General features: G+C 39.9%; 1 protein-coding gene across 1 annotated transcript; it reads right to left on the minus strand.

Moving 5' to 3' along the window:
• Window positions 1-29179: 29179 nt before the first annotated feature.
• LOC120528447 (gastrula zinc finger protein XlCGF7.1-like) lies at window positions 29180-43916 on the minus strand. Its single transcript, XM_039752609.1, has 2 exons — window positions 43572-43916; window positions 29180-33493 (listed from the first exon to the last, which is right to left on the minus strand). The coding sequence occupies exons 1-2, from the start codon at window positions 43573-43575 to the stop codon at window positions 32586-32588; spliced, it is 912 nt and encodes a 303-aa protein (XP_039608543.1). The 5' UTR covers window positions 43576-43916; the 3' UTR covers window positions 29180-32585.
• Window positions 43917-72089: the final 28173 nt, after the last annotated feature.

Below are 72089 nucleotides of genomic sequence, written 5' to 3' on the forward strand. Positions count from 1 at the left end.
AAGCATTGAGTGTGAATAGTCACTATACAGTTATGAATTCTGTGACAGGTATTATCATCATAATGATTTTTATCCCCAAATTAAACAGTGCTACAAGGACACGTATTTCACAGATGATTGTAAATCTCAAATACATAAACTGCTTCATGTTGGTGTCTCACGCACACAGACGCACTCCGAGTGACAGACGACAGCCGAGAGATCTAAAGAAACTCCCCACCAACAGAACTGCAGAATGCATGAAGAAATTGTCAATAAAGATAAAAAATGATATTTGAGTTAGCAGCATCAGAGGTGAATCTTTATCTCTGTGAACCTCATACCACAAGAGATGCTGGGCCACTGGCTTTCTGGAGGACCAATAAAAGCGGTCGTCCTTCCTGTGCCCCCCTTATATCTGTGGGTACAGCAAGGGTCTGTTCAGTATGGTAGCATACAGACTGTCCTCAGAACATGCAGAGATGCTTATAATCTTACATAAGAACATGAAGTGTTCACCAAGACTGTCTTGTTATCTTCTTGTCGCAGTCGACGGCTACAAATATCCAATTGAACATTTTACTTTATTAGAAATATTGAGCATGATTAAGACATGCCTTTTGTTTTGTTCAGCTTGTTTTTGTTCCATTATGTGTGCATTAAGGGTTCATGTTCTTTGTGTATGTTGTATGCTGTAGCACTTTATTATGGTATTTGATGTTTAGGAATTGCTAAAAATACATTTATTATTAAGAAGAAAAAAAGGCATTATGGATATCAGCAGATCCTAATGGAATGGAATGGGTGATCAATATCAGCTCTAAAGACACCGATCAGAGCCTTTCCACCCAATAATGTGTCTGATGTTGGGGTTTTCCCTTCTTAATTATAATGTATGTGATGATATTTACATCCTCTAGAAACTAATCTGGCCTAAAAATAAACATACAAATATATCCACTTGTGTTCGGGGGGTACAGTGTTCAGCACACCTGCTTTATTGTTCAGGTGTCCTGGGGTCAAATCCTGCTAACAGTTGTTCTACATAGGGGTTCTGAATGCTGTTTCTGGTTATTCTGGTTCTTCCCCTCATCCCCTAAAACATGCAGGTGAAGTGGAGTGGTGACTCCAAATTGACCCAATGTGACTGTGGGAGATGGAAGGGCCCAAGATCATCTCCAAGTGAACATTTCACAACACTGCCAACTTGTCCAGGATATGCTGCCCCAGCAAGTTTAGTCTGAGAGTAGAACAAAAGATGCTGAAAGAAGACCCTGAGACCCCCTGAGAACCATTAGAAAGATGAGGCACATATTAGGTGTGCACAAGTTCAATTAACCTTGTGTGGTGTTATGGGTCCACAGCTCGTGGAGAAAAGGCCATTGATTTTAAATAAATAATCACCGCACCCGAGCGGCCGTGAGGGGCGTTGTTGTAGCGAGCGCGGGCAGTCGTCGATGTGGGCGTTTCTCACCGTGTGCACAGGTGAGGAACTGCCCACATTCGTGATTGCTCCCGTGGCTAATGCTGCAGCTGTGATGGCCTACGTTTTAAAAGAAGCGCCAAGTCGGTTGGGGAGAAAGAGAGAGAATCGTCGGAGAGAAAGGAAAGGAGAGGACGGAGGTTACAGGGGCGTGGAAGCAAGCGGTGCAGGAGAGAGCGGACACGCGGAGCGTGTGGTGGCGTGATCGGCCTCGATCGGCGCTTCGTGGGCAGCTGCGAGGAAGCTGGGTGTTGGGCCGACACCCAGGTGTTTGTGTAGATGTCGCTCCCGCTGAGTGATCTGGTAGCGGGAGTGACAAGGTGGCGACGGGCGCAGAGAGGCCATGGAAAGGCAGCGGAAGTCGGAGACTTGGTGATGGAATCCCCCAACGGGCGACCTGGCCGTTGAGGGTAATCAAGTCTCGGGGACTGGGATGAGTGCCAGACCGAAGCCAGGGATCGGGAGGTCTACAGTCTCGAGCGTGTGATGTAGGAGGGCAGCTGCAGAGGCGTCTTGCCTGCTGCTAAGCCCGTGCAGGGATAAGCAGGTGAGACGCATACAGAAAGAAGCACCAAGCTTATTTGTTGTTGTTTTAAAGACAGCTTCCTGATCATTTTAACCTCTCGATTTTAAGGATTGTTTGTTCTATTGAGTTTTAACCCCCGTGTTCTTTTTATGGATTATTTATTTAATGAATATGAAGAACTGCACTATTTATTTGAACACTGTTTTTGTTTTGTTGACTGCTTTTAATAAAAGCACTATTGCACTTTTTGTATACCACCCCTTGCTCAATTGTTTATTTGCCTCCATTGACTAGCTCACTCGGCAACATTATCGACGGTGTTGGGTTCATGTGCTTCCAATATCAAAGGGAGTGTGGAGCCTGAACCCACATCGTCACACCTTGATCTCCACTCTCATCACAAACTTCGAAAAACATCAAAGCACCCACCGTTAGAATTTATAACTGCTCTCTTTCTTTTATATTTAATCACATTACTCACTTATTCCAACACTCCCAGGTGACTCTTCTTCTTCTATCCCATTTCTCTCAGTGATTTTCACTTCAGACTCTGATAACTCTGATTTCAGCTCTGCACAATTCTCCTGTGTAGCCAGTCGTCCAGTATTAGTGGACCAGGGCTGTAAACCGGATGGAGATACTTCACAGTCATCTTGCTTGAAAATATCCTCAGTTTCATGCTTTTGAAGTTCAAGACCAACGGAGAAATCATTCAAATCCTCAGCTTTAATGGCAGCAGTCACCCACTTGCACTCCTCCTCCTCTTTAAAAACTGAAATTCTTTCTTCGTGATCCTCCAGCTTCACACACACATCCTCTGATGTGAGCCGCTCACACTCCTCTTCTTTAATGTCCACCATTCTTTCATCCACGCCATCTTCTTTGGCAGAGGCCATGCTCTGTGGTAAACTCTTCTCTATCTTTAAATGTCTGCCCTTCTCTTCTCAGATTCACTTCTCACATGGACAGCCCTGAGCTGGAGGCCATTAGACACCTCAGTGAATGGCCAAGTGAAATGGGAAAACCCTGTGAAAATAAAAGTATAGAATTAACTTCATAAAGTCAGTAAAAATAATGAGCACACTTCAGGGTCACAGTGCCCTCCATGAGGTTTGGTTCAAAGACACATTTTTCTTGATTTCCTCCTCTGCCTCATAGTTTAAAATTACAAATCCAATAATTCAGATGTGATCAAAGTGCATTGCAGACCTTCATTAAAGGGGATTTGCATACATTTCAGTGCCACCATGTAGATATGACAACACTTTATCTACACGGCACCATCATGTGTGGACACAGCAATGGCAGGTCTATTAAAGCCGTCATATTTAGGGCTTTGTTGGATATCCTCGCTGGACTTGAACTGCACATCAGGAGCTTCATTCTGTTAAGTTGTTATATTCTATATCTTATATACGAGCTCCTATTTGTGGGATTACAGGACTGCATCCCGACTGGGAGTAGGACATTCGGGGTTTGAGGAGAGTGGGTTTGTAGGAGGTTACTTGTGACGGGTGTGTTTTATAGGAGAGAAGAATAAAAAGTGTGTGGTGAGCATCAAAGGTGTTGTGTTGTTATTAAAGTTTAAGATTCGTAGTAGAGGATGGCTGCTAATTATAGAATCCTGCCTGCATTTGACAAGAGAAAGAAATACGGGAGCTGGAAAAATGAAGATTTAATATGGACACGGGTTACTGAGCTTAGAAATAAAAAAACACACACTTGGGGTTGGACTGTCGCTTACAAGGACAGCATTGAGATGTCAATTTGAGCAGAAGACCTGAACAAAGATGAAGGTGTGACTATTCTGATAGAAAGGCTTGATGTTGTGTTTAAAAGAGAAAAAGGATCGTATCTATGAGGATATTCAGATTTTAAAGTTAAAAAGAGTTAGAGTTAAAAGGACGAGTGCAGTTTCTGTGGTGGATTAGATCATCGATTTGGAGCAGAGATACTCCTGATGGGTAATTCCACGTCAGATCATCACACTTTTGGACCTCTTCATCACAGATTTTAACAAAAAACAAACTTTCTGGAGTTGCTCATGACATATGGTAGCATTAGTAAAAAAAACTGGCCAATTTAAAAAAATATATATATATATTTTGCTATTTAAATTTTAATATTAATCACTCATAACATGGTCAGTTCATCATTTTGGGGACAGTATAGTATTTTCACAAACTACAGAGCTGGAAAAGTGTATTAAAACGACATGAGAACCATTTCTGTTCATTTATATTTAGGTAGCAATTGCCAGTAAAAGTCCTAATCCAGCACGGTGTGCAAACTTTGTGATTTTAAATCTTCTTCTTATTGCTGATCCAAGACACGTGCAATTTCAGTTCCATGGGTCACTCAGATGACCAAATCAGCAGACCAAGTCTCATTAAAATCTGTGACAATGAGGTCCCTAAGTGTGATGACGTGACATGGAGTGACCTGCATATGTAGATATAACATGGCTGTCTCTGATGCTGTGTGAGCTTTTAAACTGTAGGACACGGTGTGTTTAGATACAAACCAAAGGCAGCTGGCATTAACAGCATGGATGGCACTTACTTTGCTTCAATGGAATTGGCGCTAATGAGAATTTTTGTATTAAAGTCAAGTCTGGTAACAATGGGCATTTCTGTCACACATGAAACTTATATTTATCCAACTACTGAGGCCAAGAGTGCAGGAAAAATGGAGGCTCAGAAATGTCCGTGTGGTCTCACAGTCACAGCACTTCACTGGTACAATAAAGTAAAGGAGATCACGCTGAAGACAGGAGAAGTTTCACAAGTGGACACCACAGTTCATTACTGGCTGGATGAAGATGGAATGACAGAATTAACACAGAAAAATGGACTTTTGATTTAAAAATGGAAATGAGAGACTGAATGGGTGACTGTTACAAATCTTCCCAATATATTAAAATGATTGAATACTTTGTAGTTCTGTCAGTCAGATACTATTTTGTAGTTTGTTGTTTTTCAAGTGAACACAATTGTTTGTAGAGATTCAGTCGCGCCTCTGTCTGTTTGTGCGTCTTTCCTGTATGTCTTCTTGTTAAAGACATGTGAATTAGTTAGCTCCATGAGACAGAAATGTCAAAGCGAGCAAAAAAGTCCAAAAAACTAAGAAACTTGAGCTTAGCTATTTAAAGAGGTGTTCCCAGCAGATGCGGTTTTGTGATAATATTGGCTGACTCCATAGGTGGGTGGGTGGAAAGAAAGAGCCATGAAGACTCAGAAAATTGTATTGGTACCTTTTGTTGGAAATTGAATAATTAATCATGCTGAAAAATCTCTTTAAGAGAAACTTCAAATGATACAACAAAAGATATGGATACAAGATTTCAGACCAACACATTCATTTCAAAGTTAACTCATTTTAAATGAATTTGTTCTCTTTTTGTGTGGCGTGATATTTTGAGTAAAATTAACGTTGTTAGAAAAATGTTACAAGGTCTCGATTTTAACTTAATTATGAAACTCTTGAAATTTTAAAAAAGCTTAAAGATTACTTGAATGATTTCAGGACAGATGAATCTATTGAGGGTGGCAAGGTGGCGCAGTGGGTAGCGCTGCTGCCTTTAGGAGACCTGGGTTCGCTTCCCTGCGTGGAGTTTGCATGTCTGAGTGGGTTTCTTCCCACAGTCCAAAGACATGCAGGATAGGTACATTGGCGATCCTAAATTGTCCCTAGTGTGTATGCCCTGCGGTGGGCTGGCGCCCTGCCCGAGGTTTGTTTCCTGCCTTGTGCCCTGTGTTGGCTGCGATTAGCTCCAGCAGACACCTGTGACCCTGTAGTTAGGATATAGCGGGTTGGAGAATAGATGGAAGGATGAATCATTTGAATCGATTATAAAAGGTGCAGCACAAATTACAGAAGAAATTGACATTGAACCAACAGTTTAGGATAATGTCAGACAGAGAAGAAGAGAAAGACGTTTTGATTACGAATCGAAAGACAAGTGCACTAGAAATGCAAAATTAACTGTTAAAAGTTAATTTTTTAGTAATAATTTTTTAAGCCATAATGTCAATAACGGAACAATTTCAACTTTTAGAGAAGTACAATGAAACATTTAAAGTTATATCGCAAATAAGTTTGCTGTCGAGTTGGGATGAAAGTAAAATCCTAAAACGTCTCAAGCATTTGCATCTAAAATGAAGAGATGATATAGACGGTCAGTCTGTTTTTCAAAGAATTAAAATCTTTACAATGATTTTTGGATAAAAATATCACAGTGAAAAATGTACTGAATTTTAATTGGAATAATAATTTAATAGATTCATGCCCAAATGCAGCTATCTCATTAAGAATTTATTATCAGCAGAAACAACAAAATTTAATGAGCCAAGAACGGATGTCGAATTTGTCAATAATTGCAATAGAAAATGAAGAATGAGGTAAATTAGACACGAGTAAAATCATCGAAAGGTTCGCCAGTGAAACGGCTAGAAAAGTGCCATTATAATTTTTTGTAATTATTTTATTATATTGTTAAAATGTGTTTTTGGATTTTTTTCCTGTAATATTTTGTCTTATGCATCAGCATTTCTTTATCCTTTTCATTTAAGATTCAGGATTTATTATTATATTTGAATCAGTGTCCTGTTGCCTCGTAGCACCAGCTAAAAAGTGCACGACCGCCGTAATCCACAATAAACTCAAGAAGGTGCGATTTGCTGTGCCACCTCCTCCTCCACGTAGCGCTCAATTCCCAACACTTAAATGCAAACCACGCGGCGTCAGGCACCTCCTCAAATTTAGAGCCGCTCAGCATGTCGAGGTCTTCCTCACTGATGGCATTCCCACCCGTACGCGATCCCCACGTTCGACTTTGTCTCACCTTCCGCACCTTTGCTTGATCTTTTGGACGTGAAGAAGTCGGAGTACGTGGGTCTCATAAGAGCAAAGCGGTAGAGACAGCAACTACTACGTCATTCACGGAACGCCCATAACACCAGGACACGCCTACAAAGTCTTTCACGGGACGGCTACACCATGACGATACACCCACAACACCTGGACACGCCCACTGCAAGGATGAACTGCCCTCTTATTGTAAGGCAGAATCAATGAAGCGACGGCCGCTGTAAAAACAATTGATGTTACTTGAGACAAACAGAAATGTCTTTCAGTCTCAGATTTATACTATCTAACCATTTAAAATTAACGTAATTAATTTCAAAGCACCTTGCCAAAAAAGTTATTGTTTCAAAAGGCCGCTGAATACGTTTTATTTTTTCCTCATGTGTTACATTATAATGAATGTAAAAAGGCACATTACCATCGCCGTGTTTCAAACATACATAATGAGTAATGTTAAGAGACCCTGTTACCTACTTACTATACACTCAAATACGTGGACGTTATAGCTGGAAATTTCCAGTTAGGAAACTAATCATGTGGGACATATGATTAGTTAGGACGACTGGCGTGGCTGGCAGTATGCTTGTCTCGCTAATCTTTGTTTTAACTTCGTTTTATTGTATTAGTTTATCTCAGCGACCACTGTCCTATGGTCGTGATTCTTTACTTAACATATTGTAACGTGCAGGCAATGCTTTCTAGCCTTGTCTGAGGGCGAGGGAGGACTGGAAGGGGAGGTTTCTAATTGAGAGGGGCGGACACACCTGGGGGGGGGTGTTGGGGTTCCTGGTGTGAGCTGGGAGTGAGTGGATTTCCGGAGTCAACGAGATTGCCCCATTACTTTTGTATACGACCAATTTAATTAAAATAAAACTGAAGAGGTCCTGGCAGCTGCGAGTGCTCCTGTTATTATTTACCCAGAGCGCCACAATATTTTCTTGCTTGCTTTCCTCTTAATTTTCATCTCCAGATGGGATATTATGTGAACCCCCACCTTTGTTTTATTCATCTGCCGACTTCTTCATCTTCATGCCGGTGTTCACCTGTATCAGTGACCTTAATGCCTTCTCGGAGACGCAAACGCACCAGCCACCGCCGTGGAAAAAGAGCCGGTTTTCCCGATTCCTGCGAGTCGTCTATGACCCATCTTCTTCTGCACAGGACTCCAACCCTGGTGCATGGGCGCTGGATACCAGATTGAATTTCTCCATTTCAAGGCGGCATCACTCTTCCTCGGTGTGCTGTCGGGGAGTTAACGCTGCTAATCTTCACACGCTCACTTGTGCTCGTCCCGCAGCGAGCTCTTCTACTTCAATCAAGGCTGCTCTCTTGAACGTGAGATCAGTGTCTAATAAAACTTTTATTCTGCAAGACTTTATTATCTCAAATAATCTGGATTTCTTTTTCATCACTGAGACCTGGATTGTAAATGGTGATTCTTCATGTTTTACTGACTTGGTATCATCAGGTTATTCATTTTTAAACTCTCCTCGGCCGGCTGACTCGTCGTGGTGGGGTCATTGCCACTGTTACAAGGGGTCCGTTTAGTAGCTTCGAACTGCACCTTTTCAAAGTGTGCAGCTCCCCTTCTTTGTTGTCTGCTGTAGTTTGCTGTAATCTATACTAATAAAAGGCAAAGCCCTCACTCACTGACTCACTCACTCACTCATCACTAATTCTCCAACTTCCCGTGTGGGTGGAAGGCTGAAATTTGGCAGGTTCATTCCTTACAGCTTCCTTACAAAAGTTGGGCAGGTTTTATATCGAAATTCTACGCGTAATGGTCATAACTGGAAGCAGTTTTTCTCCATTTACTGTAATGGAGATGAGCTTCAACGCCGTGGGGGGCGGAGTTTCGTGTGACATCATCACGCCTCCCACGTAATCACGCAGTACATAGAGAACCAGGAAGACCTCCAAAAAGCGCTCAAGAAAACATGCATTATATAATTGAGAAGGCAGCGAAACAATAAGAAGCGAGCGAAGTGGCATATACTACCATATTCATGAGTTCTGCTACTTCGGAAACAAAGCACGATGTAAACCTACACTTTAAATTAAGTTCATAGACAAGCTGCCGCTGGCGTTTGTAATTTAGTGCCTGCCCATATAAGGCCGTCCGTCAGCGGCAATCCAATAGCAAACTCCCACTAAATATTCACGGGTGAAGGACTGTGTTTATGGAGAGGAAGATGAGATGGTCAGGGTGGTGTTTGACACAAACTCAGCGAAACTGCGAGAGAAAGTTTTAAGTGCCAGGACTAAGGTAACATTAAATAAAGCCATGGACATAGCACGAGATGGCACCAGCACAGCTGGGAAACTTCGATGCATGTACACCGAGTGGCTCACGTGAACTGACGCAGTGCACAGATAAAAGCAACAGTTCCAAAAGCTGAACAAAACCGAATTACACAATTGAAAAGGCAGCAAAAAATATGAAGCGTCTGATAAGCATATTCATAAATCCAGCTACTGCGGAAACAAAGCACACGGTGGAAAAAGTCAATATCTTGAAGACAGGAAGACAGTGTAAAAAAACCCGTGCATGCAGTGTGTCAGGTCTCAGATAAAGAAGAAGACGAGCTGTTTATTGATGCAGTAAGAAACGAATCGATGAATGAAACCTGTTATCTTTACAACGATTGACAAACACGGAATGTAACTTGAACACAACACATCCTACAAATACGAACCTGATTGAAAGAAATAATGATAATCAAATCCTTGATGACAGCAACACTCAGTAACACTCACAAAACAAATACTGTATATTGACAGTCATGTTACGTTATTTTTAAAATGTTCCCTTTTCTTTTTCTACCTTTTTTAACACACTACTTCTCCGCTGCGATACGCGGGTATATATATATATGTATATATATATATAACCCGATCTACATACTCGAATAATGGATACTTTATTCGCCATCAATGATTGTTTTGGTAAAGCCATACTCAGTGTATTCATTAGATGAACGGTAAAAAAGTAAGAGCGAGGGAGGATGACTTATTGAGGCATGCAGGCTGTAGTGCGCGTCAACTCTATCTGAATTACGCGATCACATTTGAAAAAATATATCTTTTCAAGTTCTATTTAGTCCATATGTGTCAAACTCAAGGGCAGCAGGCCATATCCGGCCCGGCGTGTAATTATATCAGGCCCGCGAGATCATTTTATATACTGTATTATTGTTATTAAAGCCGGGTATATGAAGCGCTGGTAACACAATAAACTACAGATCCCATAATGCAGCGCTTCAGCTGCCTTGCCGAACACTAACTGCGTTAATCAAGTCTACCTTATGATGCTGCAAGTTATTGCGAAGCTAGAGTTATTGCGCACTGAGTTTGCACGGCGCTTTGGTGACTTTGAAGAACAAAAAAAGTCCATCTACATGCGGCTCGAACCTTGTGCATGTTTGGTAGCACATATCTGTGTGAGAAGCTCTTCTCAGTGATAAAGACTAACAAAACAGCACACAGGAGTCGCCTCACTGATGAGCACCTGCAATCCATCCTGAGAATCTCCACAACACAGAACCTCACACCAAACAGAAACGAACTTGTGGCCAAAAAAAGATGCCAGGCGTCCAGCTCTAAAATGACATCTGAGCAAAGACAACTGAATGATTTGATTTGTTATTGCTGAAAGGAACACATTTTATTTATATTTCCAGGTTTTGTTATGCAGCATGTTCATATTTGAATTTGTATCATTTTGAAAGGATATATTTTTATGGAGAGCAAAATCTTTTGGGATATTTAAAATCTAAGTTTATTTTTTATAAAATATAAAATTACATAAGAGTAAAAAATTTGAATGTTTGTTCTTTTAATGTTTACTTTATTTCTAACTTGTATAATTTAGACAGGATAAATTTTTATGGAGAGCAAAATATTATAAGTTGTTTAAGGTTTGAGTTGATTTATTCAGGAATAATATTCCTGTCTGTTTTTACCATTCCTACCAAAGATATTTCTGTCGACTAAATAAAAATTCCTTCTATTTAAAATTTAAATAGAACTTGAACAAATACTAATATAAGTTCATAATATCCACGCAGACTTGCACGTAAGAGCGGGTGTCATCCGTTTTAACAAACAGCGTATTGCACTGATACGAAATAGCTGTGTGTGTATACAGTGGTGTGAAAAACTATTTGCCCCCTTCCTGATTTCCTATTCTTTTGCATGTTTGTCACACAAAATGTTTCTGATCATCAAACACATTTAACCATTAGTCAAATATAACACAAGTAAACACAAAATGCAGTTTTCAAATGATGGTTTTTATTATTTAGGGAGAAAAAAATATCCAAACCTACTTGGCCCTGTGTGAAAAAGTAATTGCCCCCGAACCTAATAACTGGTTGGGCCACCCTTAGCTGCAATAACTGCAATCAAGCATTTGCGATAACTTGCAATGAGTCTTTTACAGCGCTCTGGAGGAATTTTGGCCCACTCATCTTTGCAGAATTGTTGTAATTCAGCTTTATTTGAGGGTTTCTAGCATGAACCGCCTTTTTAAGGTCATGCCATAGCATCTCAATTGGATTCAGGTCAGGACTTTGACTAGGCCACTCCAAAGTCTTCATTTTGTTTTTCTTCAGCCATTCAGAGGTGGATTTGCTGGTGTGTTTTGGGTCATTGTCCTGTTGCAGCACCCAAGATCGCTTCAGCTTGAGTTGACAAACAGATGGCGGACATTCTCCTTCAGGATTTTTTGGTAGACAGTAGAATTCATGGTTCCATCTATCACAGCAAGCCTTCCAGGTCCTAAAGCAGCAAAACAACCCCAGACCATCACACTACCACCACCATATTTTACTGTTGGTATGATGTTCTTTTTCTGAAATGCTGTGTTCCTTTTACGCCAGATGTAACGGGACATTTGCCTTCCAAAAAGTTCAACTTTTGTCTCAGCAGTCCGCAAGGTATTTTCCCAAAAGTCTTGGCAATCATTGATATGTTTCTTAGCAAAATTGAGATGAGCCCTAATGTTCTTTTTGCTTAACAGTGGTTTGCGTCTTGGAAATCTGCCATGCAGGCCGTTTTTGCCCAGTCTCTTTCTTATGGTGGAGTCGTGAACACTGATCTGAATTGAGGCAAGTGAGGCCTGCAGTTCTTTAGACGTTGTCCTGGGGTCTTTTGTGACCTCTCGGATGAGTCGTCTCTGCGCTCTTGGGGTAATTTTGGTCTGCTGGCCACTCCTGGGATGGTTCACCACTGTTCCATGTTTTTGCCATTTGTGGATAATGGCTCTCACTGTGGTTCGCTGGAGTCCCAAAGCTTTAGAAATGGCTTTATAACCTTTACCAGACTGATAGATCTCAATTAGTTCTGTTCTCATTTGTTCCTGAATTTCTTTGGATCTTGGCATGATGTCTAGCTTTTGAGGTGCTTTTGGTCTACTTCTCTGTGTCAGGCAGCTCCTATTTAAGTGATTTCTTGATTGAAACAGGTGTGGCAGTAATCAGGCCTGGGGTGGCTACGGAAATTGAACTCAGGTGTGATACACCACATTTAGGTTATTTTTAACAAGGGGCAATTACTTTTCACACAGGGCCATGTAGGTTTGGATTTTTTCTCCCTAAATAATAAAACCATCATTTAAAAACTGCATTTTGTGTTTACTTGTGTTATATTTGACTAATGGTTAAATGTGTTTGATGATCAGAAACATTTTGTGTGACAAACATGCAAAAGAATAAGAAATCAGGAAGGGGGCAAATAGTTTTTCACACCACTGTATATGTAGATATGTATGTATATGTATATATATGTGTATATATGTGTGTGTATGTATGTATGTGTGTATGTATATGTATGTATATATATATGTAGATATATATATATATATATATATATGTATATATGTGTGTGTGTATATATGTGTATATGTATAGATATGTATATATATGAACAGTGACAAAACAATTACATTGACAATCATGTTACGTTATTTTCAAAATGTTTCCTTTTCTTTTTCATTGCTTCTTTAACACACTACTTCTCCGCTGCGAAGCGCGGGTATTTTGCTAGTTAATGATATCTTCATCTCTGAAGTCTCTGATCTCCTGGCTATCACCCTCTCCCATGACAAAGTATTTATTGTTGGTGATTTTAACATTTACATTTGTTGCCAGTCTAAACTTTGGATAAATCTTTGGTTAATGACTTTTTATCACTAGTGGACTCATTTGATTCTATCCAGCATATTAATATCTCAACTCACTCTCCCGGTCACACCCTTGATCTCGTTCTTACTCGTGATATTTCAGTTAATAATATTGATTTATGCAATGTTTCATTTACTGATCACTTTTCTATAATGATGGATTTGAATATTACGGTTGATGTTCCTACTACTAGTTGTGCTCCACACTGTTCTCGCTTTTTAAATTCTTCTATTATATCCAACTTTAAAACCATATTTTGTCGTCTTGATATACATGTTCAATATGATGGTACCAATGATTCTGTCTTAGAATTGAATTTTTCTTGTAAAATAGCTTTAGACTCAATTGCTCTGCCCAAGATACGCTGTAATAAAGGAAGACCTGCTCCCTGGCTAAATGAAACTATGCGATCGCTGCACTGCGCCTGTCGAACTGTGGAACGGCGTTGGAAAAAAGATGGACTGATTATTTCTAAACAGATTTTTAGGACTTCTCTATTCAACTTCCAAGTTGCAGTTAAGAAAGCTAAACACAATTTCTTTGCTGATTTAGTATCCCATCATTCTACGAATCCTAGGGTCTTATTTGATTCAATTAATGTGGCCGTTCACCCTCATTCTGTGATGGGATTAAATAGTAGTGTTCTTTCATGTGAGCAGTTTCTTTCATTCTTTGTCAGTAAAATTGATACAATCCTCTGTGGTATTGTTCCAACTGGCTATGAACTTCCTACTCTTAATCATGGCATTGTCTTGGAATCTTTTGATCTTGTCTCACTTTTACAGCTAAAAAGAACTATTGACACCCTTAAACCAGCTCTCAGTCCTCTTGATGTTGTACCACCACGCCTTGCAGTGGAAGCCTTTGATGTTTTGGGTCCATCTTCACTAGCCATTATCAATGGTTCTATTAGTGAGGGAGTTGTGCCCTCATTTTTTAAACATGCTGCAGTACGTCCCTGACTAAAAAAGTCAGAATTAGATCTTGGAGTTTTAGCCAATTTTCGCCAGATTTCCCAATTGCCATTTCTGGCTAAAATATTAGAAAGAATTATTTATAATCAATTGGTTGATCACCTTAACTCCAATAATTTATTTGAGATCTACCAATCTGACTTTAGGCATTATCATGGTGTTGAGACGGCCCCCCTGAAAGTATTCAATGACATCTCTATTATTACTGACTCAGGTGGCACTGCAGTCCTTCTCTTTCTTGACCTGCCCGCTGCCTTTGACACTATTGACCATCAGATATTGCTGTTGCTTCTTGAACATCTTGTTGGGCTTAAAGGGGCTGCTCTTAACTGGTTCAGGTCATATCTAACTGGTAGACACTTTTCAGTGACTTTAAATTCCTCTTTTTCATCTACTGCTCCTCTTAAATGTGGTGTTCCTCAGTGATCCATTTTGAGTCCTATTTTATTCTCTATATACCTTCACCCTATTGGAGCTTTTTTTAGGAAATTTAACATTTCTTTTCACTACTATGCTGATGATACTCGGGTTTATATTCCTGTTTGCAACTCTGTAATGAGTCAACTCCACAACTGTCTTTCTGAACTAAGATCCTGGATGGCTAACAATTTTCTTGATCTGAATAAAAATGAAATGGTGGTGCAAATAAGGTAAATTGCATTAATATGGACCTTGCATCAAGCTAAGCTATAAATATAAATAATACAACTGCAACATGCATTTATAATGCTATTTGTGGTATAGCAAGTCTGCGGCTTCAAATAAAATACGGCCAATTTTTAAATGCAGTTCATCATATCCGTCTCTGTGGGTGCGATTGCACGACTGTGGGGAGTTGATGAGCTGATTGGGGTGCACATGCAGGTCCTACCATTCTCAATTACTTCGTCAGCTTCCTGCGGCTTGTGATTAAGGTGCTGTGCCCACGGAGACATAGATTTATGGACCGGCAGGATAGGGAGAAGGAAAAAAGAAAAGATAGAACAGAAGGGTGTCAAAGTAGGGAAAAGGCAGTGATGGGAGACGATCCAGACATCAGGAAGGAGAAGGCAGCACGAGCTGGGGCTCTGTGAGGGAGTGCAGGCTGAGGCGCTCTGGGGCTGCTGGTTCGCCCCACTGACTGAGCACGTAGAGTGGAAAAATAGAGATTGCATTTTAACCTCTATTTTAATGGATTTATTTATTATGTATTTTATCCCCACGTTTCACTGGTTTTATGGATTTGCTATTTATTTGGGTACTATATTTTTTTTGAACACTGCACTATGGGCACTTTTGGTTTTACATTTGACTGTTTTTAATAAAAGCACTCGAGAACTTTCCACCATCCCCTGACTTCAATGAGATTTGTCCACTCATCTCGGTCAGAACTATCGATGCTGTTGGTTGAACAGACTCCCATGAGGGAAGAGGGAGTCTGTAGGAGGCTGGCATCGTCACACTATTACACAGTAATCAGGTATAAAAAATAAAACAAGTACAACTTGGCCTGTAGTATTATCCAGTAGTATAGAAACAGTACATTTGAACATAATGGTCCACACCCGCCCTTTTAAAACCAAAGTATCTCCAGACAAGAGCCACAGCTCCTTTTTTCGGCAAAAGTTCTTCTGTGCCATCATGTTCAACTTTATCGTCTGCTACAGCTTCAGTTTCAGGATGTTCTCTGTCTATTTTCACCGCTCGATACCTCCATTAACACATGTACTCCGTTGCATGCGTTGCAGCAGTGACAAAGGTCCCCCTTTAAACAGTTTCCCACTGCGCCACCTTCTGAACGTTGTTTAGGCTATTTAAACCGGTGTTCCAGTATAAGAAAAATCCATATCATAACAAAAATAAAAAAAACATGTTTGGTATGAACTGGTATACCGCCCAGCTATACTCCCAGCCGTTGTTTTAACCTCGTTTTAACTGGATTTATTTACAGGATTTTAACCTCCACAATTTCATGTGTTTTTCTTGGATTATTTATTAATCTGAAGCATCACAGGAATAAATAGATTTTACGATGACACCCACACGTTTCCATCCTAGTCATGAATTGCTCCCCCTCAGCCCCCAACTAGCTAATGTTAGCCGACCATCCCCTGACTGAACTGAAAGACGCTCTTTAGCAAGTGATTACGCTGAAGTGCTGACACTCGTCATGTCACACATATTGTTCTGTGATTATTGCAAACATAATACTCGTATATCACACAATATGAATATGTTCCCATAAGATTATGAAGTTCAAGCTGTCATTTTTTTTGTCATGTGGCCACACTGCTGCACTGCGGGGCTGTAACACGGAGTATAATTAATGAGATTTTGGATAAATCTTGAACATTAAATCTGAGCGACACGGATCCATGTCAGAATACAACACGTCAAGACTTATACATCACACTATATGTCCGACCCCATGCAGAATTATATATTTTAAAAGTTAAAATGCATATCCTGTTTATTCCAGGTAATTTGCATTATACAGAAATAGGGGAATAGCGTTCATCTGTGCCCGCTAAACTATTTCATCGTTTTAATAACATGATGGGTGCCCTGTATTCCTGGCAATCCAGGTGACCCGAGAAGTTGCCTACTCATGCTGTAGTTGGATTGCTGATTAAAGTTGATTTTTGGCGAGACTGACGGTTTGTTCAAAATTACTCGGCCGAGTCGCTGTGAAAGATGACTTGACGTATTGGAATATTTTTTCCAGCTCAAAGAAGAAAACGAATGATGTTGTTTTTATTTGGACTTGGAAAGATACTGACTGTAATGAGAATAGTAAAAGAAGTATTTGTGTTCTTCAGGCTGCTGATAACGAATAGACAACAGAAAGGTCTCTCATATCAGACAAGCAAACCATTTCAGCTGTAGAATATCAGATAAACGCAGACTCAGCTACAGCACCATTCTGGGTTTTGTAACAATTTAGGAATAAACTGTTTGTCTTCCTTCAAATCTACTGCTGCTTCTTTTCATGTTTTGCAACTTAGAACCTTGCAATTCCAATAATAATAATAATAATTTTAAAAAAGAAGTTTTCATTTGGGACATTTCAAGCCCTCTGGTGGCCCTGGGGACCCTAAGCAGTTGCTTAGTTCACATATGCAGTGAGGGGCGACAGACAACCTCACATAACAGGAGACAAGACACCTCCTAACCCTGATGCCATGAGGGCTCTTCTCATTAATATTACCATCTTGAGCCTTATCTCAGTACTGTCATGTTACTGTTATTATTATTATTATTATTATTGAACATGTATGTAGAAGAAATGTGTGTCTTATTAAAGGAAGAACAGTACATTTTCCAGCCTTTCAACCCTTCCAACTTTTTAACACCTCATCACTAATCAAGAAAGCCCAGCAGAGAACATTACTGGGGTGCCTCTCCCTTCACTACAGGACATATTTTACAAATGCAGTGTCTGCAAGCCTGCAGCATTGAGCAGGACCTCTTACACCCCTCACATGGACTTTTCACACTTCTGCCATCCAAGAGAAGATACTGCAGCATCAGAGTCAGATGTGCCAGGCTGCAGGGTAGTTTTTACCCCCAAGCTGTCAGACTCCTTAACACCATGCTTCCCCCTGGGATCTTCCACATGGCCTCAACCACCTCTAAAAACAGAACATTTATACATGCAAGACACTTTCCAGCAAAGACAAGTGTGCAGGTAGAAAAGAACTGAAAATCTCATACTGACCTTTAAGGATTTTGCACACTGCACTTTGACATTCTTTGAAACATTCTGACCTGCCATTGTTTACACACGTCTTAAACAACTATCATCATACACTGATCATTTCTGTAATATTTATATCTGTTATTTATTTATTATATTATGTATTTATTGACGGGTGGCATGGTGGCGCAGTGGGTAGCGCTGCTGCCTCACAGTTAGGAGACACAGGTTCGCTTCGTGTAGTTTGCATGTTCTGCCCGTGTCTGCGTGGGTTTCCTCCAGGTGCTCTGGTTTCCTCCCACAGTCCAAAGACATGACATGCAGGTTAGGTGCATTGGCGATTCTAAATTGTCCCTAGTGTGTGCTTGGTGTGTGTGTGTGTGTGTATGCATGCCCTGTGGTGGGCTGGCGCCCTGCCCGGGGTTTGTTTCCTGTCTTGCACCCTGTGTTGGCTCTAACTGGCTCCAGCAAACCCCCGTGACCCTTTAGTTAGGATGTAGCGGGTTGGTTAATGGATGGATTGATGGATATTTATTGACTATATTTATGTATCTAGATTGCATAATACCATACATTGAATCAATCTTGTCTTTGCGCAATGTCTTGTCTTGTTTGTGTTTTAATTTTAATTTTAAACTAGAGGGCTTCACCTGTGTTTGGTTTTTCAGATACACACTTCTAAGATTTCTTTTTTCTTTGAATTGTTGTTATTTCATTAGTTTCACTTTTATTTCAGAACTTCTGTAAAAACAATATTTGGAATCTTTGGAGTCTCAATATGCTGAATCTTTCAAATGAGGTCAGTGAGATGTGTTTAATGACTTTGTACCATAATTCAGGATAGGTTTCTCTGTTTGGAATTTCAGCACAGACAAAACAATCTTCATCATCAGCAGTTAATAATTTTTTTTTGCTAAGTAACCAATAAATGAATGTGAGGTAAACTACGATTTTGAAATTCTGTGACTTAAATTTCAAATCCTTACAATATTTACAGACTTCTGACATATCACCTGTGTCCATATATTCAATCTCTGTTCGCCTTTTCGTTATTTCTCTGAGTAATAATTTCTCTTTCTTTGCACTAATGCGATGTTTACTTTCTTTTTTTGACACTGTCATTTTTTTCTGCTTTCATATTCTGTATCTTGCTCTTTTGAATTCTAGTTTTCTTTATCTTTAACCTGCTCTGCATGTGTTTGGCCCCCTTGTTTTTTAACCTCTTTACGACATTTTAATTTGTTTTCTACTCTGTCTTTTATTTCTGACCTCGCTTTGTCCTGCTTTTTTTTCAGTGACACCTTGTCCATGGTGATTATTTTATCTTTTTTGAGTAATAATTTGTTTTTTTGCGGTACTGCGATCTCTACTTTCTTTCTTTATGATTTCTAATTTTCCCACTTTCATATTCTTTAACTTTCTCCACATGTGTATTGCGCCTTTTTTTTTTCGCCTTTCGAATTCCACTGCTTTCATAACCTCTGACCTGTTCTGCATGTGTATAGAGCCAACGTTTGTGAACGTGTTTATTAAGTTCTACGTCTTTTATTCTGTGTTTTAATGCTGAGCCCGATTGGACGTGCTTTGTTTCAATTCCACTTATTCTGGGCTGGTAATTACTTTCCTTATTTTCTGAATTTGCACCTTAATGGATGGATGGATGGATTATTCTTTTTCTTTTTTGCATTTTTTTCTCTCCAACGCTTTTGAGTCTCTTCTTCATGCTGCTCTTTCTTCTTCGTCTAGTCGTCTACGTTTCATTTATAACGTCCTTATGCGCTTTATATGCACTGAGACCCTGGATCTGTGTGTGCTCAAATTCTTTAGACGACTGAATGTTTTGCTGCCCGTGATCTTATATGATATTGGTTGTAAGTAGGGCGTGCCTTGCAAGAATCTCATGTTCTACGTCATCACGAGACAATCCTGGGTCAGTCTCTTGGCCCAAAGTCTCATGTTTAAGGTTCCTGTGAGACGCTCCATGGCCATTCTCTTTCGTCTTGCGGGTCTTTTAAATGTCTTCTGTGATCTTAATGTGAAGATCACGTCTCATCTCCCATCTTTCTCTTCCAGGATTTTTTTTTTATAATAGAGAGATCTAATCTTAATTTTAATTCTATCTTTTGTTTAATTTTATTTTTTTTTATTTGCACTGATGTTGTTACACTGTGGACCCTGAGCTTCGCAATCTCATCTATCTGTATACTTGTATATGGTTGAGATGACAATAAAGTTCACTTTGACTTTGACTTAAAGCCTTGAATGAAACTCCGTGTTGATGCTTTGGGTAACACGACAGGTGAGGAGCAGAGAACGTTAAACGTGTCAGTGACTGCAGGGGATTGTGGGACTGAAGATGGCTTAAGAAAACAGAAACGACAAAAGCTTACTCTTTCAAGAATTCTATTTCCGTCAATGATTTACTTTGTGCTGCACTTCAGAAGACTACTTATTTACCCCCCTTTGAAAAGATGAATTCACAAGGAAAGGATGTTGCTGACAAAGTCGGATATTTTTTGAAAGTTTGGCTCCAGATGTGCTTATCCAGCTGCTCCTTCTTGTCAGTACTTGAGTGATCTTTATGTCCACCTATGAATTCTCAAAATTTTTCTCTTTAACTTTTTTGTCCCTTTATTAACAAAGAAGTCCAGAAGCTCCCACAAACTGCCGAAGACGCTGGTGATGGCGTTGATTCTGTTTTGAAGACAGATGTGATTAAGCAGCACTCGCTTTTACACACATGGCATTTTGGAAATCAACTAAACATATCAGCTACGTATCTGAAAATGTAGCTGACTTTCTCTGTAATTTGTTATTTTATTTTGTAGCAGTTCAACAAACTACACAAAATCAGGACGTTATGGAACTTGTGTCCTTTAATTCCCGCAAAACATCCCATAATGCACCACCCTTCAAGTCACAGACACCCCCTCTGTAGATGTCGGTGTCTTCATCACTGATGTTCTCCTTGATCGTTTCTCGGCGCTCCTTAAATCTCCCGAGTGTGCGCACATAACCGTGGACTCTCTCAGCCCGTCTTGTTAATGATGGACACTTTGAGATCGCAGCACCGACTGAGACTCGACTGTAAGCAGACGGCATGCCGTACAAACCGCCACGAAACAATAGTGCAAACACCCTTTAGCTCTTGATGTTTTCTCTTTTTTTATTAATGGTCTGAAATATTAAACTGAGAACATAAAAAGTGACAGTTCAAGCTCTGTGATCCCTCCTCCTCTCACAGTCATATAACGAATGATCGCTCAATCTAAAGTGCAACGACATACATAACCGTGCATAGCTCAACATACAAATAGAAACATAACATACCTGAAATATCAAACAGAGAACATTAAAAGTGACAAATCAAGCTCTGTGATTCCTCCTATTAACAAAAGAAAACCACGCGAAAGGCTGTTGAACTCTCACATTAACTGAAATTAAGAGAAAAGCATTCAAAACATTTCAAAAGAACAACTGTATACAACAAAAATCATACTGTCATAAATAAATAAAAACAACTCAAACAATTTAAAATAATTTAATTCATTTTACCACACAGAGAATAACAGCGTGCTTACTTCCTCTCACAGTAACACAACGAATACTGGGAGAAACTCACACTGATGACGTAACATAACACAATAAATTAGGGAAATATAACAGGAAGACATGCAACACAATGAATGTTATCAGGATTTGGTGAAGCTCCAAACAACTAAACTTTTTATTTTATACACCTGTTACATTGGGATGGGCGCAACCTTGAATGGATGGCATAATTAACCATGTATAACGAGGATGTTTTAAAGTTCCGAACACTTCGTGTCCTAAGTTTAGAGCTAGTTTTACTTTCACAAAGATATTTGTCGTGTGGTGATTGGTTATGTGGAGAAAGAAAAAGGAAGGATAAGAACTGGGGTGTTTGTTACATCAGTCAAAGACAGCACTCCTGCAATAACGAACTCCCACCGAGAAGAACATCCATTGAATTCTGTGTTCGTGTTTCGGACCACCAGTTCACGAACCCAACATTTACACAATTAAACTAGTGCGATACCCAGTCATACACCCAGCTTTTTGGAGCCTCGTCACACCCGCCATAAAGGTTCTCAACACTAGGCGTACACCTGGGGACCCCTTAGTGCGAGGGAGCAGCACTACTGCCATGCCACCGTGACCCCCTTGGTCATGTTTAATACACACTTTAATGCATTTCATCATTAAATGACATTAAGTATTTATTACAGAATTCTAAATGTTCAGAGAGCAGGAATATCATAAAGTGAATGGATCTGTGTGGCAATCGTTGTTGAGAATAAAGTGGAAATGATGACTTTAATCTCGACAATGTCAGACTGGTGTTAAATCAGAATCAACATACATGTCACATACTATGCGGCACCTGCTGCATCTGGACTCACAGGTCCAACCAGGCAGCACTCAATGTGTAACCCATAGACATAGAATTACTAGACGCCACATGACTAGCAGCATCGTACGTCAACGTTGCCGCCATGTTGCGAGTGGCACTGCTGTGGAGTGAAGTAATGGATAAAGATGCCTCACACATGTGCTGCCTGGGATTGTACAAACCGCTGTACGCTACAAACCAGACCCTGGGGGATTACATTTCATAAGCAAGGCTGAACAATTGATTTGTTTATATTTGTATATATATCCCATTTTATAATCTTCAAGGTCACCTTACAATAAAATTAAACAACATTAGTAAAATTAAAACAGGAGAATGATAAATCAAAAAGCAATAATTAGCAAACAAAGATAACTGGCAGTAACGGTGCAAAATTCACAATTGATATGCCAGTTTGAAAAGATAAGTTTTGAGGGCAGTTTTAAAATGTGGTATTGAATCGAGCTGACGAATATGAAAGGGAAGAGAATTCCAGAGTTGAGGAGCACAATGAGAGACACTCGAGCTCCCATAGCACCGAGTTTGATGTGTGGTACAGAAAGTCGAGCTGCAGATGAGGATCTGAATGAGCGAGAGGAGTGTTAGTCTGGAGGAGATCAGTGAGGTGTGGAGAGCATTAAATGTTCAGAGCGGTGTTTAGTATTGTATTCTGTAGTTAACAGGGAGCCAGTGAAGTTGAGAGAGAATCAGTGTGATATGTTCAGTGGATTTAGAACAGCAGGTTATTATCCTGGCAGCAAGATCTTGAAGAGGTTGTAAGCGATGGATACGTTTTTGTGAGATGCCAGATAGAATAGCATTAGAGTGATCTATACGTGAGGTGACTTGGGCATTAATCGATACTTCAGTACTGTGCTGTGTAAGAACAGGACAAAGTCTAGAAATTTTTCGAAGATGGAAGAAGGCAGTCTGAGAAATGTTACTTACATGGGAGGAATTATTTAATAATAATAATAATAATTATCATTATTATTTAATAATTGCCATTATTAGTGTATAAACGGATGTAAATTGCATGTAAACGATTCGCCAAAATCTGTTGTATGGAAACAATACTGTTTTAAACGTTATTGTTTTTTGATCAGAAAACCCGGTTTCCATGTCTACCTGTATTAGTTTAAATGGCACTTTTTCCACTTGCAAAAGGTGGTGTTGAAAAGGCAAGAATAAAAAAGATAGAAGGCACTTGAAAATGATGTGCCCAAATGCACCAAACTGAGTGGCTTTTTAATTAAAACCCTCGGTTTGAGAACAAAAGTCTAAGTGGAGACGGTGAAAAAAGTAAGTAAGCTACAAATCTGCAAAGCATTTGTTCGTATCACACAGACTACGTTATATGCCATAAAGAGCCCTGAATATTCTATCCATTCTTCACTTTGAGATAAAGTGCTGAGAATTCAGATGTGAAGATGTGTGAGGGGGTTCAGATGCATATTTGATCTCAGTATTCATAGTGTGTGTGTGTGTGTTACAAAGAATAAAGGTCTGCCAGTGTGTGTCATCATATCCAGGACAGATTCAGATAAATGTTAGATCAGATGCAGTCTCGTCCATCTCTGTGGTCAGGGTGTGTGTTTTCATGGAGGTACAATATGTGGTCCATACTGGATCAATCCACACTCACCCTGGACACTAATATGCATTTGACAAATGTGACCCTGGCCCTTGCTGTACCACTCCTTCAAAATTTCATAAAAATCAGTGCAGGACTTTTTATTTTATATGTAACCTGTGCAAAGTCACAACAAATTAATCGATTGATTGATTAAAAAGAAATGAAAATGAGTGGATTGAACATTTTTTACCTGAGCCTCGGTGAATAAAGCAGGCCATCTCTCCTTAAAGTCATAGACAGCAGGGCTGGAACCCAGCACTTCAACTCGACGACTTGAGAAGGTCTCGGCCATTTTTTCTGCATTGACCTTTTCATTGTTTTTCTTCTCGGCTTCTCAAAGCAATTCAAGTCTCTCCTTTTCTAGACTTTCTTGATGTTCCCCTACTGAATGTGGAGGGAGATAGTTTAGCTCTGCCTTTTTTGGTTTCTTGATATTCTTTGCAGAGGTCTGTTCACTTGGATGTTTCCTATTTAAGGAGTTAACTTCAATCTCAGGACAGGATACTTTTCGTTTTTCAACGTAATTGTGCATCTTATATTTCAGGCTTTGTTGCCAGCCATACATTCCTGAAATGGACCCAGGCTCCTTCAAACATGGGAGTTTGTTGATAAGACCTTCTACAGCCTGCATTATCTGAAGACTTGTGGGATAGGCTGTGTAGTAGAATATTGCTTCTGTAAGAGCTTGTTTAATATCTGATTTAACACCTGCGTTCTGGAACAGTGTACCATCAACGTGATAAGCTTTATGTGCTTCTTGAAGAATCATCTCCACATCATGAGAAGCAGCACACTTTGTGAAAACCAATACTTGTGTCTTTCTCAAAACCTCTGGCCATGACTGTACTATGTGAGCAACGTGCTGCTCTAAAAAGTCACTTTTTATTTTGTCAACCCAAGCCTGACTAACACAGTTTGCCAACAGTCACTTTAATAGTACGCGATTCACCTTTTTCCATTTTGTCTTCCAGTATTGACATGTTACTAATCGATTGCCCTACTTATCAATAATCTAAGTAAATCAATATCTTCTACCAAGATTTCATGAGTATGTTTAGCTATGAATCACCGTCACCCTGCCATGGGACACATTAACACACAACTCCAAATCGTCGATGAGTTTATATAAAACGTAAGCGTTGTTTTTCTATGCAAGCAATGTACTGAATGTTGTAAAATAATGTTATGTAACTTTGTACATTTTGTGACACACTGGTATTTTATATATCCACACACATCACCATTTTACACAACACATGACTAGCATACAAGTCAGGATTAGTATCTGTTTAAATGGCATAAATGCTTAAAGAAAATCCGGCGACTTTTCCATTTTCACAAACATTTGACAATAAATATCTAACATTACAACAGCCCCGTCAAGCATTAATAATGTTGTGCTTATAAATACTTTGATTGGAGGACTCGGAGTTTGTTTACAATAAAGCCAAAGCTGAATTTGATCACACTGCCTGCACACACATCCACGGCAACAGTTTTGCTTCACATCATTCATATGGTGATCAGAAGTAACACCATCAGCGCTCACTCTCCACAACTCCATCTAAACCAGTAACCTTTCCAAAGCTCCACAGGAGTCACACTACCAGGCTTTACCTGAGAAGAAGAGCCAACACAATGTGAGCATGTAAGTGCTGTCTGTTTGCACCATATTTATATGCATTTTTCATACCTTCCCAACTGTTTTGTTCTGATTTCAGGTTGTACGTATTTAATCTAAGACCTGTAAATTCTACATTTTTGTAATTAATTAGAACACCATGTCAATACGCCACACTGCATACTGGTGAATTGCCACTGGACTTTTGCTTTGTGAATGTCAGTAAGAACTGAAGAAGCATTTGTGAAGATCTCATTACAATACAATACAAAATACAATACAATACAATACAGTTTATTTTTGTATAGCCCAAAAACACACAGGAAGTGCCGCAATGGGCTGTAACATGCCCTGCCTCTTGACAGCCCCCCAGCCTTGACTCTCTAAGAAGACAAGGAAAAACTCCCAAAAAACCTTGAAGGGAAAATGGAAGAAACCTTGGGAAAGGCAGTTTAAAGAGAGACCCCTTTCCAGGTAGGTTGGGCGGGCAGTGGGTGTCAAAAGAAGGGGGTCAATACAATACAATACAATACACAGAACAAATCCTCAATACAGCATAAAAATAAAAATTTTAGAAGTACGGAGCAGAATTTAACAGTAGATGATATCATATAATAAGATTTGGATATTTTTAGAGTTCTGGAGACCTCATCCATCAAGCTGCCTCCCCATTTGGCCATTCCATGGCTAAAACAGTGCTGGGCCAGCCAATCCGATGAAAGGACCCCTCTTTCCCATGATTTCTGCGATCCTCCATCAGGGATGACTTTACCATAGGCAGGTAAAACAACTTGGCAGGTGGGCCGTGGCACCAAGTGCCCACATTTGAGTACCAAGAAGAGAAACAGAATAGGTGAGGGTTAGTATTCAATTATAACTATCATGTTACTTATGTTTTAGTGCTAATGACTAACAACAGAGATGCAGTCTAAACAGTTAATCAGCAGCTCTAGTCAGGGTGTACTAAACTGAAGTAGTGAGTCTTCAGCCGGGATTTAAAGGCTGAGACCGAAGGGGCATCTCTTATAGAAACAGGCAGACCACTTCACAATTTATGGGCCCTGTAACTAAAAGCTCGACCTCCCTCTGCTTTTTTTATAAATCCTTGGAATCCTAAGCAGACTGGCATCTTGAGATCTTAATGTGCGCTAAAGTTTGTAAGTCATGATAAGTTCAGACAAGTAAGCCGGACCTTGGCCATTTAATGCTTTATATGTTAAAAGGAGGATTTTGAAATCTGCCCTAAACTTAACCAGGAGCCAGTGTAAGGATTTAAGAACTCGAGTTATGTGTTCGTATTTTCTTGTTCTTGTAATAATTCTTGCAGCCGCATTTTGGATTAACTGGAGGCTGTATAGAGAACAGTTTGAACAGCCAGTGAACACCGCATTGCAGTAGTCAATCTTACTAGAGATAAATGCATGAATTAATTTCTCAGAATCCTGTTTATTTAGAAAGCGCCTTAATTTCCTAACATTTTTAAGATGGAAGAAACATGATTTGAACAACTTTGTAATATGCACTTTAAATGACAAGCTAGAGTCAAAGAGAACTCCTAGATTGCAGGCTGATTCAGTAAAATTAATTGGGATTCCAACTGAGTTAAATGATGACAAAATATTGTTGTGATCAAAGTCATTCCCTCCAACACTTAAAATCTCTGTTTTATCTGTATTTAAAGACAAGTAGTTCTCATTCATACACTCCTTTAATTCACTAACACAACTAATTAAAGACAACATCTGAGAAACTTAATTTGATTTAAATGAAAGGTATAACTGGGTGTCATCTGCATACGAGTGAAAATTAACATTATGTTTCCTAATGAGAGATCCCAGTGGAAGCATGTAAAGTGAAAACAGTAAAGGTCCCTTTACTGAGCCCTGCGGGACACCATATTGAACTTCTGTGTATAATGATGGAGTACTGTCAGCACATTTCTGTACATATTGGAATCAATTTGATAAATAAGAACAAATCCAAGCGAGCACGGGGCCTGTAAGACCAACATAATTTTATAGCCTGTGCAGTGAAATAGAATGGTCAGTGGTCTCAAATGCTTAAGTCCAACAACATAATTACAGTGGAGTTTCCTTCATCAGAGGATATCAGTATGTCGTTTACAACGTGCATTAGTACCGTTTCTGTACTATGACCAGTGCGAAAACCAGACTGGAATTTCTCAAATAAATTGTAATGTGTAAGGTGGGACTGAAGCTGACTGACGACTACTTTTTCTAGTATTTTAGAGAGAGGTGGTAAATTTGAAATAGGCCTATAGTTATTTAGTACGTGTGGGTCTAGGTCTGACTTTTTAAGTAATGGTTTAATGACTGACACTTTTAATGCATCAGGTACTGTGCCATGCAATAATGAATTATTGATAATGTTTAGAACAGCCACTGCAAGAACATCCATTGCACTTATTACTAGTTTTGTTGGCACAGGATCAGGGAACAAGTAGTGGGCTTCATTTCAGAAATTAAAGTTAAGATTTCCTGCTCAGTTACAGGATTAAAATTACTAAAGTGCTGAATGCAATGCGAGACAGGGTCTGCTATGCTAGTATTTGGTTTGTACTGTGATGCTGAGATCTGGGATCTTATATTTTTAATTTTCTCATTGAAGAAGTTCATAAAGTCAGTACTGCTAATATCTGTTGGTATTTTGCACTGTTGATTTGAATTCCCATTTGTTAATTCTGTTCTAAACAGTACCGAGGATTTTTATTATTGCTATTTATTAATGTAGAAACATTACATTACATTAATGTCATTATATAACAAGATCCAAGTAAGAGAGATATTTATGCATTGTTTAACACCTTCTCTCCCTTTCCATGAATTTCCAGAAATTTCCCCAGCTGTGGAAAACATCATGTGTGGTCCCAGTGCTAAAGAAAGGGCATTCCAGTGACCCCGAGGAATTCAGTCAAGTTGCTCTTACTTCATATATCATGAAGACCTTTGAGAGGCTGGACCTCAAACAGCTATGGCCTCTCGTTTCAGCACATCTGGGTGGTCTGTAGTGTGACAATCGAGACACATAGCAGTGTGGAGGATACTGTCGCCTCTCTGCTCCACAGTCCTACACTCACTTGAACAAAGCCGGAACCACAGTCACAATCATGGTCTTGAATTTCACTATGCCTTTATCACCATTCAGCCTTATTGACTAGTGAAAAGGCTGAACGCTATGCATCATGAGGCCCCCCTCAGTCTCCTGGACTACGTGAACAACAGACAAGAGTTTGAGAGATTCAAGAGCTGTGTGTCAGAACTGGTGGTGTGTAATACTGCATAATGAATATCACCAGCAGTCACCGACTAGAAGATATGCCTTAAATCCCGATGTTAAAACTGCAAATAAACTAAAAATGGTATTTATCTGAACTGATCATCAATCCTATGAGTACCCACGGTGAAGTTCTTGGAGGGCTGAATCCTCAGCCTTGGGTCATTGACTCAAAACCATACAATAATTTAAAGGTGAAATGCCACAAAAACCTGCACTCAAAACTTTTAACGTAGACAAAGCAAAATTTGTCAGGAGCAGATAATCAGACAACATACTGTCTCCAAAATCTAGATGCTGAGCCATTAATGTGGTCAAAGTGAGAATAAGCCTGAATTTATACTCACACACTGAAGTTGAATAACAGTTGGATCTTAAATCTTGGATTCTGCCTCACGTGTGATGAAGGGTGTGAGGCCGAGCGTCGGTGATGTGGCACTTAATTCTAGGGAGGCAGCAGTGCAACACGTCCAAGCAACACAGTCAAGAAGGATAAAGCTACAAAACGGCAACAGGCCACACTTATAATTTAGCAATAAAAACAGTTTATTAATTGTCAATTCATTATTAACACCAAATGCTCATGTATTAATAATCTCTAATGTACAAGGCCTCCAATAACTCAAGGTAAAGAAGCAGAAAGAAACAAAACAAAATGTCAAGAACGTTCACATTGTAACAGGCCTGACTCATCTTTGATTAACTGTGCTGGTTATCAGATGAAACACAGAAAGCAAGCTGATGAAATGTCGGCTAACAGGTGCGCCTTCTGAATGAAGACCAGGGAAGGTAGCTGGCATTGTTCTCGTCTTACAAGTCTGTCCTTCTCAACTGTGCTACGGGGTGCAGTGGGGTTGCCAATCTAGAAGTGGCACTCTATACAGGGCTGATGAATGGTGCCATAAAAATCAACAAAAGTGATGGATAACAAATGCCACATTACGTATTTGTATGATCTTTGTGATGACGTTACAGTTTCAGAACATGCTAACCAATATATAACAGACTTATTCAGTACATGGTCACAGATTTGAAATCAAAAATACATGAACTCTGAAGTCTGCATGCCACGGCTGTCCTCAACAGTCCACTCAGGATTGACTGACAGTTCTTTCCACCAATCAGCTTTCTTCTTTTGTTTTCAGTCAGTTCCTGCCTTTTCCGTGCTGTCATTTCTGATTTTGTCCACGTCACCTCTGCCACTGAGCGTAATTCATCGATGTCACCTCTTCATTTTGTGAGCTCCACTTTTTATATTTTTCTGATTTCTTGCACTTCATAGCCAATGTGCCCTTTATAGATAAGTCCTTGTTAGAGTCAAGCTATACTCACACATTTGAGAACATCAATGAAATGAAATGTAAAAACAGTGCGACCAAAAAATGAAACATAAACTTACAAAATACAGAAAGTCCAAGCAGAGTGAACCAACGCCAAGTAGTGAGGGGTCAAATTTAACCTTCAGTGCTGGGGGTACAGAAGGGGCCACTTATGCTTTTTGGAGTGTTTTGCCAAGTAAATGAAGCTGAAGCTTTGTGTAGTTGACACTCTCTCAAGCAGAGCTTTCTAATCATCCATACTGATGTTGGAGTTTTTGGAGGTCCTGTGGCCTTCAGCTTGTAGTCTCGACGTGAAGAAACGTTGTCTTGGGTATCGATATGAAGAAAGTGCTGAACTCAAACTGAAACCTGAACCAAAACATTCGGAGTATACAGCGTCCTTCACACACCACCCCAGGATATACTGACATGGAGCAAAGGAACATCCATTATATTTTTAGGTAAATTTATCAAATTGACAGCTGGGTCAGCAGAGATCCCTGTGTATTTCTGCTTTGTCTTCTCTTTTTCTCTTATATGTCAGACAGTAAAGTCAGTTCATTTCATTTTCATTGTGTTCTGCATTCACTAAGGCATCCAATATCTCATAAAAGTATTATTTTAAATAATATTCCTTCTACAATTTAATTGATATTCTTCAAAACTGTGGTCCCCCTTGCTAACTCTAGCATGATGTGACTCCCTCTTCAGGTCTTAAACATTTCTCTTTGAACCCTAAAGGTTTCATTTTATTTGTATTTCGATTTTCTTAAATTCCCACTTTTGGACTCACCCTTGACACACAGCTGATGAATGTGTTTGGTTTGTAAAGACTCTTATTGTTTAAAAATAACCTAAATTAGTGTAAAAGTCTTATAAAGCCCCTCTACATTGGTCTGTCATGTCACTGCTCTCTTTTTAGTCTCCTGTCCTCCTCGACTGTCCCTCCCCAGTATCTGATTGGACAGCATTGGCTGTCAACTGACGTCACTAAATGACTTCTTCATTATTAGGTTTAGCAACGGCTGTCTGCACAGGCATCAGCCATCAGATGACATCCCAGAGATTGTACAAGTTCATTGCCACTCAGATAAGGCCCCATCTCCAAAGTTCCGAAACAAAAATATTCTCTTTGTTGTCAGTGGCACCTCCTGGTAGTTGGCACTGCACTGTGGATTTGATTTGACTTCTCCTATTTTTCATTATTACATTGAACTTTTTCAGTTGTGTTCTGTAGTTGAAGTTGTTATCACCACACAGTACTGTTGCTACCTCATTCTGTTGTCTGGTGTTTGTATTGTTCACCATCTTATGTCACAGCACTGGTGCAGAGATGATCAGTTCCTGTATGGTTGACATCCTGGCCAGTACAGTTTCTAAATCCTTCATGAAATCTAACGTGTTGCTGTTGATGGCTGATACAAGAGGACCACTTTCAACATTCACATCAGCTAAGAGGCTTACCACAAGTACGCCAGTCATTTATGATGATGAAGGCCACTGCTGGCTGAAAAGCGTTAATCACATTTAAGACAAAAATGAGGTTTTTCTTGCACTTTTAAGTTGTTGAAGAAGATTCTTGCTGTTTGTGAACTGTGTGTTCATTCCAGTGTTATTTCATATGTGGCTCTGAGGTGACCTTTCAACTAGGATATGTTTGCCATTTTCTGTGTTTTCTCCACTATTCTAATATACTTATTAACTACTTCAAACTGGAGTCCTTTAACTCATTCAGAAGATTTTCCATCAGTTTTTTTGCCTGAGGATCCAATGGAAAGATCATTTGTCACATCTGGGACAGGCTTTACTCCAATACTGTATGACTGAGTGTGTCTCCAAAAACTTTTTCTGGAAGAGTACCCTTTACCAAATTTAGCACAGGTGTACTGCTTCTCTGCAGTGTGGATCCTTCTGTGGCACCCAAGTGTGATTTGAAGTGAGAATTGTTTGCCACACTCTAGCCAGCAATAAGGTTTCTCTCCAGAGTGAATTCTAATGTGATGTTTAGGATTTGTGGTGTCTGAGAAAAGCTTGCCACAGTCAGAACAGCTTTGTTTCTTACCAGGATGACTTATTATATGATTGTGAAGAGAATTGTTATATGAGAATCGCATTCCACATTCAGTACAACTGTAAGGCTTCTCTCCAGTATGACTTATGCTTATACAGAGAATTGAGGTGTGAGAATTGTTTGTCACAATCCAAGCAAAGGTGAGGTTTCTCTCCGGTGTGAAGTCTGATGTGACTTTTTATGGTGCTTTGTTGTGAGAACTGCTTATCATATTCAGGAAAATAATAAGGTTTATCTACAGTATTTGTTCTGATGTGAGACTGAAGTGTGCTTAAATATAAGAATCGTTTCTCACATTCAGAATAGCAATAAGATTTTTCTTCAGTATGGATTTTGGCATGTGGATAAAGACCGTTCTGACTTGTATAGCATTTGTCACATTCAGAACACACACTGCATTTTCGCTTTAGTGGGAGTTTGTGTGTTTACTTGAAAAGAGCTAATGTTTAAAACTTTTTCCACATTGAGAATAGCAATATGGCTTCTCTCCAGTATCAATTTCTGTGTGCCTTTGAAAACTGCATTTGTCAGAAAATTGTTTGGCTCATTCTGCACAATAAAGAGGTTTTTCTCCTGTGTGGAATCTTCTGTGCCTCTGAAGACTGGTTCTCCTTGAGAACGACTTACCACATTCTGAACAGCAATGAGGTTTTTCTCCAGTGTGTAACCTTCTGTGGCTCTGAAGATTGCTTCTGCTTGAAAACAACGTACCACATTCTGGACAACAATGAGGTTTTTCTCCTGTGTGGATTACTTTGTGCCTCTGAAGACTGCTTCTCATTGAGAACAACATACCACATTCTAGACAGCAATGAGGTTTTTCTCCAGTGTGTATCCTTCTGTGGTTCTGAAGATTGCTTCTTCTTGAAAACAATGTACCACATTCTGGACAACAATGAGGTTTTTCTCCTGTGTGGATTCTTCTGTGGTTCTGAAGGTGGCTTCTCCTTAAGAACGACTTACCACATTCTGAACAGCAATGAGGTTTTTCTCCTGTGTGAATTGTTTTGTGCCACTGAAGTTCACTTCTCCATGAGAATGATTTTCCACATTCTGGACAGCAATGAGGTTTTTCTCCTGTGTGGATTATTCTGTGCCTCTGAAGACCGCTTCTCCTTAAGAAAGACTTACCACATTCTGGACAGCAATGAGGTTTTTCTCCTGTGTGAATCTTCATATGTTTATTAAGGTAACTTTTGTGTGTGAATTGTTTGCCACATTCCAAACAACATTTTTCTCCAATATGAATTTGGATTTTTTTCTCCTCTTGCTGTTGATCAGTTCTGATGGTTTCTGTCTGTGTTAATCCAGAAGCAGGCAGAGAACTGCACAGTAAAAAGGCTGCTGTTAGGTTCTCTGATCTTCTTGCTGATTTCTTCATACCTTTCTCTTTGTACTGAAGAGAGGGCTCACAAAATGAAGGTGGAGAGAAGCTGCCATTCTTCTGTAAATCTAAAATAACACAAACATTTTAATGATATTTTCCACTGACACCTTTATCCAAGGTGACTTACAACATTTGAGACACAATTGGTTACATTTCTCTTGTTTTTCCAATTGGAGGACAGACAGGTCATGTGACTTGCAACTTCAGGGTTTGATGTCCAAATTCCTAACCACTACCTGCCTTTTAAAATAAACAGTAATACAGTACAAGTAAAGTGGTGGCATATTGGTTGGAGTTCCTTCCTCACCCTGAGGTGCCGTTTATGGTCGGGCCACTCCGTATGTGCTCTTTACATGTGTGCTGCTGTCTGTTCAATTTCTCTACCTTTCTCTCACATGTGAAAGACAGGCCTGATCTGATCAACTGATCACAAATCAAAATCAGCCAATGTTCACTCCAAGTGACTTGACCAATGATCAGCAAATTAGCTGATCTTAACATCTGATCTTGAATGATAAAAAGCAAGCAAGACAAAGTTTCAACATTACCAAAATACAGAAACACGTCCTCGCCCGTCTAACAGTTTAATTGCTTTCCTACAAGAGATAACTAATTTGTGGTTTGTAATATACTGTATGTGCAAAAAGAAGTGTCATGGAGGATTCTCTGCTAACATTTTAAACAATAAAAACCTTATTCAGCATCTGAGAAGTCAACACAAAGGGACTGGTGTGAAGAACGAGCTATTCAAAGGCTGAGGTGACCAGCAAGCTTAGTCTACTCAGTCACCTACTCTCACTTGGCGTCCAATAATGTCAGAACTTAGAAAACTCAACTTTATAATACTGACAGCAAGAATGCCAAAGACTTACTGTGACAACAAAAACTGTGGAATTCGTAAGCCTGGACAACCAGCCACTTTCAGGTCTGGAAGATGTCACCTTGTAGATCATTTAGAGCAGTGTTTCTCAAACTCGGTCCTGGGGACCCCCTGTGGCTGCAGGTTTTTGTTCCAACCAGATTCCTAATCAGTGGCAACACCTTATAGCACTGATCTCATTTAATTAGCTGTTTTTTTTTTTTTTCTTTTATTTGACATTCAGAAAAACATAGGAGCATGATTTTTACATTTATAAAGACATTTATAAATATTTCTGCTTTTGCTCTAGATTTAAATGCTTAACTCTCTTTTGTTGATTTCATTATACTTTGCCCTTTCTCTGTGCAGTTTTTCCCCCTTCATTGTATCTTAATGATGACAACTTAAAACGAGCAGAGCAGACACCCAGGCAAACAATACTGAATAATCAAAGGCTGCAGCTACTTTAGAGTCAGACCCACTGATTAGTAAATAATGGATTAATTAAACAATTAGAACACCTAGAAATTAAAATCAAGATGAAAATACTGTTAAAAAGAAAAAAAATACATTATTCCTATATAACTGCTTGGTACATTTTAATATATATATATATTTTTGGCAAACTTAGTTTTCTAATTAATATACTGTTACTTAAACACAGAACTTGGGAAATATCAGTTCACTTAATTAGCCCAGGAGTTCAATTAAAAACAGAAGCTGGTTGGAACAAAAACCTGCAGCGAGAGGGGGTCCCCAGGACCGACATTGAGAACCACTGATTTACAGCCATAATTCCATCTGCCAGTGAGTGTTTGTTGACTGATTTATTTGTATAATTAATTAACCCGGCATTAGCCATTTTGACTAAAATCCCTTTGATTAGCCTTTCAGTGAATGTGTAGGTAGATGGGAGGAAAGGTATGCAGAGTTTTACTGAGCTGGTACATAAATATAAAGATATTTTTCCCTACATTAAACAATGGTACAAGGACACGTATTTCACAGACGATTGCAAATCTCAAACACATAAACTGCTTAGTGCCGGTTTCTTGACCACACAGATGCACTCAGAGCGACAGGTGACAGCCGAGAGATCCAAAGAAACTCCCCGACAACAGAACTGCAGAATGCATGAAGAAATTGTCAATAAAGATAAAAATGATATTTGAGTCAGCAGCATCAGAGGTGAATCTTTATCTCTGTGAACCTCATACCACAAGAGATGCTGGGCCACTGGCTTTCTGGAGGACCAATAAAAGTCATCGTCCTACCTGTGCCATCCTTATACAAGTGGGTACAGCGAGGGTCTGTTCAGTATAGCAGCACACGTCGTGGATGACAAGAGGACCAGACTGTCCTCAGAACATGCAGAGATGCTTATATTCTTAGATAAGAACCTGAAGTGTTCACCAAGACTGTCTAGTTTTCTTCTTGTCATAACAGATGACTACAAATATGTAATTGAACATTTTATCCGATTAGAAATGTGAAGTATGATTAATACATGGATTTTGTTTTGCTCAGCTTGTTTTTGTTCCATTATGTGTGCATTATGGGTAAATGTTCTTTGTGTATGCTGTATACAGTAGTACTTTATTATGGAATGTGAAGTTTATGCATGGCTAAAATTACATTTATTATTTAAAAAAAAAAGAAAACTGTATTATTATTATTGATATCAGCATGTCCTAATAGAATGGAATGGGTTTTCAAGTGTCCTGGGGTCAAATCCTGTCCACAGTTGTTCTACATAGGGGTTCAGAATGACGTTTGTGGTTATTCTGGTTCTTCCCCTCATCCCCAAAAACATGCAGGTGAAGTGGAGTGGTGAATCCAAACTGACCCGATGTGACTGTGAGAGACAGAAGGAGAAAAGGAGAAAAGCAATCTTGCCTGAAATCAATGGCAACCTTTTTGTAGGGTCTGTCCCTGAGACTTATTAATTGTCATCGCGAAGCAGAGCCTTACTGGAAATTGGAGGCATTTGAATTGAAATGGGAGATCAGAGGGTATAACGGGGATGCGAGGAATATATTCAGAGTGTGGAGAAACTCTAGAGATAGCGTGTGTATTAACTTTTGGATTTTTCAGTGAGTATTTGGTGGCAGCGTGATGAAGTTGCTTCCGCAGGACTGCGTTAGCTGTGGAGCTCAGCTCAGAGCGAAATGAGGTGAATGGGAGGGGAGATGATGACGTGACTCCCCCACCCACCTTAACTGTTACTCCCTCCACAAACACAGTCACTCGGAATTTGCATAAGCACAGTCCTTCACCAGCAATTTTAACTTAGTTACAAAGTGATCAAAACTCTCGTTTATACCCTGCGTCCTCTCCTTAAACTTTTATCTCGCGAATATCGTATTAGTCATGGGCATGACAAACGCTAGTGGCAGCATGTCTATGAACTTAATTTAAACTTTAGGTTTACACCGTGCTTTGTTTCCGAAGTAGCTGCACTCATGAATATGCTTGTATGCGTCACTCGCTTCATATTCTTTTCCTACCTTGTCAATTGTGTAATTTGTTTTTTGAACCGGTTTGATTCATCGAAGTGATCACTCATACTGCATTGAGTCAGTTCACGTGAGCCGCTCTCTTGTGTGATCTTGCGATGTCCACGGCTTTATTTAATGTTAGCTAAGAACCGGCACTTAAAAGTTTCTTGCTACAGTAATTTTAACTCCGTTGCAAAGTGATCCAAAGTCTCGTTAATACCTCGTGTCTTTTTTTTGGTCTTGTCCGATGTGAGAGATGGACGTCTGAAGTGGAGCTCCGCTAGCAGTGGTGCTATTTTTCATATTATTTGTTATTTTTCTGAGATATCCTGTATTTATTCAACCCGAAAGGGACTACTACAGTATATGTAAGCACATATAAACATGGCCAACAAGAAGGGGGGTTCGAAAGAATCGAAAACTAAAGCTACATCCAAGCTGCGATCAGCAAGCCCCAGTTCAAGATACGGCCTATCAGAGACAGACCTGGATCAGATGGGCGAAAGCACAGACTCCTCGGGACCACGGTCCGCTACATCGTCGCCGGCTGAGAGCGAAAAGGGGAGCGAAGGTGTGATCGTGAGTGCAGATGTGGATTGCTCGCCGATTGGAGATTACCTGAAACTGGAAAGGGCCGGGAAGTCCGCGGCTTCAGTTACGCAATTACGCGAGCCTGGAGCAGCAGGGACACCGGTTTCAGCAAAGTATGCTGCTTCATCTACGGTACAAGAAGGCACAATTGAGCTATCTGAACTGAAAGTGTTGCCCACTGAGCTCATGCAAGATATAAAGAAAAGCGAGAAGGCCAATGAGAAAGCAACGGCAAAGGCACTTGAGAGACTGAAACAGGAATTGAAACAGGAGATGAAACAGGCCAATGAATGGCTGCGACAGGAATTCCTACAGGCAAATGAAAGGCTGCGTCAAGAGGTACAACTTGAGCTTCGACAGGTGTTGGGTAAAATTGAAGAGCGCATTCAGAAAAACGCTTGCTGATCAATTGGAGCATCTTAAGAAGACATTGACGAATCGGATCGAAATGGACGAACATTTAGCTGCCAGTGCCGAAGAAAGACCAGTAAATGTCAGTTCCGAATGTAAAAAACTCTGAGAAAAACTTGGAGACAGACTGGCTGCTTTAGAAGATGGGAGTAGAAGGTATAATGTCAGAATTGAAGGTCTGCCAGAGAATTGAGAAAGTTCAAACCCTGTGAAATTCGCAGCTGAACTTTTTTCTAAAATAATCGGGGCGACTTTAAAGCAGAATCTGAGATAGCAGCCTTACAGCACGCGGATCAAACACCGTCAGACCCCGACCAAGATCTTTTATAGTTCATTTTGAACGATTATCATTTAAGCTAGAGGTGATGGCACTCCTCAGAAACAAGGAAGATATTATATATGAAAATAACCACATTCGTATCTTCCCTGACTTCTCTCCAGCAACAGCTATTAAACGTGCAGCCTTCTATAATAATAAACAGCAGCTTCGGCAAGCCAGTGTCAAATGGAATGGCAGGGTCAATTCTATGTCTTCACTAGCAAGGAAGAAGCAGAAAATGAATTAAGAAAGCTGATCCCGGGACTATTCTGATACATAATAGTGAGTCATGGCGGTAAATGATAAAGCTAGGATTAATAATCTACTGTCTGATCTATTTGTTTTAAAATACGGGTTTTTTATCAGCATATATTCTCATATATTCTCATTATTACTTAGTATTACTAGGGCTTATGTTTATGTTTTATTGTGCTTAATTACTTTTCCTCCTTTTTTTTTTCTTTTTCTTTTTCTTTTCTAATTATTTCATGTGTACCCTAAATGAGACTGTTCAATATCATACCCTTGGTTTACTGTTATTGCTATTACTGCATTAAGACTTGTTATGCTTATTCTGGACACATCTTTAACACCATCACCCGGGTTTATTATCTGGGGTATCATCTTAATGCACTAAAATTGCTGAAGACTATATATATATTTTAAGTGCAAAATTCTTTTTTTTTTTTTCTCTTTTAAAGACTATATTGGTAACAGATATCTCTATCTTTTAACCTAAAGCGCCACTGCATGGGGGCTTGTTGTGCTTTGGACGTGCTCTGTCTCTGGGTATGTCAGAGGACTGGGACTGCGTGAAGTGGGTTTTAGCCTCACTTGGGGAGGCAAAAGGGAGGGTAGGGGGTTAAGGGGGGGAGAGAAAGAGAGCAGGCTTGATCTATACCTAATCTATCATCTCAATCTTTATAATTATAACTATCAACGTAATAATAAGCTGCATGGCAACAACTCTTGGGGAATAGGAAATTAAGACCTAAACTATTTCACTTCCAGTTAAGACTATAAAATGACATCAAAAACTCAGAATCAGTGTCTCCATGATGGGACAGTTAACTTCGTAAGCTGGAATGTTAAAGGCCTGAATCACGAATTAAAGAGAAAGAAAGTACTTTCTCACCTAACAGGTCTAAATGCTAAAATAGTATTTTTACAGGAAACCCACTTACTAAGCAAGGATCAGTTCCGGCTGCAAAAAGACTGGACTGGCCAAATGTTCCATTCTACTTTTACAAAGAAAACTAGAGGGTGGGAATTCTCATACATAGAACAGTACCATTTGTAGCATCAGATGTAGTATTGGATCCTGAAGGGAGATATGTGATGGTCATGGGAGACTTATCTAACTGTAAAATGATTTTGATAAATGTTTATGCACCTAATGTTGATGATAAGGAATTTATACAAAATTTATTTGCATCCATTCCCAATCTGAACACTCATAAAGTTATAATGGCTGGGGACTTTAATTGTGTTTTAAATCCACTTTTAGATAAGACTTCCTCCACAGGGGGAACGGCAACTAACAGCAAAGATAACTACAAAGTTTATAACTGATCACAACTTATCAGATCCCTGGAGGTTTTTAAACCCAAATTCAAGAACATATTCTTTCTACTCACCAGTACATCATTGCTACTCAAGGATTGATTACTTCTTTATAGATAATAACTTCTTGCCTAAGATTAAATCTTGTAAATACGATGCTATTGTTATTTCGGACCATGCTCCTATGATCTTAGAGCTGAAATTACTAAGCCCCATACACTCACCCGCAGATGGCCTCAACCGCTTCTATTAGCTGACGAAATTGTACTGAATTTATATCCAAACAAATCAAATTCTTTCTAGAGACAAATACATCCCCTGAGATCTCTGCAGGAATACTCTGGGAAACTCTTAAGGCCTTCTTAAGAGGACAGATTATCTCATATCCTTCCCACAGAAATAAATCCAAGCGAAGAAAGTAGCAGAGATAAAAGCGAAATTACTAAAATAGATGAAGAACATGCCAGACTACCAAGCGAGACTCTACATAAGAGGAGGCAGGCTCTACATTCAGAATTAAACCTCTTGACAACTAAAGAAACTGAACAACTAATTTACAAATCCAGACATCATTATTATGAACATGGAGAAAGCTAATAAGCTTTTAGCAACAAATTCACAAGCAAGATGCACAACGCAATCTCGGAAATCACTAACACGAACGGAGATAAAATCATGAACACAAAAATATAATGCACACTTTTAGAGACTACTATAAATCCCTATATACTACTGAGTTTAAAGAAGACAATATACAATCTAATGCATTTCTGGATACATTACAGATACCACAAATTGACGCTTTTAGTGTGGAGGAACTTGATAAACCTCTGGCATTATCAGAATTACTAGATGCTATAAAGTCACTCCAAGGTGGAAAAGCAGCAGGCCCTGATGGCTACCCTGCAGAGTTTTACAAGAAATTCTCCGCTCAGCTAGCTCCCTCCTATTAGCAACATTTACAGAAGCCAGAGATAACCAATCTCTTCCACAAACCTTTCGCCAAGCACTAATCACTGTCTTTCCAAAACAAAATAAGGACTTATTACAATGTGCATCATACAGACCAATTTCACTTCTGAATAACGACGTTAAAATACTCTCTAAAATCATAGCTAGAAGGATGGAGAAAGTGCTCCCTCGTAATATCACAAGACCAAACTGGATTTATTAGGGGCCGACACTTATCTTCAAATCTTGACGCCTGTTTAATGTAATATACTCACCAACTAAATCAAACACCCCAGAAATATTATTATCATTGGATGCAGAAAAAGCATTCGACATGATTGAATGGAAATACTCTTTTACTATTTTGGAGAAGTTTGGGTTTGGCCCGAACATTTGTGCATGGATTAAATTACTGTATACTAACCCAGAAGCTTCAGTTTGCATCAATAACATTTGCTCAGACTACTTTAAACTAGAACGTGGCACAAGACAAGGATGCCCTTGTCACCGCTGCTGTTTGCAATTGCCATTGAACCACTGGCAATACATTGTCGAAATACTGATCAGATAAAGGGGATTAGCAGAGAAGGACTGGAACAGAAAATCTCATTATATGCAGATGACATGGTACTGTATATATCGGACCCAGAAAATTCTGTGCCTGCAGTCTTAGCAGCACTCACAGAATTTCAAAAGCTCTCTGGTCTCAGAATTAATCTGAATAAAAGTGTACTCTTTCCAGTGAATTCTCAAGCATATAATATTAGATTAGACACCCTACCTTTTATCATTGCAGAACAGTTTAAATACCTAGGGGTAAACATCACAAGTAAACATAAAGCTCTTTATCAACAAAATTTGCGTCTGCATGGAAAAAATTAAACAAGACTTGCATAGATGGTCAACCCTTCATCTCACACTAGCTGGAAGAATTAACACTGTTAAGATGAATATTCTTCCTAAGCTCCTTTTTATTTCAAAACATCCAATATACATTAATAAATCATTCTTTAAGCAATTAGATTCAACAATAACCTCATTTATTTGGAATTCAAAACATCCACGCATCAAAAGAGCGACCCTACAAAGACAAAAGGCAGAAGGCGGCATGGCTCTACCTAACTTCCAGTTTTATTACTGGGCGGCAAATATACAGTCGATAAGAACCTGGACACAAATAGAAGAACATACACAGGCATGGACCGCAATAGAAGTAAAATCCTACAGTACTTCTTTGTATTCCTTGCTCTGTGCTCCAATAAACACATTATCGGCAATACACTAATAACCCAATTGTGTTCCACTCACTTAGAATCTGGAACCAATGTAGAAAGCATTTTAAGACGGAGAAGCTTCTTCTGTGGCACCCTGCAAGAGAACCACCTCTTTCAACCTTCACAAACATATGCAGTTTTAATATCTGGAAAAATTTGGAATTAACTTGCTTAGAGATCTTTATATAGACAACGTCTTTGCATCCTATGAACAATTACATTCCAAATTTAACATTCCAGCTACACATTTCTTTCACTATCTTCAAATCAGGAACTTTGTTAAACAGAACCTTCCAGATTTTCCTCATCTTGCACCCTCATCCACGCTGGAAAAATATTGCTCAATTTCAAGGAGTTAGACTCCATCTCTACAATATATAAAATCATTTTACAATCCCTTCCTTTCAAAGATCCAAGAGGACACTGGGAAAAAGATCTCTCAATTAATATATCAGAAAAGGAGTGGAAAGTAGCAATGCAGAGAATTCACTCAAGCTCCATATGCAAAGCATACAATTATACAACTCAAAATTATATATCGAGCACATCTGTCTCGACTAAAACTCTCCAAAATGTTTCCAGGGCATGATCCAACCTGCGAACGTTGCAACCAAGCCCCAGCCTCACTGGGTCACATGTTCTGGGCCTGCACCAAATTAACATTATTCTGGACAAAAATTTTTAATTACCTCTCAGACAGCCTTGGACTCACAATCCCTCCTAACCCATTAACAGCTGTGTTTGGGGTTCTTCCAAAAGGGGCTTAAAGTGGAGAAGGACAAACAAATTGTGATGGCATTCACTACACTGTTGGCACGCAGACTTATTCTGATAAACTGGAAGAACCCAAACTCTCCTCTTTTAAGTCAGTGGGAAACCGATGTGTTAAATTATTTGAAATTGGAAAAAATCAAATACTCAGTTAGAGGATCTGTACAGACTTTTTCAAAACATGGCAGGATCTAATCAGTAATATTTTAAAATAAGTTTATAAAGCACAGAGAATTTATTAATTTAGGTATTTTACAAGCCTTAAATTTTACACCGTTTGGCTTGCTCTCTCTCTCAGGGGTGGGGATCGATCTGTTCTTAACATAATTTTTTTTGTAAAAACTTGATTGCTATGTATGAATTGTAATAAAATTAATAAATAAAAAAAAAAAAACCTTGTGTCTTCTCAATAAACTTGTATCTCACGAATATGGTATTCGTCGTAGGCATGACAAACGGCAGCAGAAGCGTGTTTAATTTAAACTTACGGTTTACACCGTGCTTTGTTTCCGCAGTAGATGCACTTATGAATATGCTTGTATGCATCATTCGTTTCATATTCTTTTGCTGCCTTCTCAATTGTGTAATTCGTTTTTTCTTCAGCGCTCTTGGAGCTCTTCCTTGTTTTCTACGTACTACATTCACAGTAAGTTCACGTGATTATGTGGGAGGCGTGATGATGCGAGACACAACTCCGCCTCCCACGGCCATCGAGCTGCAGTCTATTACAATATATGGATAAAAATAGGTTCCAGTTATGACCATTAGGCGTAGAATTTACTTTTGTAAGTAAGCTATAAGGAATGAGCGTGCCAAATTTCAGCCTTCTACCTACACGGGAAGTTGGAGAATTAGTGAGAGTGAGTGAGGGCTTTGCCTTTTATTAGTATAGATCACATTACTCACTCATTCCAACACTCCCAGATGACTCTTCTCCTTCTCTCTCATTTCCCTCGGTGATTTTCTCTTCAGACTCTGATAACTCTGATTTCAGCTCTGCAGAATTCTCCTGTGTAGCCAGTCGTCCCGTATTGGTGGACCAGGGCTGTAAACTGAATGGAGATTCTTCACAGGCATCTTGTTTGAAAATATCCTCAGTTTCATACTTTTGAAGTTCAAGACCAATGGAAAAGTCATTCCAAACCCCAGCTTTACTGGCAGCAGTCACCTCCTTGCACTCCTCTTCCTCTTTAAAAACTGAAATTCTTTCTTCATGATCCTCCAGCTTCACACACACATCCTCTGGTGTGAGCCGCTCAAAGTCCTCTTCTTTAATATCCACCGTTCTTTCATCCACGCCATCTTCTTTGGCAGAGGCCATGCTCTGTGGGAAACTCTTCTCTCTAAGTGTCTGCCCTTCTCAGATTCACTTCTCACATGGACAGCTCTGGGCTGGAGGCCATTAGACACCTCAGTGTATGGACATGTGAAATGGGAAAGCCCTGTGAAAATAAAAGTGGAAGATTTAACTTCATAAAGTCAGTGGAAATAATGAGCACACTTCAGGGTCACAGTGCCCTCCATGAGGTTTGGTTCAAAGACACATTTTTCTTGATTTCCTCCTCTGTCTCACAGTTTAAAATTACAAATCAAGCAATTCAGATGTGATCAAAGTGCACTGCAGACCTTCGTTAAAGGGGATTTGCATACATTTCAGTACCACCATGTAGATATGACAACACTTTATCTACACGGCACCATTATGTTTGGACACAGCAATGGCAGGTCTATTAAAGCCGTCATATTTAGGGCTTTGTTGGCGATAGACTGACATGAACGTCAAAAAGGAGTACTGGGTCTTCACATCATTGACACATTCACACATTTCAGTGAAGAAAGTGTTGTAAAGACAAAGAGACCATCAGAAATTGTGAAACAATTCATTCATTCGTTCTCAGATAACAGTTCATGGAGCTCCTCAGAAAGTACTTACTGATAATGGTGGGGAATCAGAGAAATGGTGGAGAATTTTAACACTGAAACAAAGACCACCGCTGCATACAGTCCCTGGGGTAATGGACTACGTGAGAGACATAATCAGACACTCGCAGAAATTATACAGAAAGTGATAAAGAATACTGGATGTGACTGGTTAGTGCCAGATTAGCGCCACGGGGCACTAATGGTAAAGAATACCATGCACAATATTTATGGGTACAGCTCATATCAGCCGGTTTTTGGCCGAAATCCAAATCTTCCTTGTGTTCTCGTGGACAGACCACCCGCCCTAGAAGGCACCACTAGGAGTGTGTCAGTGAAGCACATATTCCAGCGCTGCACACTCCAAGAAGAGCATTTACACTGTGTGCACAATTAAGAAAATTGTATTTTTAAGGATTCATTTTAATACTGAACAAATACAGTGCCATCAGTCAATCCAAAATGTTAATAAACCTGTAACTAGAATGTTTTACAAAGGAAATGTGAGTGTGAACATTCTCAGAGGGATATATATGTGTGTGCAATTATTAGGCAACTATTAGTGTACAGAATTATTATGCATCTAAAGGAGAAACGAACATTTTCTCATCTTACTTGTTTTCATCTACTAAAGTGAGAATAATAAAGAACTCAACATTTACAAATAAATGTTTCTGACATTTAAAAAATAAATAAATAATGAGTGACCAATATGGCCATCCTTCTTTTCAATAAGTCATAAGCCTTCCATTCATGGAGTCTGCCAGTTTCTTGATCAGTTTACAAATTTTTGTGCAGCAGTCACCACAGCCTCTCCCAGACGCCGTTCAGAGAGGTGTTCCATTTTCCTTCCCCGTAAATCTGCCATTTAAGAAGGGCTTTAGGTCAGGTGAGGAAAGGGGCCATGTCATTTTTCTTTTATCTTTAAGGCCTTTACTGGCTAGCCACACAGTGGGATGCTTTGTTGCATGTGATGGAGCATTGTACTGCATAAAAATCATGGTCTTCTAGCTCATCTTTAATAACATCAGACCATACCAGTGCCCCACCTTCATCTTACTGGTGTATGAGTCGAGGTGGAGCTCTGTGTCTGTTACTGATCCAGCCATGGGCCCATCCATCTGCTCCTTCAAGCGTCACTCTCATATCACGAGTCCATAAAACCTTTGAAAAATCTGTCTTCACATATTTCTAGGCCCAGTTTTGATGTTTCAGCTTATGTGTCTTGTTCAGTTGTGGTTGGGTTTCAGCCTTGCCTGACCTTGGCCATGTCTCTGAGCACTGAAAACCTTGTACTTCTGGGCACTTCATGTAGGTTGCAGTTCTGGAATATGACAGCACTGGAGGATAATGGGTTCCTAGTAACTCCACGTTTGATTCTTCTCAAATCTTTGGCAGTTATTTTGCTTCTTTCCCAAAACACACATTTCTTGTAGCCCTGTTGACTATTTGCACCAAAATGTTTGATGGTTCTGTGATCACGCCCCAATATCTGAGCAATTTCAAGAGTACTGAATCCCCCTGAAGGACTTTTTACAATTTGACTTTTTAGTGTCAGTTAAATATCTTTTTTGGCTCATTTTGTCTGAGGAAAACACGCTGCCTAATAATTATGCACACCTTGATAAAGAGTGTTGATCTCCTTAGGCCACATCCTTACTCATTACTCAAATACACATCACCTGATATGCTTAAATCCAATAAGTATTCAAGTTTATACAGCTTAGAGTTGGAATACATAAATAAAAATGATGATATGCTCAAAATACTCACTTGCCTAATAATTGTGCACACAATGTACTGAAGCCGAGTGTTCAGAGCGAATACGGAGAGCACTCCAGAGACAGGTTAATTCTGAAAATGATAAATCGGAGACAAAGTGGATGACAAAGCGTGGACTGTGCAGAATGGAAGAGACCTGCAGTTGTCATTGGACAGAATGGAGTTGTGAAATGTGTCAGACGTGGAGGTGCTCTTGGAAGGGCCCACCATTCTAGACTACGTAAAGTCAACGGTAAAGGTGACAATTGACGTACCACCAGCAGTGAGAGAGATGAAGAGAGAGATTTATCTAACACTACATCTGATAATGAAGACACTGGAGATGAGAAGGAGATTCTAAACTCTTCAGGCCCAGTAGAAGATGTCGATGTTGAAGTTGAGCAAACTCACAGGTTAAGATGGAGTTGTGTTTGTCTATAAAAGGGGCAAAATGTGAGATATGTGGACAGAGATGGTGACATACAGATAAAGTATTAGATTGGGCTGGCAAAGCAGAAATTGGTATAATTCAGAGTTTACTGATCCTGACAGCACTGTTGACACATCAAGTGTGGATAATCTGCAAGTTGAACCAGAAACTAATGAACTGCAACTATGGGACTTGTGTGTGGAAATCATGGAGATATCAGCTGAGTCAGCAAAGCAGGAAGAGATAAGCAGCTGGGAAAGAAATGGAGCATCTGAGGAGGTGGAAAACCACAAGATGGATATGCCCTTTAAAAAGAGACTTCAGCAGGAATCGTAACTAAAGACCACCAGGTGGCACGAGGGTCTGAGGGGCAAGACAGGAGTGGGCTCAACAGGGATTCACCAACATGGGCATCAGAATCTGTTCACCGAGGTCTCTGAGGCGGCACTGCCACTTTAAACAATGAGGACAGACAGTTGAGCTCCAGCCCATAATAGTCGATTCGCGGCTCTGCTGATCTTGAGCTCCGCAGTGTTGAGATTTTTATGGCTTCATATGTAAACAGTCCTGATGAGTTCACCACTACCCTGGCTTCAGTCCTGTTCTTTATTTAACACGGCCATCTCTAGTAAGCAAAAGAATAAAAGTACATAGAAATACTGAAAGTAGCCGCAAATGATAAAAGACATTAAATAAAACAACACCGTTTCAAATATCACTAAAATGTACTTGTAATGCCATGTCAGCTGTAGATTTTACTGTATCCCTCCAGCAGCACTGGCTTGTGTAATGTTTGCATTTTTTATTTCCCATTAAACAAATCAAAGTTTCCCTGTTACAGTGAAACCGCACGAGCATCTTTCCCGATAAGAAAATACCAAAAAATAAAATTATTAACATTATTTCTAACAGGTCTCAGTATGAGACAAACTGCTGTAAATGAAACCTGCACGCGCCCTGTAAAGTTACATCGTGCGACGCCACTTTAACAAAGTTTGCCGTTGACGGCTTTTGAGAAATAAGAAAAAAAACACAAAAAACACGCAGAGCTCGAGAAAAATCAGAAATGAACGACGGGGCCGTGCGGGAGCGAGCGGCTGAACAAGCGCGTGCCCGATGCACAGCACAGTTCTGCGCATGCGCAAAATCAACAGGAGACGCGGCGCGGAAAAGTGCACGAGCGCGAATAGAGCAGAAGCAATCCCTACTTAACGCGCCTCCTTCAAGTCAGATGTACAATTGCATTTCACGGGACACCGAATGGAAAATAAATTAACGTAGCAGCAGCCAAAAAGTGCGCGACCCCCGTCATCCACAATAAACTCATTAAGGTGCGATTTGCTGTGCCGCCGCCTCCACGTAGCGCTCAATCCCCAGCAGTTACAAGCGAACCACGTGGCGTCTGGCACCTCCTTAAAGTTAAAGCCTCTCATCATGTCGCGATCTTCCTCACTGCTGGCATTCCCACCCGTACGTGAAACACACGTTCGACTTTGTCTCACCTTCCGCACCTTTGCTTTATCTTATGGTCCTGAAGAAATCGGAGCACGAGGGTCTCATAAGAGCAAACTAGTGAGGTGCTGCTGAATACTGACTTGCCGAGCTTTCGAACGAAGCACCGCTATGATGCTTGTTTGAAATGCGCCTGTCACATGATTTTCAGGCACGCTAGCGTCATGACGTCACTAATATCTGCGCAGTCAGCTGCCGATTTGCTCAGCCCCCTCATCTACTGAACAGCTTTGGCGCAAAGCGTAGGAGCAGTTGGCCCTACTGCATCTGTAAAGTATGCTGACGCGAGTTTAAATCCTAGTGGAGGTTCGATGATCTCTGCCTAAAGTTAAAAAAATACTTTTTAAAAAGAGTTATATAGTACGTGTCTTTAAGTTAACAAATACGTTTAGCTGACATTATGAATGATACACATGGGGCACCTCGTTACTTGGTGTAGAATCGTGTCCATCTAGAATCTGTAACAAATTAATAAGCATATTTTGCGTAAGGTAGCACGTATTATAACAATCGCGTCTCTTCTACCTCATGTCGATCATATCAGAGAGGCTAAGAAACGCTTCACCAAAGCCGACTTGTATCTGCGCACGACACTCCTCATTAAACGTTTTTACTATTCAGTGATCCCCAGATCTGTAGCTGATTTGTATTATTGATTTCCAAAAAGCAATGTGAGTAAAAGCGAGCTCTGCATAACTAATCACAACTGTCTTTAAAACAGAATCAGTGCAATCGACAGTGTCTTCTGCAATTTTAGGAAAGCCTCGGGATTTCTGCGTTAATGAGACAAAAAAGTTGTAAAGAAACTTTGCGAATTCATCGAGAGGTGAACATAAAGATCACTCAAGTACTGAGAAGAAGGAGCAGCTGAATATGCACATCTGGAGCCAAACTTTCAAAAAAACATCCGACTTTGTCAGCGACATCCTTACCTTGTGAATTCATTTTTTAAAAGGGGGGTAAATAAGTAATCTTCCGAAGTGCAGCACAACAGAGTAAATCATTGATGTAAATAGAATTCTTGACAGACGAAGCTTTTGTCGTTTCTGTTTTCTTAAACCATCTTCAGTCCCACAATCCCCCGCAGTCACTGACACGTTTAACGTTCTCTGCTCCTCACCTGTCGTGTTACCCAAAGCATCAACACTGAGTTTCATTCAGGGCTTTACCGTCCATGTTGTCACACACATAAAATAAGACACACATTTCCTCTACATACGTGTTCAATAATAATAATAATAATAATAATAATAATAATAATAATAATAATAATAATAATAATAATAATAATGAGACAAAGCTCAAGGCGGTAATATTTATGAGAAGAGCCTGCATGGTATCAGGGTGAGGAGGTGCCTTGTCTCCAGTTACGTGAGCTCTTCTGCCGCCCCTCACTTACACTGGCACGCGTTACACTCGGGGGGCAAATGCAATGGAGAATACCGACAATGTACACCTTCAGAAGTGAAATAAATCGACTGTACACTGAAGCATTCCATTGTCAAACGTAAAAATACAAAGTAGAACATTCCAGATAAACGATGAGATTTGTTAATTATAAACACTGCAACATAACTATTATATGTGTTGTTACTCTTTTATTTTTTCTCACCAAACGTTATATATCTACATGGGGAATGAATATGAGTAATATATTTAATAATTCTGATGAAAAGACACTGTAAAAATATATTAATGAACAAACTGAGACACATTGGCCTTTTATCACAAAGCGTGTGCGTTGTCATTTAGGACACAATGCATTGTTAACGTCACGCACTCTCTACTGACGCGATGTCATGAAAACAAAGAAACAGCGCAGTCGATGAAACTCACAGCCTCCTTGATTTCTGATATTATGATGAGTTGTCAATATCATATAAATAAAGTCATTTTAAGAAGATGACAAGTCTGCTATAATCAGTTCAATAAACGCTCCGTTTAAAATGTTTGCATATACAGAATATAAAACAGAATCTCGCTGAAGTGGGACTCGTGAGTAGTAACGAATAATATGTGACACTGAGAAATGATAATTAATAATATTAATAACTCAATATAAGAAAAGGAAACAAAAAGACCGCGCCACCAAAAATAAAGACCCGTGCTATTCTGCTGCGTGTTTGGAATGCGCTGATTGGCTGAAACTGTTTATAGCGAATTTTCCCAAGATGGAAGTGTCGTCTAGCGATCAGAAACGAAAAGACACATTTATATGCATGTTAGTAGTTTATGTTATGTTTATCTACAATACAAATTCAGTTCGACACCTGTCGTAGCGAAAAATTGTCACCACAAGGCTTTTTTACCTGAAATGAAGGCTATTGGGACTTAGGAGAGGCAAACAGAGTTTATAGCTTTATTACAATAAAACAACAACACGGACTCATCCCAGTTCGACCTAATTAGATTGAGCCCCGAACAGTTCAGAACCCAAAACTTACAGTGCACCCGGAAAGTATTCACAGCGCAACACTTTTTCCACATTTTGTTATGTTACAGCCTTATTCCAAAATGGATTAAATTCTTTTTTTTCCTCAGAATTCTACACACAGCACTCCATAATGACAACGTGAAAAAAAGTTACTTGAGATTTTGCAAATTTATTAAAAATAAAAAAAAAATTGAGAAAGCACATGTACATAAGTAACCACAGCATTTGCCATGAAGCTCAAAATTGAGCTCAGGTGCATCCTGTTTCCCCTATTCATCCTTGTGATGTTTCTGCAGCTTAATTGGAGTCCACCTGTGGTAAATTCAGTTGATGTGACATTATTTGGAAAGGCACACACCTGTCTATAGAAGATCACACAGTTGACAGTTCATGTCAGAGCACAAACCAAGCATGAAGTCAAAGGAATTGTCTGTAGACCTCCGAGACAGGATTGTCTTGATGCACAAATCTGGTGAAGGTTAAAGAAAAAATTCTGCTGCTATGAGGGTCCCAATGAGCACAGTGGCCTCCATCATCCGTAAGTGGAAGAAGTTCGAAACCACCAGGGGCCTCATGTATAACGCCGTGCGTAGAATTCGCACTATAACATGGCGTAAGCACAAAAGCTGAAATGTGCTTTTACACACAGAAAAATCCAGATGCAGGAATCTGTGCGTACTCCAACTTCCACATTCTTCCGCTATAAATCCCAGTCAACGTAAAAAAGTAACGCTCGTACATGCGCCTTATGTTCCGCCCCAACTCATCCCTGAATTACGCCTCTTTGAATATGTAAATCAATATAAATCGCCCTTAAGCTCAGCCTTCTGTGAAAAGACAATGGGAAAAGCATGGGGGAAAATATAACAATTTCAGCGAATACCAAGTGAAGGCAAAGGAAAAACATACTATTTGTTTAACTAAACTGTAGTATAATCAACAAAAGGAAGCTGATCCAGTGACATAGCGTGCTGGAGAAACTTGAAAGCTCAGATATCAGTCGCCGTGAAAAGGCGCGTCATAACCCACTGTCTGAGTGTCATATGAAAGCTTTTTAGGGTACAGAGAAAAAAAAAGGCACACAGTAGGGAAAAAATCATGTAATGTCAACTTTAATCTCGAAATTTCCACTTTAATCATGTAATTTATTTTGTCACTGAAGTAGAACGTCATAAACTTCATCTTAAAATCATTTAATTAACCAGTTTCTCAAATCACATCGTAATTAAAGTAGCACGTTAAATGCTTTGTTTTGTATTTGATCTTCTATGTGCTCTGTGTGTGTGAATCACTACTTGCTTCTTAAACCGGCTCTCTTCCTCCAACTGGACACAGAATCAATTACATTCGTGATATTACAGCTCTCTGAATAACTAAAATACTGAGATGTATACGTGATATAATTTTCATGATGATAGGAGTTAAAGCACGTTATTAAACATGGATTTCACGACACAGTGATTGTGCGCGACCTTCGATGAAATAACTTATTGCAGCAGTACTCAGGGGCGGCTCTAGGCTTGTGGCGGCCCTGGGCAGAGAAAGAATCAGTGGCCCCTTCGCCCGCCAATGTCAATATGGTATCTTATGCACGGTGGATGACCACGTCCATTGCGGTCACTGCACAGCCTCCTCGTGCTCATGACACAAGCATTTAACTTTTGTCGAAATTTGCCACTGTGTATTTAGCTGTGTCGTTATTTTCTCTTTCTGTTTTATATTCAATATACAGTGGTGTGAAAAACTATTTGCCCCCTTCCTGATTTCTTATTCTTTTGCATGTTTGTCACACAAAATGTTTCTGATTATCAAACACATTTAACCATTAGTCAAATATAACAACACAAGTAAACACAAAATGCAGATTTTAAATGATGGTTTTTATTATTTAGGGAGAAAAAAAAATCCAATCTGTGTGAAAAAGTAATTGCCTCCTGAACCTAATAACTGGTTGGGCCACCTTTAGCAACAATAACTGCAATCAAGCGTTTGCGATAACTTGCAATGAGTCTTTTACAGCGCTCTGGAGGAATTTTGGCCCACTCATCTTTGCAGAATTGATGAAAATTCAGCTTTATTTGAGGGTTTTCTAGCATGAAGCGCCTTTTTAAGGTCATGCCATAGCATCTCAATTGGATTCAGGTCAGGACTTTGACTAGGCCACTCCAAAGTCTTCATTTTGTTTTCTTCAGCCATTCAGAGGTGGATTTGCTGGTGTGTTTTGGGTCATTGTCCTGTTGCAGCACCCAAGATCGCTTCAGCTTGAGTTGACGAACAGATGACCGGACATTCTCCTTCAGGATTTTTTGGTAGACAGTAGAATTCATGGTTCCATCTATCACAACAAGCCGTCCAGGTCCTGAAGCAGCAAAACAACCCCAGACCATCACACTACCACCACCATATTTTACTGTTGGTATGATGTTCTTTTCTGAAATGCTGTGTTCCTTTTACACCAGATGTAACGGGACATTTGCCTTCCAAAAAGTTCAACTTTTGTCTCATCAGTCCACAAGGTATTTTCCCAAAAGTCTTGGCAATCATTGAGATGTTTCTTAGCAAAATTGAGATGAGCCCTAATGTTCTTTTTGCTTAACAGTGGTTTGCGTCTTGGAAATCTGCCATGCAGGCCGTTTTGCCCAGTCTCTTTCTTATGGTGGAGTCGTGAACACTGACCTTAATTGAGGCTAGTGAGGCCTGCAGTTCTTTAGACGTTGTCCTGTGGTCTTTTGTGACCTCTCGGATGAGTCGTCTCTGCGCTCTTGGGGTAATTTTGGTCGGCCGGCCAGTCCTGGGAAGGTTCACCACTGTTCCATGTTTTTGCCATTTGTGGATAATGGCTCTCACTTGTGGTTCGCAGGAGTCCCAAAGCTTTAAAAATGGCTTTATAACCTTTACCAGACTGATAGATCTCAATTACTTCTGTTCTCATTTGTTCCTGAATTTCTTTGGATTTTGGCATGATGTCTAGCTTTTGAGGTGCTTTTGGTCTACTTCTCTGTGTCAGGCAGCTCCTATTTAAGTGATTTCTTGATTGAAACAGGTGTGGCAGTAATCAGGCCTGGGGGTGGCTACGGAAATTGAACTCAGGTGTGATACACCACAGTTAGGTTATTTTTGAACAAGGGGCAATTACTTTTTCACACAGGGCCATGTAGGTTTGGATTTTTTTTCTCCCTAAATAATAAAAACCATCATTTAAAAACTGCATTTTGTGTTTACTTGTGTTATATTTGACTAATGGTTAAATGTGTTTGATGATCAGAAACATTTTGTGTGACAAACATGCAAAAGAATAAGAAATCAGGAAGGGGGCAGATAGTTTTTCACACCACTGTATATTGGCGTGGCCGCCCCTGCAGTCCTTGCTTTTCTTTCTCCAAGTAACCGATCGCCACACAATCAGCTCTGTAATAGACATTTAAGGAACATTGAACTATCTTCGTAGTACACGTTTAATTTGAATATAGATTATTTAAATAAAGTTACATTTTAATCTGTATAATATAATAAACATATTTTGCTGCATTTCATCTTAAAAATGATATCGTCATCATATGTAAATACGCGCTTTATAAAGTGGAGGAGGTTGTGTAATATTATAACTGTAGTGCAAGTTTACAGTGAGGAAATTGTACTTATAAGTACAAACAGTTCTACAAGGAGCAATTGATTGAGCGCATTTAAAGTTCTTGGGATGAAACTGTTTCTGAACCACGAGGTCCATACAGGAAAGGCTTTGAAATGTTTTGCCGTGGCTGAGGCAGCATGTGCTTCATACTGTATTCCGATAATTCTCTTTCCGATCACTGCTACTGTGATTCACACTCAGATACAGTGATATAAATACTCCGAGTGGTGCAGTGAGAGTAATATGGAAAAAGATGATGCGCTGTGGCAACACCTAACGGGAGCAGCTGAAAGAAGAAGAAGAAGGTGCAGTGAGACTAACAACGCTATAGCAGTTATGGTATTTGGAATACTATGGCTATTTCCTGGACCATTATATTGATACAAGTTAATTACAATCAGATGCGTTACACTAATAAACAATATGCGGTTAGTTTCGGTGTATTTATAAAGCCGCGTCAAGACAATAAAGAGTAACCACACAGGAACAGTAGCACTGCTTTGACGCTGGGTGCCGCCAGTCTGCAAAACTGACCGGAGAACTTGCGTACGACAAGGTATGAGTTCCGTGGAAAAGTGCGTGGCTTTACGCCAAGTGTAGGTTTTATACATCACGATTTGAATGTGGGAAAGTTCTTACGCAACATTTCTGTGCGAACGCACCGTTTATACATGAGGCCCCAGGACTCTACCTAGAGCTGGCCGTCCATCTAAACCGAGCGATCGGTGGAGAAGGGCCTTAGTCAGGGAGGTGACCAAGAACCCGATGGTCACTCTGTCAGAGCTCCACAGGTCCTCTGCGGAGAGAGGAGAACCTTCCAGAAGGACAACCATCTCTGCAGCAATCCACCAATCAGGCCTGTATGGTAGATTGGCCAGACAGAACCAACTCCTTAGTAAAAGGCACATGGCAGGCTAACTGGAGTTTTCCAAAAGGCACCTGAAGGACTCTCAGACCATGAGAAACAAAATTCTGTGGTCTGATGAGACAAAGATTCAACTCTTTGGTGTGAATGCCAGGCGTCACGTTTGAAGGAGACCAGGCACCACTCATCACCAGGCCAATACCATCCCTACAGTGAAGCATGGTGGTGGCAGCATCATGCTGTAGGGATGTTTTTCAGTGGCAGGAACTGGGAGACTAAACAGGATAAAGGGAAAGATGACTGCAGCAATGTACAGAGACATTCTGGATGAAAACCTGTTCCAGAGTACTCTTGACCTCAGACTGGGGCGATGGTTCATCTTTCAGCAGGACAACAACCCTAAGCACACAGCCAAGATATCAAAGGAGTGGCTTCAGGACAACTCTGTGAATGTCCTTGAGTGGCCCAGCCAGAGCAGAGCCAGACTTGAATCCGATTGAACATCTCTGGAGAGATCTTAAAATGGCTGTGCACCGACGCTTCCCATCCAACCTGATGGAACTTGAGAGGTGCTGCAAAGAGGAATGGGTGAAACTGGCCAAGGATAGGTGTGCCAAGCTTGTGGCATCATATTCAAAAAGACTTGAGGCTGGAATTGCTGCCAAAGGTGCATCGACAAAGTATTGAGCAAAGGCTGTGAATACTTATGTACATGTGATTTCTCAGTTTTTTTATTTTTAATAAATTTGCAAAAACCTCAAGTAAACTTTTTTCATGTTGTCATTATGGGGTGTTGTGTGTAGAATTCTGAGGAAAAAAATGAATTTAATCCATTTTGGAATAAGACTGTACATAACAAAATGTGGAAAAAGTGATGCGCTGTGAATACTTTCTGGATTCACTGTATATATCCATCCATCCATTTTCTAACCCGCTGAATCCGAATATAGTAATTTCTTATCACTCAGACCTTGCTCAAATTACCTCATTTGCTGTTAATCTCTGACTCCCCTCTGCACCTGTCCGGCCGATACCTTTATTTGCTCCTGACTTGCCCCTGCAGCTGGCCTCCGGTATTTTTACTGTCTATTATCTATTTTTAGTTTCTGTTTTGCTTAATATGATTGGCCTAGGCTGATAAGATGTTCCCTTCTTCCATTTTTGGGCACTCTTTTATCATTTCCTTTCCCTTGGCCTTCAAGCTATTTTTTATTTAGCGACTGAAGCTAAGCTTTAATTAAAAAGAAATGTTGCATGTGCCTTTATTTATTCATTTGCTTGGCATACCTGCACTATAGATAATGCTAATATATTTTTTTCTATATTTATATGTTAGTACATGAATACACTATTTTTTATTTTCCATACATTACATCATCTTGACCTTGTTAGTAGCAATGCATTTTGCTGTTTCTGCTGATTCACTATTTCAGCTGGCTTCTCACGTGCCTACCAGGACCATTTTTTTTTAATATTATGTCATTGGTATCTTTCTTCAGCTTCCTAACCTGTACATGTTTTCTTTTGATAGTTTCTGTGCGTCATTCTCTTTCGATTCTGTTCTTTTTTCAATATTGGTAATTTTGCTTCAAGCTTAAAGATAATGTAATACCACTAATGTTTTATTTAACTATTTGCTTGACATTCTAATTTATGCTAAATCTAATGCTTCAGAAGCTATTGATTACTTTTATGGCTATTTATGTTAATATCCTATTACTACTATATAATTTTTTTCTCTTCCATACACCAGGGCCTTCAAACACTCATATATGAAGCTTATTACGTTTTACAGTGAAACTCTTTACATGCACAATTTAATTAGGGGCGCGTGCACCCTGGCCGACTACGGCGGCAAAATCTTCCTTTGAGAGCCCCTATAGAAACAGTAACATTTTTCAGCAAGGCGCTTAGAAATTAGTTACGTTAACTTAATTTTTTTTAGATAGAATAAGTCTGAGACTAAAAGACATTTCTGCTTGTCCAAAGTAACGTCAATTCCTGTCACTCTTACAGAGGCCGTCGCTTCAGTGATTCTGCTCTACATTAAGCGGGCAGTTCATCCTTTCAGTGGGTGTCCAGTGAAAGACGTTGTGGGCGTGTCGTGGTGTTGTGGGCGTTCCGTAAAAGACGTTGTGGGCGAGTCGTGGTTTTGTGGGCGTTCCGTGAATGACGTAGTAGCTACTGTATCTATAGCGTGCTGCAGTTACCCTCTGTTTGCTCTTACGAGACCCTCGTGCTCAGACTTCTTCACGGCCAGAAGATCAACCAAAGGTGTGGAAGGTAAGACAAAGTTGAACGTGGGGATCGTGTACGGGTGGGAATGCCAGCAGTGAGCAAGATCGCGACATACTGAGAGACTTTAAATTTGAGGAGGTGGTTCGCTTTTAAGTGTTGGGGATTGAGCGCTATGTGGAGAAGGAGGAGGCACAGCAAATCGCACCTTCACGAGGTTATTGTGGATGACGGGGGTGCTACGTTAACTTATTTTAAATGTAATGCTACATCTAACTTGGCGGAGTCGCGTTCACTCGGGTTTACTTCTGCTCTCTTCACGCTCGTGCATTTTCCCGCGCCGTTTCCCTTCTGATTTCGCGCATGCTCCGAACGGTGCTGTCTGTCGGGCACGTGCTTGTTCAGCCGCAAATTCCCGGAACGATGCTCGTGCGAGTTCACTGTAACAGGTAGACTTTGATGTATTTAATGGGAAATAAATAATGCAAACATTACACAAGCTAGTGCTGCTGGAGGGATACAGTAAAATCTACAGCTGCCATGGCATTACGAGTACATTTTTGTGATATTTGAAACGGTATTGTTTTATTTAATGTCTTTTATCCTTTACAAGTACTTTCGGTATTTCTGTACACTTTGATACTTTAGCTTACTAGAGATGGCCGTGTTAAATGAAGAACAGGACTCAAGCCAATCGGGATGCTTGTGTCGGACCACCTGAAGCCATCAAAATACAAAATGTGAAAGCTGCTGAGCAGAGCCGCGACTCGACTATTATGGGCTGGAGCTCAACTGTCCTCATTGTTTAAAGTGGCCTACAGGGGGTCGGTCGTAGGGGGCTGAGAATGGGCCACAGTGTTCATAAATTAGTGGGGAAACCGACAGACGGCATTTACTGCAAGTGGTTGAAAATTAGGGGCGATTGGGAAAATATTTTGTTAGTTTAAAATAAGAAAATGTACCTGAAGAAGTTATTTTAAAATGAGAGTATATTACGTAGCCACGTGACTTTGAAGTAAGAAGAGCCTTTAGAAATTTACTTTCTTTAAATAAAGCGTGTTTGAGAAGCAGTGCAGTTAAGAGGAATATGTGAAGAAGCGTTAATCCAAATGGCAGGGACTTTAAAGTGAACCAATTGTTTACATCCCAATGACGGTATCAATGTGATTTTAGTGTTTAATTCGTGAGAAGCATTCATGTTTAAAGATCCCGTCACCCACCCAGTCTTTAGGACTGACTGAGGGTTTTGATGGCCAAGTTGGTGGAAGCACTTCAAACCGATTTGGCTAGTGACTCTCCGCAGGATAGGAAGACCCCCCAGTTGGAGAGCTTCAGCTTATCGGATGGCCTCCGGGGTGGTGTCTTTGAAAGGCAGTGTGTGTGATGGAGCAACAGAGCAGCTTTGGCAAGAGTGACTGTGTTGTTTGGAAGATTCTCCGTGAAGATTTCTTGCTGTGTACATGTTGCTCCATTGAAACTTACAAACTCCACTCGCATAGTCAAAGTGATTACGGCATTCATGACACACCTAAATGTGTCCCTGTCCTTTTTAAGGACATTTTACTGGACATCCATCCTGGGTGTGATGTTAATTAGCAAGCAGATCTGCCAGCTTGCAGTGAAAACGTGGGTGTTGGATGCAGGACTGGCACTCCAGCCATTGTAACAAACATCCGACTGTTAAGTGTGCTGCTGAGGTGTCACCTGCTGTACGGCTACACTCGGACCTCAATCTGGGGGGCTCGCCGTGTGGTGAGTGTGACAGCTCACTGTAATCAGTGCCTGCTCCCAACCTCTTTTTTCCTTACTTAACAACATTGGCATTTCAGCTGGCACCACATCGTGTCTCTCCAATCTTTACAGTAATTGTCACTCATTTGGTGGAATGCACAACTTTGCCACCTCCAAATATGAAGGTTCTGCTGCTTGAAATGTTTGAGTTCCTCAGCTCTTTGACTTCATTCTGGTCAGGCTGACTGATGTCGTTGTCTAAGCATTTCTCTCCATAGACTGTGAGTGTGCAAGTAGAATCAATTAATCCTAAAGATTCGACCAAAACACTCAATGTGTCTGAGTTTGATTCCTTTGTAAGTGACGTCATGTTTCATTTTTCACAGTCCTCTGTATTTTCCATTCTCCTCTGTTATTATCACCTGTTCATTTATTTTTGTTTCAGTCTTTAGCCCAGTGCTCTGACGATAATGCATTTTGATCTCCTACCATATTTGTCTAACAGATTATTGCCTGGCAAAGGCAGCTTCATCTGGCTGCATTGCGAATGTCACCTGTTGTGTTGTCTCTGACTGGTGACATACGCAGTTTCATGTGTGACAGTAATGCCCATTGTTACCAGACTTGACTTTAATACTAAATACAGAAGGAGCAGTCAGAGGAGTTTGTGCGCAGACCAACACAGCACACTGGACAGAGCTGTGAACAAACTGTGTCTGCTCCAGCAAGCAGCAATTCATTGAAATGACTCATCTGAACATTTTATGCTCAAGTTGTGTTTGTGTTTCCACATTTAACTGTAAGTTTACATTTCAGTTTTGTAAGTTTCATTTAATTTCATTAATAGTTAAGGCTCTTATTAAGTAATGTTCAAATAATTGATCTCTGCTCTTAGTATAAACAATTAGGGGCCGGTTGTGTAAGAGCCGTTTGCTAGTTACTTAAGTTCTATGGGGGTTCTTATAACCCACACAAGTATAATTGAATTGGTATATTCTCACTATTTCTTGCCCCTGTAACTATTGAATAGTCTCAGTTAGTGTCCTGCCTTGCCATACTAAAGATGAAATAAAGCATTTGTAAATATATAAACAACTGACATTGGACAAGAAAAACTAAGTTTATAGCAGAAACATTTTTTACATACTATTTTTGCCTTTAATTCTATGTGTGTAACAACTGTCAAACGCTTGGGGGCGCTGTTACCCCGTGAACCCAACAGACAGACGTAGACACAGGGTAAAAGCAATAAGAAAATCTTTTTATTTCTTCTTTTCCTTTGCCATGCCTCCAAAGCACCCCAGCCACAATAAACAGACAAAGATAACTGGCAGTAACAGTGCAAAATTCACAATTGGTATGCTAGTTTGAAAAGATAAGTTTTGAGGGCAGTTTTAAAATGTGTTAGTGAATCGAGCTGACGGATATGAGAGAGACGAGAATTCCCAAGTTGAGGAGCACAATGAGAGACGCTCGAGCTCCCATAGCACCGAGTTTGATGTGTGGTACAGAAAGTCGAGCTGCAGATGAGGATCTGAGTGAGTGAGAGGAGTGTAAGTCTGGAGAAGATCAGTGAGGTGTGGAGAGCTTTAAATGTTAAGAGCGGTATTTAGTATTGTATTCAGTAGTTAACAGGGAGCCAGTGAAGTTGAGAGAGAATAAGTGTGATATGTTCAGTGGATTTAGAACAGCAGGTTATTATCCTGGCAGCAGAATTTTGAAGAAGTTGTAAGCGATGGATACGTTTTTGTGGGATGCCAGATAGAATAGCATTACAGTAATCTATACGTGAGGTGACTCGGGCATTAACCGATACTTCAGTACTGTGTTGAGTAAGAACAGGACAGAGTCTAGAGATGTTTCAGAGATGGAAGAAGGCAGACCAAGAAATGTTACTTGTATGGGAAGAAAAGAGAGAGTACTATCAAGAATGATGCCGAGGCTATTCACCTGGATGGAGATGTTTGTGTTAATATTGTTAATTAAAATAGAAGACTGGTTAACCTTAGCAAGTGTGGATTTAGAACCAATGAGGAGCACCTCAGTTTTATTGCTGTTTAGTTGGAGTCATCCATGTCTTTGTCTCGGAGACAGGCCATTAGAGTGTCTGGAGGGAAAACAGAAGTGGATTTAGTGGATAGATATAGCTGTGTGTCATCAGCGTAACAATGACATTTAATAGCATGGTGCTGGAAGATATTACTTATTGGGAAGATATAAATGAGAAAAAGAAGCAGTCCTAAAACAGAACCCTGCAGACCTCCCTGAGTAACGACTGCATTCTCAAATTTAAAGCCCTTTATTTGAAGAAATCGCCTCCTATCAGTGAGGTAGGAAGAAAACCATTGGAAGACAAGACCACAAACTCCAAAACTAGCTAGTCGTTTCAAAAGGTATCTGATGAGATATGGTGTCAAATGCAGAGCTGAGGTCAAGAAGCACAAGAATTGATTAAAGTCTCACGTCAGCTGCCTGGAGAAGATCATTTGTGATTTTGACCAGGGCAGTTTCTGTGCTGCATTTAGGATGAAACCCAGATTGAAACAAACTGTTCAAAAAGGTTATTTTTTGAAAGATGGGAGGCAACTATTTTTGAGAACTTTAGATAAGAATGGAACATTTGAAACAGGCCAATGATTGTTAAGGATATTCGGGTCTAAACCAGGTTTTTTTCAGAATTGGAGTAATTGAGGCTGTTTTTAGTGAGAGGGGGACCAGGCCTGTAGTAAGGGAAGAGTTAGCTATAGTAGTTATCATGGGGGAAATATGTGACAGACAGGACTTAACAAACTTGTAGGTGTTGGATCTAATTGGCATGTGGAGGGATTAGATTTTGTTATAAGCTCCGAGACATCATTTTCATCTGGTAAACTGAAATCTGAGAATAGGGTGGCTGGTGAGAGAATATAATATGGGGGATAGTGGAGAGGATGTCATTTTCTGCAGAGATAGAGGAAGAAAGTTACTGGTTGATTTTTTCAATTTTTGAGTTGAAAAAATCCAAAACAGTGCAGCAGTACTTAACAGAGAGGTTATGGTGAGCGACATTTTCTGGTGGTGTAATTAACCTTTTCATTGTAGAAAAAAGAGCTCTAGTTTTATTCCTGTATTGATAATGTTAGAATAGTATACAGTTTTAGCATCAGAGAGAGCATTTTTGTATTTTAATATATGATCTGAATATATTTCCTTATGTACAACTGGTCCCGTCTTTTTAGCTAGATGCTTCAACTGTTGGCCCGTGGCTTTGAGCTGACGGAGTCCAGATGTTAATAAATGAAACAGTCCGTGTCTTTAAGGAGCTCGTGTATCAAAGGCAGAAGACAGAGCAGCATTGTAAAGGTTTATTAATTCTGATGGTGTGGTAGCAGAAGGAGAAACAGGCTGGGATTGCAATAAATCTATAAGGGTCTCTGGGTTTACATGCTTGACATTACGAAATGAATTTACACGCTAAACCTTTAATTTACTGAGAGGTACGCTAACAGCAAATGTGATCATTTTGTAATCTGAGATGAATAATTCAATAGGAATAAGATTGTGAGGTGTGATAGCAGAACAGCAAACTAAGTCTAAAATATGTCCCTTGTTATGAGTCGAAAAGTTGACTTGTCTTTGATCATTTGACATTTGTAATAACATTGGACACAGCTTGACATCCACCGTTACCTACTCAGCACAACACTACCATCTTTACTAAAGTAACAACATAATAAAAAGTGACTGTATACTATACTAGGGACCTTTTCACCTTTTGTAAAATTTGCTTTGATTAAAACTGGATTTGTTTTATTGTGTCCCTGTAAGAGGAATGGCCTCTTGTATAAATGGTGGGTACAAACAAAAATGGTGTGTATGCCCATTTCAACGCTCATTTCGAGACGTATAAAAACTAAACTTGGTGCAAAGCCATAAACATTTTAAAGGCAGCATCACTCCTTGTGTACGTATGATTCTGCTCGGTTTTACAAACGGGCGTCAAAGCAGTGCTACTGTTTCTGTGTCGTTTCCCTTTCTTTTTTAGATTCATATCTATGATGTAAGCATTAACAAATGAACCAAAATTAAATGAATATCGTTCACAAATTTAATTCACTTGATTGTAATCATTCTGTAATAATATAATGGTGACGGGCGGCACGGTGGCGCAGTGGTAGCGCTGCTGCCTCGCAGTTAGGAGACCCGGGTTCGCTTCCCGGGTCCTCCCTGCGTGGAGTTTGCATGTTCTCCCGTGTCTGCGTGGGTTTCCTCCGGGCGCTCGGTTTCCTCCCACAATCCAAAGACATGCAGGTTAGGTGGATTGGCGATTCTAAATTGGCCCTAGTGTGTGCTTGGTGTGTGGGTGTGTTTGTGTGTGTCCTGCGGTGGGTTGGCACCCTGCCCAGGATTGGTTCCTGCCTTGTGCCCTGTGTTGGCTGGAATTGGCTCCAGCAGACCCCCATGACCCTGTATTCGGATTCAGCGGGTTAGAAAATGGATGGATGGATATAATGGTGCACTATCAGGGATGTATTAATGTTGTTAGAAACATCACAAATTGAAGAATCAGAAGAGAAGAGATTTACAGATCATACTGACTTCTTGTGTCAAATTTCCAAGAACTGTCCTCTTGGAGTCGTGTGATGTTAGAATACTAGGATGTATACTTGATATCATATTATGATGAAATACATTAAAGTATATATATTACATTTTACAGATAAATTGTTAACTTCATTTAAATAATCCATGCTGTTAATAATTAAACATGTGGACACAGTGGTATAGCAGAAGAGCTGCTGACTCAAAGTAAGGGGGTCACTTCCCAGGTGTCACCAGCCTGGGGTTTCTCTTTTCCTGGTGGGTTTCCTACACGTGCTTTGGTTTCCTTCCAAAGGCATGCAGGTGAGGGGATCTTTAGATGCTAAATTGATGCTCTTAGTGTAGGTGTGCACTCGTATTCATCCTGCAAAGAGCTGGCACCATGTCCAGGGATTGTTGCTGCCGAGCGCTCGGTGCTCGCTGGGACTGGCACGGCTATATGGATAGATGGAATCTTTAAATATGTATAACTAAGATTTTTCAAAGTTCCTTAAAAGTTTTGAAGAATCAGTGTTCTAAGTTTACAGCTGGTTTAAAATTTATTACAGAGCTGATTGTGCGGCAATTGGTTAGGTGGGGAAAGAAAATGGTAGGATAGGAATTGGGGGTTGGTACATTAGACAGACACCGGACTGCTGTGATAAATTATTCCTTCCACGGTCACATGCGTCCCAGCAAACATCATGTGCATGGCAGGAACAATCCCTGGACAGGGCGCCAGTTCATTGCTACCACAGCTCCACCGTGCCCCCACATGTTTAACACATGCTGCAATGCATTTCATCCAAAAAATGATATCAAGTATACACCTTAGTATTCTAAAATGTTCAGAGAGTTGTAATATTATGACTGTAATGTATTCTGTGTGGCAATCACTTCCTGTGCACTCCTGTCGGCGTAAGAGAAAGCCCATTTAAGAAGCACATAGTGATTAATGACTGGGTCAAGGAACGCTTGGAATACGAAGCATTTAATGTGCTACTTTATTTACAATGGGATTTGAGAAGCTCTAGTGAATTAAACATTGATTGTAAGATGAAGTTTACAACTTTCAACTTTAATGACAAAATAAACTATGACATTAACGTGGAAATGTCGAGATTAAAGTTTACATTTCGACTTTAAACTCGACCGAGACTTTCTTTTTCAGATGGTGGGCTACGACTCACCTTTTCATATCGACTTTGATATCTGACCACTTCTTTTTTATTTTGGACTCCTTGTGACTTTCTGAACTTGAACTTTTGATTGCCTCTGCCATGCTGTGCCACTCCATCAATTCCTTTGGTTGCTCATACCACTGCTTAAGCCACCTAATATTATGTTTTTCCTTGAAATTCTTCATTGAGTAGACCTTACATTTCACATTCATTGAAATTCTTCTTTTGTCCATGTGCTTTTGCCATTGTCTTTTAACAAAACACTGAGCAGAAGGGGCTAATTATATTGATTTGCATATTTAGATATGTTAACTTCTGGGAGGAGTCAGAGTGAGGCTGTAGGTGTCTGTATGTGTGAAAACTTTCATGTTGATTGAGATTTGTAAGTGTGTGGAAGTTTGCTTAGGCACAGTTTTATGAATCTGACTTTTTTTGTGCGTATGCACATTTGCAGTTTTGTCCGTATGCCATGTTTTAGTGTGAATTCTACACACACCATTATACATGAGACCCCAAGTCTTCACGGTCCTGTTGCTTCCCGTTTTGCTATATGTTTACGTGCCGTGGACACTACCCAGGGATAGCACTCCTTTGGTACGCTGGTTTGACTTTGTGTTCAGTGAGTGATTGCTGACATTGTCCCAAATGAGGCACATTACCTGCATTGTGAGGGAACATCATCTACGGCACTACGGCTATGTTGCACGATTCTCATTGTTGGACCAGGCCAAGGGGACGCCCACCTAACACCTGGCTGTGGCAGATAGATGGTCATTTCTGTAGGGCAGCGTTTCTCAACCTTTAAGTATTTGTGACCCGAGTTTTCATGACAGTTATAATCGTGCCCCCCCCCAACATTTTTTTGAAATGTAGATGCATATTTTATTATACCTACTTAACTTTTATCAACATTTATCTAACTCTATATTTATTGTTCTAGTATCAGAATGTAGTTTAAGTTAATTTGTTTTGGTTTCAATAGATGTTTTTTTCTTATTTTTGATTCTTGTTTTCTTTTTTTCGCTCCCTCCTTTTTGTTACTTCATGCCCCACTAGGGTGGCCCACCCCACAGGTTGAGAACCACTGCCATAGGGTGAAACTGGATCATGTGTCTGTCTAGGGGGTTGCCAACAAGGATCCTGAGATGTTTCATCATGTGGTGGGTACCAGTGCATGGACCCCAACCTAAATAATAATAATAATTCATTGCATTTATATAGCGCTTTTCTCACTACTCCAATCAATTAGCAATTACAGGTTAAGGGCCTTGCTCAAGGGCCCAACAAAGCAGAGTCCCTATTGGCATTTATGGGATTCAAACCAGCAACCTTCCGATTGCCAGTGCAGATCCCTAGCCTCAGAGCCACCAGTCCATCACTCCAACATGACCTGAACTGTACTTGAACAGTTTTCTGTTTTAAAATACTATTTGGGAGAATATGACAAAGATTACCCAGCACACCGTGGTCCACGCTATGGCACTGTATGTTTGGGCAAATCCAATGACATAAGCACTGGCCCAGTGTGGGGACTGCTACAAACAGGCCTAAAATGAGTTAATGGCCAGCAATCATGTCAGTAAATCCTTCCTTGGCCTGGTGATGATCTGGTAACGCTGGCCGATGTCATCACTTCCCCTGTAGTCTCCTGGTTTTTAATGTTGTCGCAGTGTAAGTAATGCTGCCCATTAGTATTGTTGGTAGGTTAGATTTTAACTGTAAAATATTAGTAACAATTTGAATGACTTCAAAAGTTATTATTTTATAATGGATAAAAATTGCACTATTTTTACATTACTGGTAATATTTTCATGTTCAGGGGTGTAAAAATGCAAAAAAGAAAAAGAAAGAAAGAACTGTACTAGTACCAAAACTGTAAAGTCTATTTGTGTTTTCTAAGATCATCTTAAGCCACATTAAATTAATAAATGATACATCTTCATAATTACAAATAATTATCTTTATAACTACATACAATTTATCTGTTAAAAAATGACTTAAAACATAACAAAAAAAGTTTCAAAGAAAGGACCGATAATGGCGGGGGGCTCACCAAGGTGTCCAGAGTTCAGCTCTCAGGTCCTCCCTGCCCAGAGCCTGCATGTTCCCTCCATGTCCATATGGGTTTCCTCCCAGTGCTCCGTCTTCCGTCTACATTGACTGTTGTGAGTGGGCTCACCTTGTGATGGGCTGGCGTCCTGTCTTGGGATTGTTCCTGCCTCGCACCTGACTCTAGCTAGGATTGTTCTCTACCATGACGCCAGTTAATTCTGTATTATTGATATGACACACATGATTAGTTTGATAGACTGGAAATCTCAATGTATAGTAAGAAGGTAACGGTGTCTCTTAACATTACTGTTCTCATGATGTATATCTGAAACACAGCGATGCTTTCAGTATAAAGTGACAGTTGAGGAAAAAAAATCTAAAAAAATGAAGCAGCCTTTTGAAAAAGTGACTTTTTCAGGATGGTGCTTAGAAATTAATTACGTTAATTAAAAATGCTTAGATATCATAAGTCTGAGACTAAAAGAGATTTCTGCTTATCCCAAATAACATCAATTGCTGTCATTCTTACCGCGGCCGTCGCTTCAGTGATTCTACCTTACAGTAAGCGGGAAGTTCATCCTTGCAGTGGGCGTCCCGTGAAAGACGTTGTGGGCGTTCCGTGAATGACGTAATAGCTACTGTATCTACTACGTGCTGCAGTTCCTCTCTGTTTGCTTTTATTTGATTCTCGTGCACAGATTTCTTTACGGTCAGAAGATCCAACAAATGTGCGGAAGGTGAGACAAAGTCTAACGTGGGGATCGGTCATGGGTGGGAATGCTAGCAGCGAGGAAGATCGCGACATGCTGAACGGCTTTAAATTTAAGGAGGTGCCTGACGCCGCGTGGTTCGCTTTTAAGTGCTGGGGTTTGAGCGCTACGTGGGGAAGGAGGCGGCACAGCAAATCGCACCTTCACGAGTTTCTTGTGTGCTCGCGCACTTTTAGCTGCTGATAAGTTAATTCATTTTCCGGTCGGTGTGCCGTGTAATATAACGCTACATCTGACTTGGCGGAGGCGCGTTAACTCGGGATTACTTCTGCTCTCTTCGCGCTCGTGGACTTTTCCGCGCCGTTTCTCCTTTTGATTTCGCGCATGCTCCGAACTGTGCTATCCGTCAGGAATGCGCCTGTTCCGCCTCTGTTTGTGTCGGACCATATGAAGCCATCAAAATAAAAAAATGTGAAAGCTGCAGAGCCGCGACTCGACTATTATGGGCTGGAGCTCAACTGTCTGTCCTCAATGTTTAAAGTGTTGAGCAGGGGGTCAATGGGGGGCTGAGAATGGGCCACAGTGTTCACAAATAAGGGGGCAAACCGACAGACGGCATTTACTGCGAGTGTAGGGCTTTGGGAATTAGGGGCGACTGGGAAAATATTGTGTTAGTTTAAAATATGAAAATGTATGTAAAGAAGTTATTTTAAAATGAGAGTAGATTACGTAGCCATGTGACTTTGAAGTAGAAGGGCCTTTAGAAATTTATTTTCTTTAAGTAAAGCGTATTTGAGAAGCAATGCAGTTATAAGGAATATGTGAAGAAGCGTTAATCCAAATGGCAGGGCATTTAAAGTGAGGCACTTCTTTACATCCCAATGACGTTACTTAATATTAAGAATTGTTTTCTCGGAGAAAGTTATTTCTTAGTTTATACTAATGTGTGTTAAAATACACCAGGCAATATCATAATTAGATTAATTACAGATAGCGGTGACTGTGTAAACTTTTTTTACTTTCTTGTATAGATAAAGTAGCCTACTGGAATCCTACGGAAGCCGAGAGAGGACGTGCAATATCGATATTTTTGAAATTGTCTCCACGAAATAACGGAGTCATTTAATCGCGATCTCGAGAAAACGAAACTCACCCTTTGCTGCTGGCATCAGGCTCACTTACATTGGGACGCCTATACAGCTGAAGCCTTGCTAACCGTCTTCTTAAATGACGGACACTAACGTTATTATGTACTAAACTAAGGCATAAACATATTTCCGCCTGCGTCAGCCCTTGATTAAGCAAAAATGTGACGCGCTGATCAATACAGTTCTGGACTTCTGCCATTTCAAACAGGACGTGACTTCAATAAGCTAAACATTACACATCAGGTACAATTATTTCATAATTTCGAGAAAACGGGATATTTTGTTTTATCGAGATCTCGATAAAATAAGTCCGTTATCTTCACGAAACAATTTGAAAAAAATAACGATATTGCACGTCCTCTCTCGGCTTCTTCCAAAAATTCGATTTCACAGTTTTGATGAATCTCGCTGTTTTACACCTCCATTTTTGGACTGCTGCCTGTGTGTGTCTGTCTGTGTGTGTACACCCAGTAACTTGAGTACACTTCCCCTTTGGTCAACCAAGTTTTTAATACGAGTATTCGGTGCAAACCGTAGATTTCTATCAACATTTGGGCTCTTTCCGCTAACCGGGGGTGGTATTTTACCTGAATATATACTCAATTTATTTTATTCATGCAGCTGCAGAGTCCGATTTATTTAACTTTACTTGTATAATAATTGTTCAGTAAATTATTAATTTGATTTGATTTAATGTTGATGATTCTTTACTATACATAATATAAAAATACAATAGGTGTCTTACGGTTTTCTCCTCAAATATCCATCCCCATATCTGTGTATAGGAGAAAGTCTAAGGAGACCACTCATGATTTTTTATTTTATTTATTTTTTTATTCTCATCTTCTCCACCTCGACTTGACTTGACTTAGTTTGAATGTCTTCCTTTTAACTTGAGACTTGACGTGAATGATGAAGGTCAGGACTTGAAGCTTAGATGAGATTTCCACATGTAGGACTTTGTCACTTCTCTGGTATTGAGAATCACAAGAGCACACTGAAACAAAACAAAATGTTAAAATTACAGGAAAAAACTGGTAGATATGGTTGGCAGAAGTTTACTGTTAAAAATAAGGTGAGAATATTTTTAGGTGTATAACATTTTTGTTGTTCGCTTCCAGGGTCCTCCTTGCATTGAGTTTGCATGTTCACTCCGTGTCTGTGTGGGTTTTCTCCCACAGTCCAAAGACATGCAGGCTAGGTGGATTGGCGATTCTAAATTGGCCCAAGTGTATCGTTTGTGTGTGTTCTGCGGTGGGTTGGCACCCTGCCTGGTATTGGTTCCTGTCCTGCTGAGATTGGCTACAGCAGACCCCCGTGACCCTGTGTTCGGATTCAGCGGATTGGAAAATAGATGGATGGATGAACGTTTATTTAAGTTGTGTCTCGTGGAGGAGTGAAGTTCGCTTTTGTGGTTTATGGGATGTCATTCTGCTGACTCTGGTTAAATTGTTTTTTTTTTTGGCGGTCTTTAGGCGCTCTATGGCTAAAAGGGGGCGTGTCTTATGCAAATTTCATAACAGTATGCAAATTTAGAAATCGGTGCCAAGAACATAAACAGAAAATGTTTAAGTTCTCTATCCTAAAATGGAAACAAACAAACGTATTTTACATCAGGAGCTCATTAATTTAAAGTAATATTGAAGAAACAGCTACATAAAGTACATACGTCTGATTATTCCAAGTTAATTTAATGTAAGGTGTCTGTTTAAAGAATATATATTCTTGGTAACCACGTGACAGAGTATCAGAGCAAACCAGATACGTCAGCCAACAGCAACTCTTCTTTAATAGCTTGGTGTCCTAAATGGAAGGTAGAATACGATTTCCTTTCTGATGACATATCTTGTTTTTCTGTGCTGTGCTTACCATTTTTTCACAGATAAAGAACATATTTTTATGAGTTAACAATATAAAATATTATACTGCTCCGTGTGTGTCATTTCAGTGCTTCAGTGCTACTGACACACTGCTTTACTGTTTTACATTTTACAGTTGTTTTCCTTCACTATTTATCAGTGTTGCATTGTAATTTCTCCAGTAGTCTATTTTATTAAACTGAACATTTTCAATGTGACACCCCAAAGCCTGAAGGAGTTTCTCAATGCCATCATTTCTACAAACACAGCAATAATAAAAGATGGACTGGATGGCTCACATCATTTATGATAAAGATCACCCTGCAGGTCACAAGCACCACATGTAAACTAGAGAGCCAAAGATAAATGAAGATTAGGAGACGAGCTCTTAGAGCTTCTAGTCGGACACTCACATTGTAATCAAACTTCATGGTAGGATGTGGAGTCAGAATGGAGCTGCTAACATTCAATTTCAGGTTTATTTCTGGAGGATTGTCTTTCTATTCCAGTATGTTATTTGTGTTATTGGTGATGCCAGTAATGACTCGCCTTGTTTAACTGCGTCTACTGGACTTTTATTCATTTGGGTTAAGTGGGAAGAAGTGGAGGACCTCTAGAGTTTTATGTTGGAAGACATCTTGAGCATTGTCCACCTACAGGGCAGGGCAAAATATTGAATTTTTAGCTTCATACTTAAGAAATATCAATTTATAAAAGCCAATATTATAATGTTCAGTACTTCCCCACAAATTCTTCTGAATGTTACATTAAATTTGCTAAATCACCAATGCTTTTTCTATTCCTTTATTGATCCTCCACCACATTTTACATTAGATAATCTAGAATATTTGTTAGAACCTGAGCTGATGTGTTCTCAGCCAGAAAGACCTCTTTGTAGAGGTGGACATGTTCAGCTTTGTACCGTCCCTGATTTGAACCCGCTGTTCCTCCTGGGGTTTCCTGCCTCCCTTGCTCAGCACAATCTTCTTCACTGAATAGAAGGTCACCCGTCTCCTTTTCCTGGAAGGCTTCTTAAAGAAAGTTGATTTTCTGACATCATTAGAGATGCAGTACTGCCAGGTCTCTCCCACCAAACTGATGCCATGACACCCTGTTAGGTGTAACCCCTTTGAAAAAGTCCTGGTCTGCTTTCAGACAGTGTGTTTCATTGTCTGTCAGCTCTGCTCAAATGTCATGAAGATTCAGCTGGTTGGTGTGAAGGATCTGAAGTGCTGCTGCCTGTGAAAAGGTGGAGAAGTTACAGCTCTCCTTAACAATAACATCTGACAGAAAGTCCTGGTCTTTAGTACCTGAAATTGTAATTATATGAATTATTACTCATGATTCTTAAACCCTTAATGTTTACAGATTGAAAATGTGCATCATTATATCCGG

The sequence above is a fragment of the Polypterus senegalus genome, chromosome 4 (genome assembly GCF_016835505.1).
Source record: "Polypterus senegalus isolate Bchr_013 chromosome 4, ASM1683550v1, whole genome shotgun sequence".
Taxonomy (NCBI): Eukaryota; Metazoa; Chordata; class Cladistia; order Polypteriformes; family Polypteridae; genus Polypterus; species Polypterus senegalus.